Here is a 72,089-nt window from a genome sequence, read left to right as displayed (position 1 = left end):
AAACTAACAAAAACTTCTCTTCTCTTATAGTGTGAATTATGCACAATTTTTATCAGAAGTCTAGTTTTTTATTAGAAGATTGAGAATGGTTTCTAAGTTTAAAATAATGATGGATTATTTAAATTTTACTCTTGTACATGTACATGTACATAAAGAGAATAAAAAGAAAAGTAATTAATTGTTCATTGATCTACTAGTATATGAAATAATGATAAATTATACCGTAATTGATCATCATGACAAATTATTTACAATTAGTAATAGATTGAGTTAAATATACTCTATAAATGGTCTATACTAGTAAACCATAGTAATGTTTACATGTAATTATCACATGATGAATTCAGTAGGAAGTGTATTGAAGCTTGTTTTGCTTTTGGTCATTTGAGAGACTGGAATATAAAAAGATGTAATAAAAGTGTACAAGTTTTATTCAATGGCTCACTATCATAATGTGCCTTGTTTGGAGTGAAAACACACACACAAAAATCACAGGATACTCCTATCAAGGTTAGGTATATGTAGCTCATGTTCAATTTGGATGCATGCATCATGGAAACATGATAAATATTGCCTATTCACTCACATGCATGGGAAATCTGTCATGCCTATAAATGATAATGGCCTTCAGTCATGAGTGACAATCATGTTTCACATAGCCAACTTATGTGTTTAATGTAGGCATATGATACTTTGTAATTTTTGTAAATGTATATTGGACATGCTGTTACTGTAATTGTGTTCAGACTCCGTGAGCTTGTTATCCAGACTTTGGTTGTCTCCTATAGTTACTTCTACAATTAAGTAATTGGATAAACTGCGCTGCACTCAATGTGGGTTAAACTGCATCAAATGGTAATTTAAAACAAAAATACATGTAGATGCATTTTGATGTTGGGGTCTTGGGGAACATGACGTCACAGAGTTATTAAGTTTAATTGAAAATGACTGCTAAATCCGTTTTGGTTTTAGCTGGTAACTTTTTTAAAACATGAAAGAATAAATAGGGCTTTGTATAATGAGTCAAATTTGTCTCAGGTATTGTATATATTTTAAAGTGAACTTTATCAAACTAAAATATGTGTGTGTGTTAGTTCATAGAGACAGATATTGATAGAACTACATTTATAAGGTGTCACTTTTGAACTTCACGAATAATTTCACTTATTTTCATTATTTCAAGTTTCCTGAATTATTCTTGACCATTATTTACATTTGCTTTAACCAGTTTTTACTGCTTAATGAATTGACTTTTAATATCAAGATGATCATACCCTTTTAAAACATTTTATAACATGATGTCCCGCAAAAAAACATCTGGGTCTTTTTTTATTTTTTACAAATACAAATTGCGCCTTTGAATGTCTTTGACAAAACCCCTAGTGCAAAGTGACCTTTTCTGGTGTGTTTGCATGTATTCATCTATATTTAGCAATTAATCACATGAATGTTCATCATTAAGAATATATCATTCATGGAAAGTGTTTTTTCCACAATCCATATTTGATTCTTTATCAAAACTCTGCTAGAATGCATAGCTGCCCAACCCCTTAAAACCCATTTCTCAGCTGATCTTGGCTAATTATCTTTGGTCTTGCTGGAGTTTCCTGTGTTCGAAAAGAAAAATGTGATCATATCGCACAAACCAATTACCTTGTGTATTGTAATAGAGGAGTACTTGTAAATCTAATCCAGTTCTAGTTCTATCAATGACTGTATTCATTGTCATAACATGTATATTGTATATAATAAATGTAGCATATTATGATGTGAAGTTGAATTAATGTTTAGCCATGAAGATGGATACTCTTTTTTTCCTGTCAGGAGTGGTAATGGAACAAAGAAAGCCTAGTCATTGGGTTATATGTGTATATACAGAGATGTATTTTGCTAAGCTTGACTATGATGTGGAAAGTATATATAAATATATTCATGTATATGGCACTATCTTCATGTTCTTTTGTTATGATATGTGTGTGTTCTTTGAATGGTGCAAGCTGTTGCTTGAAAGTTTATGTTAGATGTTTAAAAAGAAAAGAAGTGATACTCTATGATTTAAGAGGTAAAGTTAGGTAACTTCGAAACTCATCAAATTTTTATTCTATTTCCAAACAATAGAGGATTCTTGGCAAAAATCCATCAAAGAATGTATTTTTTAATATTTTGAAGTCCTATGTGAGCAGCTCTTCCATATGTCATGTGATATGCCATTAGACACATCATTTCATGTACATTTTCATGACTCGTTAGATAAATGAAACTCAACAATTTTTTTTATTATAGTACATAATTATGACCAATAAGAGAGCTCACATGTCACTCACATAAAAAAAAAAAAAAATCCTCTGTAATTCTTTGAAGGATTAGACTATTCAAACCATCCCCCAATAATGTTCAATATATTTTTCACCTCTTTGAACAGTCCTTAACTAATGTCAATAGCTTGATATCTTTAATTCTCAAGTTTGATGGCAGAACTCATTACTTCCATTGACAAAATAGAAGTCTGAGTTTTGAGAAAACTCTTTTTTAATACCTCTAATTTGATCACTTTTTTATTTGGAGTTCGAGAGGTTGAGTATATTTACCACAAGACCTCTTTCTTTATATCTTGTTAGATAATGGATATGGGATTCCCCCCCCCCCTCCGCCTTCAGCATTTAAACGTTTATTCAATCTGGAGGTGGATGAAAAACCAACGAGACCATCGGCGCGCCTGTGGTTTTGGCGCCCCAAATTGGAATGGGCACGATTTCAGTGCTCTGTTCTCCCCCCCCCCCCCCTCGCTCTCTCTCTCTCTCTCCCCCCCCCCCCTCTCTCTCTCTCTTTCCCTTCGACATTTGCTGCCCTTTCTGATGGTCACAACTGGTTGGGTTGGCAGTGCAATGTTCAGGTTTCAAGGTGATATCATTTGCTCCTGGATGAAAAGAAAAAATGAAAATGATTTTTTTAGCAGTCCAACTAATTTATGCTAGGTCAGCATAGTATATGATAGCCCGTCCACTAACCGGATTCCCGTTACACAAAGGTTAGCGATTGATAGTACGCTTATTTTTATGATTAATTATGCAATGTATTCAATACAAATCAATCGAAAAAAGTCAAAGACGTTCGCTAAGCTTTGTGTTACAGGCCCCTGATCTATAACTGCTTTTCAGATATGAAAAAAACACCTTAACTGGTGTAGTCACCATTATATTTATATCAAACAAATATGTTGCAACATTACGTAACAGAAAACCCTTGACATCACACAGTAAATTTTGTATTGCTTTTTATCTAGGTCACCTGAATCTACACGTGAAATTGAACCGATTGCAAGAAACCCGAACAAATAACATGCATGGGGATGTATCCAGGGGTGTGCCACTGTCAGTGCTTGCAATGTGAGGGGCGCGCGCGTTTCAATACATATCGACAATTTCTAGTCTCTTAGCTGAATGCTTGAGCAATAAAATTTTCTTGTTTTTCAATGATAAAGTTGTAGTGGATAGTCATGTGAAAAACCGATAACCAAAAAAAAAATGAACATGGGTGAATTAAAGGTGAAAATGTCGTACGTTGTGTAAGTACGGGCCTCAGAAATGACGTACGACACGCGACATTTGCACCTCTTATTTACACATGGACCGCCCATCCATGGACTTTTGTTGGTTGTCATTTTTTACATGACCCAGTAGTACTTTAATACCTCAAAACAAATTGAAGTTCCTCATTTGTTTTGACAGCAGGTTAAAAGTGTTGTGAAAATGGCATATTTTTAAAGCATGGAATCGCCCTCTATAGGAGTTCTATACAAGATAATTATGTATGCAAATATAAGTGACGAAATGGGCGATAGTGATTTTTATTCGACGGAGAAATGAAAATCATATCAGGTGTTTGCATTTTTATAAATCCAATCTGGGTCTGTTTTGCGCTAAAGCGTACCTTCCTTTACCTCGCGGGGGAGCACCCCTAACTCCTCCGCATTGTGATGCAAACAACCCCAAAATTGTTTTCTTCTTGGGCGAATAAAACAAGCTGTAGATCACTGATATCCTCTCCAATTTTAAATGAACTACATTTCATCCAATTAGTCCATCTCTAATCAATTAGGCCAAGAGTTTTTGTTTCCTGATCATGATCAGGCTTTTGTAATTGTATAATAATGACCGCACCGAGGTGGATGTCATTCTACCAGACCCGTAATAATCTTCGGCGTAGCGGGGTATAGCTGGAGACCCCCCCCCCCCCTACCTTTCGAAAATAAATCCCGTGAAAGATATTTTTTCAAAATCGTTTTATTCATCGAATTTCTATGAAATCTGATCAAATTTACATTTTTATTTGCCTTATCTGTAGCAGAATATCAATAGGTTAATATCTTAATTTCGATCGGGGCTCACGGTTCACTTTGGCGGCTCCTGCATTGGTGACAGAGAGAGGGGGGGGGGCAAGATGACGTAAAGCTGCATATTTTTGAAATAATTTGATAAGAAGGGGTAATAACAAATAAACGACCCAGTCCGTTTTACAGTCGACCTTTTTCTTCTTCTTTCTTCCACCCCCCCCCCCCCCCTTCGTTTTCACTACTTGATGGCACCCGATCATGCTGACAAAGACATATTCCGGCGGGGACAAAAAAAAAAGTATCGGTGACGCTTTTGTGCATCATGCATTTTCTTACCATTTTCTCGGGTTGGTGTTGCTATTTGCCAATTACTGTAGGATTAACTTGGTATTTTTTCCAATGTGTTTATGATTTCACAAACTCAATATTTTGGTGTGCAAATAATTTTCTGCGGGATCAATAGTTAGCATATGGCAATAAGCAGAAACGTTTTCCTCCGAAAGAAAAAAAAAAATCAAAAATAGTCAAAGCAAATGAACTATCTGTTTGTTAAAATTGAATTTAGTGAATCTGGGGCATATTTTGGCGCAATTCTACTGAGTCACTCCTCCACGCTCAGAGTACCCCCGGGCCCCGGGATCCTACCCCTCCCCCCAAAAAACATTCACGACCAAGAAAAAAAAGAAAAGGGAAGAAAAGTATAGAAAGAAAGAAGGGTGGCATATGCTAGGGCGGATCCGGCCTTCGCCAATGGGGGGAGGCAGAATATTTTTTAGCCACATTTTCCCCGATCGGCCGCTCGAAGTTGATTTTGTTTGTTTCTTTGGAGGGGTATTCCTAGTAGTCACTTCTAAGCTTTATTTTTTATAAATCCTCATAGAATTATAGTGCGAGCGCGAGGCGCGAGCTATTTTTTTTTTATTTCATGTATTTTGTCCTAAAATTTAAACATTCTGGGCGATGTTTGTGACCCTAAACGAGCTGTGTATCCAACTAAGTATATGACTGCTTTTTTATCATGAAAATCACTCAAACGAGCGCGAAGCGCGAGCCTCTTAAAATATTTGATCTTTGATCTTTAAAAGGGTCGATTTAAGCTCTGTATTTCAAGCACTTTGTAGGAAAATTGTGAGGAGGAGATGGATCACAGTTTAAAAAGAGCTGATATGTTTCATTATTATTACTTTCAATTTTGAACATGATGTCATCATATGGAAATGATGGCTATCTTCCTATTTCTCTTCCTAATCGCGAGATGAAACTTGTCGATATTCCATTCTAAAAAAAAGAACAATTTGATTATTAAATTAATATCTTAATTATCTAATAAGCTTAATGAGAACGCGAAATCTGTTAATATTATGGCCTGAAAACTGGACATTTAAAGCACTTTTGTAATTGTGAACAATTAGAGGCATGAGTTAATATATTTTCAACAATCAATGTGAGCGCAAATCGCGCGCCGAAATTTTTGATAAACTGTCATGAAATGAGGATTTTAAGTATAGTCTGTAATAGAATTAATATTGAGATAAACGTAACTCACCAATCAAAATGCGAGCGTGTAGAGATATATGATACGTTTTGACAATTAATCTGACCTGAATAGGGATATTTTGAGAACTTTATGGAATACAGGAAACTAGGTACCTCACAGCGCGAGCAGAAAATTTTAATTTTCAGAATATAAAACAGAATTTTTTACAGAGCACTTTTTTAAAATCAATTAGTAAATCAAACAAAATAATGAAAGTTCGATTTCCGAGCTGAAATATATTTTGCATATTGACTTAAAAATTTGATATTTTTAACTCTTTATTGAGCAAGACATGTCAATTACCTAAAAGACAATGCGAGCGCGAAGCGCGAGCTAAAATTTTGTATAGTGACATGAAAGATTTTTAAAATGATTTTCCAAGTCTTCCCCTCATCTTATTTTATTCACTCGTCTTCCTCCTCTTATGTTTCTCCTTCTTTTTTTCAGCTCTCTTTTCCTTTCTTTTTCTTTTCCCCCCTTTCTTTCCCCCTTTTCCCCCTCGGCACCCCCCTGGATCCGCCTATGCATATGATGTTACTTCCTGAATATCTTGTCAAAATCTAATTAAAAATCTATTTTTGTAATAAAAATGTCAACAATTTTGCTCGCTTGCTTCGCTTTCTCGCAACTTTTTATGAATTTGGCCCAATATGCCATATCTTGCCCCCTCAATATTTTGGGCTCATTGCGTCACTGGCTATACGGATGGCAATCTTCCCGGGTGGTCGTAAAAAAAAATAAATGTTCTGAAAAAACCCTAAACGAAAGTAAATTTTATGATATCGTGCCATCCCTTACATTTAACCATGGAAAAAAAACTTTATTCATATATCTGTTAGGGTTTAAAGCGTTATCTTCAATATCTATATTTCATAGTTCGGACCGCTTTCTTGAATTTTGTTTTAGTTATTATTTCTGGGAAAGATAAGCTGTATTCTAGTTACAACCTATCAACTTATCAACAATTTAGCAACGCTAAAAATGATCGGCGCTGTCACTAAAAATTGAGTCCCTGCATTTTCATAATTTCCATAATCATGGGCTTTAGTTGAGGAATCAATATCAAACAAGGTTGAAAAAATATCAATCTCTCTCTCTCTCTCTTCATTTTATATTACCTAGTGCAGATTCGTTTGTCTTGTTTGTATGTATTGTTCTTTTTGTTTTGTCCTGTCTTCTCGTTTTTTTCTCCTTATATTAGTTCTTGTTTATTTGTGATAAAACAATTACATTATTGTATAATATATCCAGGGTATATCTAAAAGACATTTACAATTCATGTTTTAAAACAAGATATATTTTTATTGTTTTATCAAGTACTGCTTCGAGATATTACCAATTATTTATAATGGAGAACCATTGTTCTGCTTTCCAGTGGGTTCTCAATTCAATGATGTACTTGTTTTATTATCTAGCCTTATACTTTACAACTAATTTGTTATCAAAATATTGATATTTACCGCATTTTATATGTAATAGGATTAGTCTTAAGCAACATTCTACCCACACACTTCGTAACTCAAACAATATAATTAACTTAAAAACACCCAAAACAGACTTTGCACGAAATAGCAGCCTATATCTTGCCATATACTTGACTTTAATTCATTGGCAGAACGCATTCGCACTATACCAAATCTAAATTTATTTGAAACTGAAATTGAAAAAGTCCTGAAATCTTGATTATCCTTTTTTTTCACCAAAGTTTTTTTAATTTTTGTTACAATTGTTTTTTTTTTCTGTTTTGATTTTGTTTTTGTTTTGCTTCATCCTTCCTCTTTGGTTTTGTATATAGGTTTTTGTTTTACTTATTTTACTTTGTTATTCTTTGTATTTTTTGTGTATTGCACGGCCTCTCAGAAAACCAGCCTGATTGAGGGCTTTTTACCGTGTTTAAATAAAATAAATCAAATCAAATTAATAAACAACTATCATTCAAGCGATATTTTTATTGTACACGAAAGCTTTGAAAAACAGTAGCGAAATTTGTACGTTATAGGGCACGTGAAAAAAATTAGAGAGGGAAAGGGTAGATAAAAGCTGAGAGGCAAGAGAAAATAATAAAAAACATGACATAATTGAAAAAGATATCAATGACACGATTTCTTCCTCTCAAAACCAGTAGATCAATAATTCGAGCACGAAGCGCGAGCTGATTAAAAAAAAAATCACCTGAAAATGAGCCACATAGAGAACTTTCTATTTTCGGTGTTATTTCCCTTTTAAACACTCTCTTAAATTTCAATTCTTATTTCTTTTGTATGTTCTCCCCTATATTCTACATCATATATCGGAATAAAGAATACTAACAAAATGAAGTGACATTTAAAAAAAGGTGGGGATAAATAAAAATATCTATATATAATGTCGTGTACAATAAAAAAGGGAATATATTATCATATTTCAACATTGATTTTTTTCTCCATCCACCGGTTTATAACAATATCTGAAACGAATGATTTCATTCGATAACATAAGAAAATAATAACGGGACATAATACCGCGATCCAATTCCGTAGACCCGGCTGTTTTTCACACACCCGGTATATTTTCAGTTCCTAATCCGGGGGGGGGGGGGGGGGGGGGAGGGGCCACTTCCATTGACGAGTGGATACCATGCGCGACCACGGGGTCTCGTAAAGCACCCTAAACACGTATTTTCCATGTTCTGAAAATGCACCCCTTAACAAGTATTGGCGTCTGAAACCCTACCCTTAACAAGTATTGGAAACAAAACTATACTCTTGGCAAGTATTCCCTGAAATGAACCCCTAAACAAGTACAGCGATATTTTATAGTTGTGTCACGGGTCCGTCGGTTTTACCTAATTTACACACCATTTGGTTTAGTAAGGCCCCACCTTCCTCACCTCGCGCAAATCGGGACTCTAAATACGTAGTGTTGGGGCAAAAAGGACATCCTTTACATTTTAATTTTGTTTTATCATCCCCGCAAATTTGACCCTAAACACGTAGCTTTCCTAGCGAAATAGATACCCTTTTTTCATTATATTTGTGTTTTTGACACCCTTATCACGTTACGTACGTAACGTGCCCTATCTTGAAAAAGACATCCTTTTTACGTGTTTTTTTGGTCGCGCATGGTATCCACTCGTCAATGCAAGTCGCCCCCCCCCCCCCGGGTTCCTAATACCTCGTATTTTACCCTTTGTCGTCGGTTCAGGGTTTTGTGAGGCACACCGTTAAAATATAATATGAGTGCCCCCCCCCCCGATCATAACACTTTTCAGATTCATATATTAATTTGTATGATGTTCGACCGGAATATTGGGGCCCGGGGGGTAATAACACAGGCCATCCCCATCTGAAATACTGAAATATTGAGCATAGCAACCCCGTCATCGGCACCGCCATGGAGGAAGGCAAAATTAAGCAAGTAGGCCTATCGTCCTCTTAATTTATTCTCTGATGATAAGGAGATTCTAAGTGCCACCGTGACCCAGATGTTCAGATAATAATCTTGTTATGTCTACATCCAGAAAAATGACTAAATGACGAGATCTCGGATCTCGTCATGTCTACATCCTGTGGGAGAGATGATGAGATGACAATATCTTGGATCTCAGTCTGTCATCTCACCATATCTAAACCCTGTGGGAGAGATGATCAGATGACAACAAGATCTGATCCATGATCATCTCTTCCACTGGATGTAGACATGACGAGATCCAATATCCTGTGATCTCATCATCTTTGTCAAGGATTGTACCCCTTGTACCCATGACGAGATGATTATCTGAACATGGGTGGCATTTTTACGCTTCCATAAGATTCTCGAAAAGTCTTGATCCATCCCATCTAGGTACTAGGTGGATGCCGAGGTGGATGATCCCCATCATCCATGCTCTGGGTAGAGGCTTTTCTCCATTATTTCTTTTCAATTTTTTTACAAACCAAATTATTTATTCAAGTTTCATGACGAATACTTTATGGTAAAAAAGAAATTTCATTTATAATTTATGCCATATTTTTAATTTGAAAATCCAAACCAGTTTAAATTGTATAGATGAAAATAAGTTCATAAAATGTGCTAAGATATTAAGATTGTCACTGAACACAAGTCTACACCGATTGATCTAAACATCCGGATTCGAGCTACGAATTTTCACATTTCAGTGAAGAATTCATATGAATTGAGGATGAGTGAGAACATGAAAGGTGAATCAGATAGGGATAAAGATGATGGACCCATCAAAGGAGAATCACAAGGAGGAGATGCATTGGTAACTATTATTTTTCATTTGATTTGTTTGCAAATTGAAGTTTTCGTGTAGTCCCATGCATTATATTTATTGTAAGTTAAAATTAGTACATTGTAACCATTGGCATTAATAACTTTTTACAATAAATCTAATCCATGGGACTACACGAAAAAAATAAAGCGTATAAAAACTATAAACTATATTAATTTTCGTAGTCTTAATTGGGACTAGTTTCACTAACACATGTTGCCTGTGAGGCACTTTTTCTTTAATTTACTTTTTCATTGACTGTTTTGGTTTTGGACTTGGAGTTGGACAATGTTGGAGGAGTTTTTAACATCATAACCTTAATATTAAATCATAACATTTTCTGATTTTTTGTACGAACGCGCCAGCATTCATAAGCAGATACCCTGTCCCTGTTTGATCATACACCAGATCAAAATCATTTTTTGATGTAAATTCTGTCAATCTTTCCAATAAAAAAAAATTATTTCATTTCCTTCACATTTTTAACTCATACATGTTTTCTAGTAATGGGTTGGGTGGAGAAGCTACATGCTCGGGTATTTACAAAAACTAAAGATAAGCTTAAATACATGATATATTTAGTTATTTTGGCAAATGAATTGTCATGGTGTCATGAAAACATTTGTATTTTAAGATATTTTAAGATATTTTTTTTATATCGCACACTTTCATCACATTTAGTAGACAGGAATAACCGTCGTTTCTGGGGATTTATTCAACAATTTCTGACATTTTACTGTAATCCCCATTTACCGACGGTAGGGTGTACGTGTGGGCTCGCATGTGTTCTCATTCCCTCCCTTTTGTCAATTCACAGTCCAAAGTTTGATGTAATTTTACACATCGAATTTACAATCTAAGGATGTATAACCAACAAACTTTTAAAACTTGATATTTCATTATCAAAATACTTTAAACGATATAGATAAAAAGGCATGAAAATTATACTTTACCGATGTTTAATTGGGTTGAACACGATAAAAATGGTCAAAATGGCAGCCAAATTATGAAATATTTACAAACGAACGGAGAGGGCGTCAACAATCACGAATGTGATATCGATATTGCTTTCGATATTATACGATCTGCTCCTAATACGATACGATACACTACACGAAGATAAACGATACTAGTTATAATCGCGATATATCGAGACATTAAAAACTTAATAACGATAATGACGTCATTCAAGATGGCAACTTGCAAGAAAAACCGTCAGGTCAGGTGAAAATGTCTTAGATGACAGATTTCTCAATCATCCAGAAGATTTTTTTCAATAACTCCGGCCCAAGGTATGCAATTACTTAAGTTATTTATATTTCCCTGATAATAGAAACCATGAAACTTTTAAATTTGCTTAAAAAACAGTTTTAAATCGCGATCTATAAAACGCTACTTCACTATACGTTGGCTGTAGGTACGGGCCCCCATCCTCTTCAGTCTATGTATTGGTCAGTGAGCCAACGCAGTTCAGCGGAACAACCAAAATACAGAGACTGAAGCTTTTGGTCTACACATTTAGATGCAAATGTTCATAAAACTTGCCTTTAAGTAGTGATTGTTATGATGTCATTATGACTGGAAATTCACAATAATTTGCTTTCTTCAGGTGGTGAAATCTAGTACCCAAGTACGCTTCCCTCGTGTGATGCAGAGATTGTTTCCGTATTCTCGTCTTAAGTTGAATACCAATCTCCATCAGCCGCCTCCAAACTGGCTTCGGAATGGTCCTGCCATACAGTTACCTAATACATGGATCAGAGGTGAACCTGCTGATATATCCAGGTAATTAAATAATATTGAACAAATTTGCAGATACATTGCAGAAACATGAAATTCACAATTGAAAATTCTTGCTCATAATTTACCCTTATCTCGAAAAGTAAAGATTTGTATTCTTAATGAATCACCAGTTTCACATGTAGATATAACACATAATTATAGATAGTCCTAGTATACATGTACTAAAACCCAACTGTCTAACAGGATGCCATGTGAACCAACCAAGCTATATAAAATATCAAATTGTTAAAATTTGTTGTCATGCCTGTGTAGCAGAGCGAGACTATGGTTGCTGTTTTTTATGGCTGTGGTGGCAGCGCCGTCAACAATCAACATTCAAATCTTAACCATGGTTAAGTTTTAATCTAAATGTCCTCATAACTTAAAAAGTATATGGACTTAGTTCATTAAACCTGGACATAAGAGTAATGAGGTATCACTAATCATCATGCACGAGTTTGAAGCTACATGACCAAGGTCAAAGGTTATTTAGGGTCAATGAACTTATGCCATGTTTGGGAATATCAATATAAAAATCTTAACCAAGGTTAAGTTTTTGAAATATCGTCATAACTCTGAATGTTTATGGATCTAGATCATGAAACTTGGACATAAGGGTAATGGTGTATCACTAAAAATCCTGCCTAAACTTTGGGTCACATGACCAAGGTCAAAGGTAATTTAGGGTCAACAAATTTTGGCCATGTTGGGGTATTTGTTAATAGTCCGGCAGCCCAGGAGGTTTATTCAACCGAAAGCCGGACAAGCAAATGACCCCATAGCTGGATGGCATGGACCCTGAAGTTTACAAAAATGCATTGCTGCCGGGTTCTATCCGTGGTCTTCCCTCCGAAATGATGTAATATATGACGTCACTACAAAATGACCCTATTTCACCATTTTTTTGACATTCTACACATAGCATGAAGTTAAGGGCAAATATCTCAGCCAAACCATGCTTGTTTTGTATGAAACTTTCAAAATATATTGTTCAAATAGTGCACAAAAGATATGCAAAATTTTTACGAAAAGATATTATCGTTTACATATGCAAATTACGTAATGAAATTTGCATATCATTAGTTTGGGAGATTTATTGCTTCAAAAATTGTCGAAAATCGATTTAGAAATTTATTTTCTTTTTTAGTGTACTTTATTTGATATATTTCCTCTCAAGCATAATATCAATCTCTTTATGTATATCTCTACTTTTAGAAAATATATGCCAGTAATTGGAAATGACATTATAGACTGTGATTTCAGCCCCCTTTTCAATATGATGCGCACATAGAAATCGTGCGTTTTGGGCCTATTTTTTACCATATAGCTGAGGTGTGCGAACGATATGCCTACTTTATTGATGTTTCCTGCATTTTGCATGATATTAAATCGTCCAAACAATATATTTTCATCTTCATTATGTCTCTGCTGATAAATAAATGATTTCAGCACAGTTTAATTGCCCACTGGGCAGTCTATATAGGCTTCGTTTTCAGCCTAGTTTTCAACAATGAACCTATACCATGTATGACTGCATTATTGTAGTCGAGTCGGAAATGGGAATTCCTTTGCACCATCATAATATATTTTCCACTGAACGTTTTTGTATTTGCCTCAAGTGTCTAATTAATGAATCTTGGTGTTCCCTTTGCAAAATCGTGTCCAACGGGGTTCAAAATTGATATCTTTGGCGGCCCTCTTGGATTTTTCTTTAATGAAAAGTAATTATTTTCATATTTTTTGCACAGAGTGTGACAATGGGACAATCTTAGATTAATACGCATTTCACTATGATTTGGATAGTAGAAATCAGTTGAAATTGTTTTCTGAATAGTCCGGTTAATATATTTTGAAAAAAAAAATTCATCAACAAAAATTGAACCAAAATAATCATGTGCATTGACATCTATCTGTTTTATCTTGCATCGCCTTTGTTGATGTGCCTAACATGCAGAAATGCATGTAAAAGCAATCGATAGAAAGGTATGTATTACTTGTATCATGTGTATGAGGGTAAAAGGCGTTTTCTACACAAAGCAACTTTTATAATAATGAAATCTCTTGAAAAAGATAGAGGATCGAGGCATTGCTCTGCATTTTCATTTTGCATGCAATTACTCTCGGGCACCTTAAAGCATAGTCCCACAAGAGCCAGTAGAAGGTTACATACCACACCCTTATCCGTAGCTTGACTATTATGATATCGTGCTTTTCGGAGCCCCCAATGTGGCAAAATTTTGTTTTGGGTATGTATTTTTTTTCCTTTAAATCACTTAGAGACAAAAGAGTAGGCTTTTCTCTATCAGCTACATATAAAGAAGTTAGGGCATAACAAAGACTACCCCTCAGGGGACTGCCAAAGTCACCCAATCCTTTTTTCGTATTTTGCCAATTTCTCGGAAAATTCGTCATTTTGGAGAACCATTGAGGCAAAAAGTGTTTCTGCCTTGCAGTAAAGTCCTTGTTTTTGTTTTGTAAGCACATAAAGATGACAAAGTATGATCTTCTTTATCAGTTACATATAAAGATGTGGTAGCACACTGAAGCCTTCCCCCTTCAGGGGCTGCCGAACTCTTCCAACTTTTAAGTCTATTTTCCCTCTTTATTGAAAAAATTGCAGTGTTTGAGCCCCCATTCAGGCAAAAGGGCATTTCTGCTATATAGTAAAGCTAGTTTTGATTTTGGAAATCACTTGGAAACAAAAGAATAGGCTTTTTTCTATCAGCTACATGTAAAAAGAGTGCTGGCATATCGACTTCTACCTTCTTTAAAGGCTCCAAGATTGGCAGATTTTCCCATATATTGGAAAAAATATGAAAAAGGGCTGGGTGATTTCGACGCTCCCTTAAGGGGGTATGCTTCAATATGCTAGCACTTTTTTATATGTAGCAGATAGAGGAAACTCTACTCTTTTATCTCAAGTGGCTTTATTCCATATCAGAAACGTTTTTTGCCTCAATCGGGGCTCCAAATTAGCATATTTTCCCATAAATGGGTAAAATACGTAAAAAGGGTGGGTAACTTTGGCAGTCCCCAGAGGGGATAGGCTTTGCTGTACCAGCACTTCTTTATATGTAGCAGATAGAGAAAACTCTACTTTTTTATCCATAAGTGGTTAAACAACAATAAAAGTGACTTTACTGCAAAGCAGAAACGTCTTTTCCCTTCAATGGGGCTCCAAAAATTTCGAATTTTCCAAGAAATGGGCAAAATACGAAAAAAGGATGGGGGACTCCGGCGGTCCCATAAAGGGGGGGGGGGTAGGCTTTGCTGCGCCCTCATTTCTTTATAATGTAGCTGATAGAGAAAAATATACTGTTACAGAGGTTGCTTTTTGGTGTCATTTTATCGCAATATCGAGTAATATATGGTATTTGCCCTTTAAGCAAATTAAGACATACATACTGTCATGGAGCGTTTCAGTATTATCGGTATATTATATCCTCTTTCGTGTCGAATGCTGATATTATGCAATAGTTGTTGATGTTAATGACTGAATAGATAGATATCAATGCACATGCAAATTTTTGACCAAAATCATGGCAATTTCGGAATGAATTTTATTTCAAAATATATTAGCTGTCCAGAAAACGAATTCAATCGATTTCTACTATCCGAATCATAGTGAAATGCGTATTAATTTAAGATTGTCCCATTGTCACACTCTGTGCAAAAAATATGAAAATAATTACTTTTCATTAAAGAAAAATCCAAGAGGGCCGCCAAAGATATCAATTTTGAACCCTGTTGGACACGATTTTGCAAAGGGAACACCAAGATTCATTAATTAGACACTTGAGGCAAATACAAAAACGTTCAGTGGAAAATATATTATGATGGTGCAAAGGAACTCCCATTTCCGACTCGACTACAATAATGCAGTCATACACGGTATAGGTTCATTGTTGAAAACTAGGCTGAAAACGAAGCCTATATAGACTGCCCAGTGGGCAATCAATCTGTGCTGAAATCATTTATTTATCAGCAGAGACATAATGAAGATGAAAATATGTTGTTTGGAAGATTTAATATCATGCAAAATGCAGGAAACATCAATAAAGTAGGCATATCGTTCGCACACCTCAGCTATATGGTAAAAATAGGCCCAAAACGCACGATTTCTATGTGCGCATCATATTGAAAAGGGGGCTGAAATCACAGTCTATAATGTCATTTCCAATTACTGGCATATATTTTCTAAAAGTAGAGATATACATAAAGAGATTGATATTATGCTTGAGAGGAAATATATCAAATAAAATACACTAAAAAAGAAAATAAATTTCTAAATCAATTTTCGGCAATTTTTGAAGCAAGAAATCTCCCAAACTAATGATATGCAAATTTCATTACGTAATTTGCATATGTAAACGATAATATCTGTTCGTAAAATTTTGCATATCTTTTGTGCACTATTTGAACAATATATTTTGAAAGTTTCATACAAAACAAGCATGGTTTGGCTGAGATATTTGCCCTTGACTTCATGCTATGTGTAGAATGTCTAAAAAATTGTGAAATACATGTAGGGCCATTTTGTAGTGACGTCATATATTACGTCATTTCGGAGGGAAGACCACGGATAGAACCCGGCAGCAATGCATTTTTGTAAACTTCAGGGTCCATGTCATCCAGCTATGGGGTCATTTGCTTGTCCGGCCTTCGGTTGAATAAACCCCCTGGGCTGCTGGACTGTAAATTGCCATCATTACTTTGAAACATTATGGATATAGTTCATGAAACTTTAAGACATAAGAGCAATCACAGGCAGTCTGCAAGCCCCTGAGTTAATGAGCAAAGGAGCAAGATTTATCCAAGTCCTTTCGTGGCTGAATTCATATCCCTGCAAAATCTCGTGAATTGTGAGACTTTTTTCTCAAAGAATTTAACCATTTTCTCTTTGAGTAAAATTGATTATTCTTGTACCATGGGAAAGAGAAAACATTAATTTTTTGTATTGCTTATTTCTTTTGAATAAAATATTATGATGAATAAGTGAATTTCAGGCCTGAAAAGATGCCTCAAACTGAGTTTTCTTCCTCTGTTTTCTCTTGCAAATTGTGCAAAATTTTGTGTTTTAGGCACAAACATTTATATCACCAGAAAGCTCAAACTCTCTTCTTTCATACAATGTGACTCTTGATATGTGACACCTTTTAGATCAGTCAGTCGGCAAGCCCTGAAAAAGTAGCTTCTTTTATCCAAGTGATATTCATGACTAGACGGTTTTTGCATTGTTAATGAGCTTGGTGCGGACCAAAACACCTTTTTTATTCGGCCATTGCTGCTCTAAATATTGACCAAATTTCATGTTTTTGGTATCTTTGTAAAGAAGAAGAATCATTCTTTCAGGTCATGTGTTTGGATTTTTAAAAGGATTTTGTAATATAGGGGAAACTTTTGATCTAAAACATGAAACAAAATAATTTTTTTCATGCAACAAAAGTTGTTTTTTTCACACTTAATTTCTGTTTGAGCACAAATGATTTTTAAATTATGATAAAGCTGAAGATCTAAGCTATTATATGATATAATTTTGATAAGACGATGTATCTTAGATGGGTCAGCAGCCAGCTTTTCATAGGCCAAGTACATTTAGCAGCTCAAAAACAAGAATACTGCGCTCTGATTGGTCATAGAGACCACACACCCAAGCAAATTCCAATATTCCCCACACTGGGCCTCTGCAAGGTCACACTCACCATGTGGTTATCTCTTCAAATTACCAGCGCCTGTTGTTTTTAAAACATTATTCAGCCAATCAGAACTCTGGATTTTATGTTACTCAGAAATTTCAGAAATCTCGTCTTGCATCTTGATGGAAAAAGCTGGCTGCTGACCCATCTAAAAGATGCCACATATCAAGATTGACATTGTAAGAAAGTATAGAGTTTGAGTTTTCTGATGATATAAATAATGTTTGTGCCGAAAACACAAAATGTTGCACAATTTGCAAGTGAAAACAGAGGAAGAAAATTCTGTTTGATGCATCTTTTCAGGTAAAAAATTCACTTATTTATCAAAATATTTTATTCAAAAGAAATAACCAATATAAAAGAGCAACATTTACTCTTTCCCATGGTACAAAAATAATCAATATTACTCAAGGAGAAAGTGGTTAAATTCTTTGAGAAAGAAAGTCACAATTTACGAGATTTTGCAGGACATGAAATCAGCCACGAGAGGACTTGGATAAATCTTGCTCACTTGCTCATTAACACAGGCCACAGGGGCTTGCAGACTGACTGAGAGGCTTGTTATAATCACTCGGGTCGCGTTCGCGTTCGAAATCACTCGGGTCGCGTTCGAAATCACTCGGGTTTTGGATTTTTGGCGATTTTTTTATTTATTTCGATGCGATTTTTTTTTCTAACGGTGTCTTCAATGGGACAAACACGCTGGGAAAATAAAATGAAATTCAAATTCTAGTTTCGTTTTAAGCCGGCAAGTGCCTTAAATAAAAGGCACTCGCCTACTGCTTAACATAACAAACAAGCAAATCAGCCATGTGGCTCAACTATCCTAGAATACATCCAGACTTCTACTGTTTTTATACGAGGACTCCGAGTCGGAACTTGCCATATCTGCCACATCGATATTACATCGTCATTCCCATGTACGGACATGTATGCCTGCATGCAATGGCCCCAAGGCGGGACCCGGCCACGGTCGGACACGGCGTGCATCGGTAGCATGGAGCAAGGTAACGTGAGTCCAGCCGAGTTAGATCCCACGTTACAGTGCCAGTCAGTCTGCAGCTCGTCCGAAAAAATGAGTATTTTATTCAGCGGTATGCATAGCCAGCCATCCGGGTTTAATGCATATATACGTAATTAGACCAAAAGCTTCGGTCTCCAGTCTGTAATGTTCGTTGTTCCGCTGAACTCCATTAGCTCCACTCACCAATACAGAGACCGAAGTTCTATCTCGATCTGTACAGGGACTCAATGGCCATATGTTTATGCATTAAGTTCCAATAAAACGGGGAAGTGAAGTTGCGCGACAGCCGAAGCAATTAGTTACTGTTTTTCCCCTTTTAAGTTTATTTTCTCTTTTTTTGGTGCATTTTAGGACAAAACGGAATAATAATATTTATTTGATACAGTTCTTTCCATATATTTTTATGAAATATAGACAAAAATCGATGAGCGCCGTCTGGGGGATTTTGCATTGTTAACCCCGTAATGATGGTTGCACCATAGCGAGCCGTCTGTGTACGAGGAGAAATAAAACTGTTAAAAAACTCGAAACAGACGGCTGCCAGCTGTCTAATACGTAATGAGCTTTGAGGACGATCTTTCCGATAGGCGTTTTAAAATTCTGCTCTTAACTATTGTCCATTTCTCATAAAATTTGTCTTATTTTATAGATAAAATGGCCATATCATGTTTTAAGTAACTGGAGACCTAAAAAATTCCCTACCTAAATTCTCGAAACATTGCATTAGGTGATGTGCTTAATTGATCTTCTTTGTGCTCGCGTGCCAAACGTATACGTTGAGCTGAACGGAGATCAGTCTCTCTCTCTGTCTCTCCTACCTTTCCGAAATTAAAACGGTCCTTCGATCGGACATAGTTATTTAGACGCAGGACAAATAATGCTCTGACAACCAAACTAACTTTTCGTCAGCATCAGTAAAAATGTGAATGGGCTTTTAAAAACTAATACTAAAACTGATCTAAAATTGATCTTAGATCGATTTTAAAATTGATTTTGGAAATCGATTTTAAATTAATTTTAAAATCGTAATTGTACCTGTTCTAATTAACCGATTTTAAAATCGGCTCCCGATTTTACCCGATTTTACCACAATCGGCGCGATCACCTGCCAATCTTCGATCATGCCCCTTGAAGGAAAAATCGGATATAAAATATCGGCGTAGATCTAGTTACAGTGCGTGATCGTTCAGATCATATTTCAAGATTTTTTTGAGGTGCTAGCTATTTAGAGGTCGCATTAATCAGGGAGAAAGACGCAGTATTATCTCTGACGATGTTTACGAGGAAAGATATCTTCTCTTCAACCTCGTGGTGATAGCGGACGCCGCCGTGAACTTTTAAAGGTCGTATTACCGACGGACATCACTGCACTACTCTCTTACCTCCTTTATGATGATAGACACTTCTCTTCAACCTCGTGGTGATAGCGGACCCCGCTTCTTTTATATTTGTTCTTGGTTATCAAAAGTTAATTTCTGAAGATAGTAATAAATTGATTTGAAAACGTTACCTCCCCACAGCATTTTAATAACATGTTCCGAATCATCGCGCGTGCTTGCGACTTCTATTACATTTTAATTGCACTTGCGCCTTTAAGATGATGCATTTTATTTAAGGCATTTGCTGGCTTAAAACGAAACTAGAATTTCAATTTCATTTTATTTGCCCAGCGTGTTTGTCCCATTGAAGACACCGTTAGAAAAAAAATCGCATCGAAATAAAAAAAAAAATCGCCAAATATCCAAAACCCGAGTGATTTCGAACGAGACCCGAGTGATTTCGAACGCGACCCGAGTGATTTCGAACGCGAACGCGACCCGAGTGATTATAATAAGCCGACTGAGATGGGCCAACAGCCAGTTTTTCCATCAAGATGCAAGACAAGATTTCTGAAATTTCTGAGTAGCATAAAATCGAGAGTTCTGATTGGCTGAATAAGGTTTTCAAAACAACAGGCACGGGTAATTTGAAGAGATTACCACATGGTGAGTGTGACCTTGCCGAGGCCCAGTGTGAGGAATATTGGAATTTGCGTGGGTGTGTGGCCTCTATGACCAATCAGAGCGCAGTATTTTTGTTTTTGAGCTGCTAAATGCACTTGGCCTATGCAAAGCTGGCTGCTGACCCATCTAAAACATCTCTTGTAAAAATTATATCATATTAAAGCTTAGATCTTCAGCTTTATCATAATCTAAAAATCATTTGGGCTCAAACAGAAATTAAGTGTAAAAACAACAACTTTTGTTGCATGAAAATAATTATTTTGTTTCATGTTTTAGATCAAAAGTTTCCCCTATATTGCAACATATTTTTAAAATTCAAACACATGACCTGAAAGAATAATTTTTGTTCTTTATAAAGATACCAAAAACATGAAATTTGGTCAATATTTAGAGCAGCAATGGCAGAATAAAAAGGTCTGCACCAAGCTCATTAACAATGCAAAAACACTCTAGTCATGATGAATATCACTTGGATAAAAGAAGCTACTTTTTCAGGGCTTGCCGACTGAATAATCAAGTATCACTGAACATCCTGTGTGAGTTTTAGGTCACATGACCAAGGTCAAAGGTCAGTTAGTGTCTACGAACTTAGGCCATGTTGGGGTATTTGTTGAATTGCCAATTTGTCATCTAACTTTGAATGTTTATGGATCTAGTGTATGAAACTCGTATTGAAATTATTTCATAAATGTTATTTTCTTTGACCCAAGACCACCATGGTCATGACCTTGAATGCCTTTAATTTATTGATTGACCTCAATGCTCCTCAGTCTTAAATATAGGCCTTGAATATTTGTTGTGGCGTTTTACTCTGATTCATGTGTGCTTCAATACAGAAATGTGCCCTATTGATATGGCTATATATTAAGATATAAGTCCTGAACTTCAATTTTTTCATTTTTCCTTGTTTTTGGTGAAAATTTGAATTTCAATTTTGAGGATATTTAGTGCCCTCTCTTGTTTAAAAAAATAATTTTTAAGGTTCTTTTATTAAAGTTACTTACACCTTTACAGGCAACATATCAGACAACTCTAGATCATATCCTGAAATTTCAGCCTATTCCACACTTGAACAATGGTGCACATACCAAAAAAAAAGAAGTGGGAAATGCAATTATTTTTATTTTGGTCTGGATCCCAACCAAGATAGATTTTCTTAAAAATTCACAAAATACACCCACTACACATTTTCGACCTCGTACATGTATCATCCACACAACCTAAGATAGTTAATAAACTAATAGTGACCAATTTTATTTACCAAAACATATGAAGGAAAGCTTCAACCATAGACCCAACAAACATGAGGAATAATATTTGTTGTTTATCCATATTTTGTTTCTCATCAGCTTTGGAATGGCAGATGCAGATATAATGGATGATGTAGATGTCATTTCAGCTTCAGAGGTAAGAACATGGATGAACAGTACTTCAAGAAAATTTTTAAAAATGCATTCATTTTCAAATTAGATTTAATCCATGCATGTATAAAATTGTGTTTGTCTTCATTTGCACCGAAGTGTGTTCTGATAGGGATAATGTAACCTTGAGAATAAATTAAGTGCTTCTATGTATATTTTTATACTTTTTCATCACATACATGTAATTTCAAGTCATCAGTTCACATTTTCTTTATTTTTGCTCATATGCTCCAGTATTGTAGAGAACCCATTAAAAAAAAATTGAATGGTAAATTCTCTACATCGTCGCTGAATCCACGAAGTGGCACACGCGACCGTTGATGCGCAAAATCACTTTTCTAGATAAAGAAAGTTTTTTACATTTTCAACTGCCCGTTACTATATGATTGTGAAGTTTAACAGAATGAAGAATTCACATACCAAGAGCTAGGTATCTACTGCTGCCTTCCATGTTAAAAATTTATTCAAATAATCATCAAATCTTGACATAGTAGTGATTCAAACATAAGCATGACAAGTGTCTTTTTTTTTCACTCTATACTGAGACTGAAAGATACTTAAAATTGACTTTTCATGTGATCTTGGGACATTGTGCCACTTCATGGATTCTGCGAAGTCGCCAAATCCATAAAGTGGCACACGTGACCGTTGATGCACGAAATCACTTTTCGAGATAAAGATTTTTACATTTTCAACTGCCTGTTGCTATATGATTGTGAAGTTTAACAGAATGAAGAATGCACAAACCAAGAGCCAGGTATCTACTGCTGCCTTCCAATGTTAAAAAATTATTGAATGAACATCAAATGTTGACATATAGAAGTGATTCAAACACAAGTGTCGTTTGGTGCGTAGAAACGGCGCACACCTGTGTGCCAGTTCGTAGATTATTTTACAAAGGATTTTCAGGCTAATGTCACATTTTCACTTTAATCATCTCATTAATTAGAGAGAATTGGGATCTAAATTTTGGTGAAATGATAGACCATAGCTAGAGAATTCTAAAACTGAAAGAAACTTAAAATTGACTTTTCACGTGTTTTCAGGACGTTGTGCCACTTTGTGGATTCAGCAACGACATGTAGGTATGATTTCTTTCATGAAATGTTAAGCATAAATCTAAATAATGTGCATTTGGAAATAATCTTCTTTTGGGGGGTTGACTTGTTTTTATAAAGTGAAATATCTCAATAGAGCCATGTGATATCTTCAGACAAACTTCCAAATTATATATGAATTAATGAAATATAAAATTTAATTCTTGGAGATCATTGTGTTTACAACCCAAATACAATCTCCTTGTTAAGAACCCCCCCCCCCCCCGTCATTAATGAAATAGGACACAAATAAGTAATGACAGAGCTTCACAGGCATGAGTGATTTTTAATTTTTAATCATACAAATGTGCATGCGCTCTGGGCTTGAATATCAAATTAGAAAACTTACATGTATATCACAGAATCGCTGCCATAGGCAAATGTAGAAGTTAGTCTGCAGGCACAGACCCCGATTTTAACTTTTATCATCAAGTGTGTTTCCACTCAAAGACTAGCACATACAAAACTTGCAGTTTGAATTCAGTGAGAGGGCCTTCAGTACACAAGGCATGAGTAGGCTGCAATTCAGACCCTTAACTCGAGTGAAGGTTTTGCACAGCAGACTAGATAGAAGTGATGTTGTTGACAACAAGCAAGTGCTGACTCTCGAGAAGTGTTTGTTTTTCAGTAGAAAATGAATGTGACCTGGTTTCTGGTTCTCTCAATCTAATTTCAAAGCAGCGAGAAATGCATCTTTTGTGTTTGAATTGTATTCCCTCCGCCTTACATGCACTTCGTGAAATGAAATACAAGATAGGAACCCAAAGGGAAATGGAAAATAGATAAAGCAGGAAAGTTGAGAGTGAGGAGATGTTATTTTCGCAGTCACTGATCCAAAAATAACTCTAATGAAGAAAGAGATGTTTTTAATGCAACATGTACCATTATGTATTTTTCCATGATGAAAATTTTGACATAACCATGTAAAAATGCATTTTATCAAGATTGTTTCGCTTGATTTCTTTATGTAGCCTGGGCAATTTTTAACATAATTAGATATTTAGATTTTTTGTAAGATAGAATGTTAGCAGTTATTGTAAGTAGTCTTTTTTGTGTAAAGAAAAAAAACCCTAAGTCTATGTTTGTCGCTTACTGCTTTTCTTTGGGGTATACAATGCATTGTCTGAATTTTAGTTGTTTGTTACGTATGTTTTTATTAAAGGAGAAGTATATTGATTATTGACTAACAGGGGATTCGACTAACAACAGTTCACGTTCGTTCCACTCTCCATCACTGGCGCAATTCCCCTAATTTTCCTTCTTCCATGTCGCTTTGTTGTTAACTAGAGCTAGAATCTTCATCATCAATATCTTCTTCTTCAACAACATTTGTTTCGAAATACAAATCTAGATGTAACTTTTGGGTTTTCTTCCATTTCATGATTGAACTACTCAGTGACAATGTGGAGAAATCGCACGGGCACTGGCATTCGCAGTAGGTTTTGCATGCAAGTGGAGCTTGATGTGGGAGAGCCAATCACGTCTCTTGTACCGTCATACACGTCATCAAATTCGAGTCAATTCAGAGACCGATGCGAGGCATATTTCGGAGAGGCATTTTAGCGCTTTTTAATTGGTGATTTCCACCTTATGTATTATTTTCGTCATTTTCAAATGACCTAATGATAATCCCCACATCATTACCTTTCCATTGATATATAATAAGGCCATATGTTTGAATCAATATATATTTCTCCTTTAAAGTTCACTTTAACATGATGAACCTTTCTCATAGAAAATCACCAACAATTTAGTTCCCCTGTGGGTCTCTCCTTTCTCTGTCTCTGTCTCTTTTTTCTATTTCTCCCCCACTCTCTCTCTCTTATATTTTCTCTGTTACTGTTTCTGACTCTATAACTATCTCTCTAAATTATCTTTATATCTTGCATAAACTCATCTTGCTGTATATTTTTTTATTTCATTCCTATTTGTCTTTTGCTACAGTGTTCATTTGTAATATTTTCATTTGGCTTTCTTTTGACTTTTGTTCCTCTCCTGGGTAGTAGTTCATAGAGCTGTTTATAAAGTAAAGCACAACTTTGTGCATGACTGGAACATGTTTTAAGTGCTAAGTTTATAGCTACTTATACCCCGTTTAGATCTGTCTCTCTCTGGTGTCACACTAGACAATCGTCTGGAATGAACTTGCATGAAATTCCTTATCAAACACAAGGTACTTATGCGAGGGCCGTTTAGATTAGAACAAACGTCTGCGGTAATCGCGAGATGCGATGTGATCATACCTATTCCAGTGAGGGGAAAACGCCCGCTCAATCAATTCTGAGACATTTCAATTTTTTTTTTCATCTTTTCCAACAACTCCTGTGTATTTTTCTAGTTCTATTTTATCTCCTCTTTTATGAAGTTTTATGTATCTCCTTGTTTTAATATTTTTCATCTATTAATTCTTATGTATATTTTGTTCTCTCCTTCCGTTTTCTTCTTTACGAATTCTTATGTATTTCTATAATATGTTTAAATTCTTCTTTCACTCTCTTTTCTATCAAATATTATTTCTAATTTTCAATTCTCTTTTCTTCAATCAATTATGTATTTCATTGTTTTGAGTTTTCTATCATATTTCTTTCTATCAATTCTTATGTATTTCTCTGTTTTAATTTTTCTTTCATCTTTTCTTCTATCGATTCTTATGTATTTCTTTGTTTTATTTTTCTTTCATCATATTTTCTTCTATCAATTCTTATGTATTATTTGTTTTAATTCTTTCATCATCTATCAATTCTCATTTATCATATTTTCTTCTCTCCTTTCATTTTCTCTTTCATTTCTTATAATAATAATGATAATAATAGTCAGTTCTTGTAAAGCGCATAACACATTGAATAACGTCTCTATATGCGCTTCCAAAGGACTTGGATATTATTACCCCGGCTGTAGCTCAAGCAGCTTTCCAGCGCTCGGCATTTCAAGGAATAAATTCCTGCCAGGCACCCATTCACCTCACCTTGGTTGAGTGCAGCACAATGTGGATAAATTATGTATTTCTATGTGTTTTAATTCTTCTTTCATTTTCTTTTCTTTCAAATCTTATGTACTTCTTTGTTTTTTTATTTTGTTATTTCTTTCTTGTCAGTTCTGTGTATTTTAATGTTTAAAATCTTCTTTTATCTTTTGTTATATCAATTCTTATGTATTTCTTTGTTCTGATTTTTCTTCTTTCTTTGTTCTATTAATTATTTTGTATTCTGTTTTAATTCTTCTTTCTTTTTTTTTTTACGAAATCTTATATATTTCTTTGTTTTCTCCTTCCGTTCTAATTTTTTTTTATTTTCTCATGTATTTCTTTGTTTCATTTTTTCTTTCCTCTTCTTAATCAATTTTCTTAAATGTATTTCTTTGTTTATAATTACGTCTTGATTCATCTTTCTTTTTTTTTCCTTGGTCAATGTCAGTCAATGGAAAAAGCGCGCGCTGCACAACGATCGAGACTATACGCTCAGATAAAGGACTTCCATTTTCTATGCCGCGTTTACGCCGTGTCCGTTTAGATCTACAGTCCAACAGTAGATCACGCCGGGTAATCTTGCGTTCGTGCTAGACTGTCTAGGGTGTATTTTCCCTCGTTATTCTCGCAGATTTGTGCTTTAGGCCGAGACCGTTTACATCTAACGGCTTGTCTAGAACAACCTGCGGTAGCTTGCGGAGGCACTCTAGACTTATGGTAGATCTAAATGGGGTATTAGGGGTATCATTTACCACAAGAAAGGGTCACCAGTTGTGCGTGAAGTCATGCATAATTTACAGACAGCTTTATGAAATGGTCCCCAGTTGTGCTTCTCATTATTTTCTCATTTGATTAATTTTCCATATAGAGCTCCATTCTTCATTTTCTCCATTTTCGCCAAACAGTTTTATGTAATATAAGTTTAATATGTACTTGTAATTTGTTTTGAGTATTAATTTTCAATTATTTAAAACAAATAAAAAAGTTAATTGATACATTAAAAATTGGATAATTACATCATGAAATAAACTATGCGTGTTACATTTTTATTAAATGCGATATAATTACAGTTCCTTGCTATAGAAAAGTACATGATAATAAGGGGAAAATTATCAAAACAAAATTGTCATATTGTTCTCTTCATATCATGCACCCAAAGGGAAACAGTTTTTGTTTGTTTCAGTAACTTTTTTTTAATAATTAGTTTGATATTTGTAACTCTGGTTTCAGTTTGCCTCGGGAATAATTGTGTGTTTTTTTTTTTATAAATAAAATTGCACACTTTAACAACAATATATAGATGTTACTGTTGTGTCATTCGATTTCTTTTCCAGAACATCAAAAAATTGCTGAAGATACCTTTCAGTAATGAGCAGGTCAGCTTGGCAGTCCATCGGATTGGGAAAACTCTTCTTCTTGATAAACTTGATCTCTATAAGCACCTTAGGGATGCCTCACAGGTAAGCAAAGCTCCTGTTCATAGATTTTTTTCATACTAAATCATTTATCTTTACCTTGCCTGAAAACATATCACTTTCACAACCCTCTGGCATTCTCTGCAAGCAGTTAATACAGATAAGCAGTACCTCTTTTCCACTCAATATTTAATCCCTATCATCTTTAGGGATACTTCACTATTGGTATAACTTAAATCCCAATACACAACATAAATTTTATCCTTTCCTTTGTACTGTATGTGATAATAATTTTATTCCCTTATTACTCTCACGTGCTGTAAAGAAAGTATTATTTCATTGAAATTATTTTTTTACAAGAACTTGGTCCATTTTTCATTTCAATACCTGTTCTTGGTGAAGTTTGAATTTTTTAGTTATATTCACAGTGTAGTCCCATAAAAAAGTATAGCAAGAGGTGGTTTCAAACCGTCTCGAACATAAGAATCCCCATTAAATTACGAGAACTTTTTTAGGCTAAAAAATACCCATTAATTATTCCTGCATTCACACCGCCCCGAAACACATCCTTCGGGATAAGTTCCTGAAGTTACGAGCATGCGCAGTATGGTCTGATAAGCAGGCAAGGCGCGAGTCTCAAAATTACTAGCTCAGTAGCCACCCACGGAAATAGTGAGGGATGGACTTTATCGACTCTCTTATTGGCCTATCACTGAGTTACAGTGCATATAACTTTTTTCGTTATAAATAAGCAAAACTTTAATATATCATAAATTTCCTATTTTACATCCGATTTTGATGAAATTTTCAGTGTTGTGCTTGTGGATTTTTCTCTATATTGATTCAAATTAACATTTTTCTGGGGTGGACTTGACCTTTAACATTTATAAAGCATGAACTTTGTTTCTGAATGGTTGTTATTATTATTGATTAATTATATAATATTGACTGGCCTTGAGGGGAACATCAAATATGTCACCCGCAACAGAATCATATTGGCCAGAGTCTTAAGATGAGGGCAATATGGTTCTTTTTAAGGGCAACATATTTGATGTTTCCCGAAAAAAGAGCCAGTCAATATTATTATTATTACCTAGAGCTGTACAATGTGTAATTCAAACTATTATTTTAAACAATTTATATGCCTGTTTGCTTATCACTACTTTCGATTTCAGGTTATTTACAAACATAGCGAATGAACCCTTAATAAGCAATTGTGACGTAAATTGTTACCTTCCAGTCGCGTATCCTATGCGCCAGTGGGGGACCGTGACCTGGAGGGGCACTGTATTGTTTGTGAACAATGCTGTGCCCCTCCAATGCTTTGTCTCCTCCGGGTCACGGTCCGCCACTGCTATGCGCGCATCATGCATGGCGCGCACATACACTCAACGCGTAGAAATCTTGCGCTTGGGTTACGTTTGTGTATGCACTGGCCGCGCCGCGCATTATCTACAATGCGTTGGTTCATAAACTGGTTCCAGCCAGATTTCCCAAATACTGAAATGAGCGACCAATGGAAAATTGAATTTTTACTGGTTGACAATCATTGACAAATCTGCCTCTATATTGAAATATGCAGACTTTTCCCCAAAAAAACTACATGGAACTAAAATTACCAAATGTAAACAAGAAATGCACGTTGATTTTCCATGATTTAAGTGATTTGTTATCAACTGCGCATCCAATCTGCAAAATAGAAAGTTCCAATCACGAACTGCTTCGGGCCCTTCTTGCGGTAACGATCATATGACCAAAGTAGTCAAGTATGAAGAGAATGTTATTCAGATGACAAAAACAGTCACCTGTTCAGTGAATTCATTGTTATAACGAGGTTATACCGAGGTTTTTTACCTGACTGCTAAGAAAGCACGAATGCCTGTGAGCAAGCAACCAGGGGACCAACGGCTTAAGGTCCTCTCCGAGGGACCTGGTAATGAGGATAAATGCCTTACCAAAGGGCACTGGCGCACCACTTGGGAATCGAACCCGGGTCACCGGAATCCGAAACCCCCGCTCTACCGACTGAGCTATCGCGCCTCCTAAGCGATGAATGTCCATCTCTTCATAAGTCCATGATTCTACTAAGTTGATGCTTTTTAAATCTTCAATATTCATTTATTATTTTGGGGCTAAAGTATTTTACTCCCTAAGTCTAGGACAGTCCCATAGCACAATTAAGCAATTACTTTGGAGTATGACTGGCTAGCATATGAGGTTTTTATGTTTCCAAGTGCAGCCCACTTTATGATGTTTACAACACTAGTTACATGTATGAGCATATTGTGTGAAAGCTGGAATGGGGGAATCCCAAAGTAAAGTACAGTTTTGCCAAGGGAAATATAACTGTTAGTATTTACTCAAACTCATTTTCATGGAGCGATTGCCATGATCTCTACCAGCATTTTTTGCAATGTCTGGCAAGGAAAACAAAATTAGCTAGGGAGGGGTAGAGAAGGGGGAGGGGAGGGAAGGTTAGAGGGTGTGTGTGAATATACAGTGCGTCCCACAAAAAACGAAACCAAGATTTATCAATGATTTATCATAACCTAATCACAAATACAATAGACAAATGACCTGCCATTGTAAAGCTTAGTATCTCCTCTTTCATCTGAAATTACTTAGATTATTTCTCATCCACGCATGAGTGAGCAAAAACAATTTGAAGAGGGGATACCAAAAAGTAATTTGGCAAGCTGTATCTGGATTTCAAAAAGAAAACCACATTTTTAAAAAGTTCAATATCTGCTCTTTAATTTGATACCTCAATTACAGAAAATGGTCAAGAAATAACAAAGTTCTGGTTATTTGAAATAAGGCTTGAATTTCAATAATTTCATAAAATGAACAGGTTCTACAGGCTAGCGATCAAACTCACTTGACACTCCGTTTTGTTGACGATCAGCCATGCATTAAGTCTTTTGTTAAAGGTCAAGTCCACCTCAGAAAAATGTTGATTTGAATCAATAGAGAAAAATCAGACGAGCACAATGCTGAAAATTTCATCAAAATCGGATGTAAAATAAGAAAGTTATGACATTTCAAAGTTTCGCTTATTTTTAACAAAATAGTTATATGAACGAGCCAGTTACATCCAAATGAGAGAGTCGATGACATCACTCACTCACTATTTCTTTTGTTTTTTATTGTTTGAATTATACAATATTTCAATTTTTACGGATTTGACGATTAGGACCTCCTTGCCTGAAGCACAAAATGTTAAAATAATGGAATTCCACGTGTTCAGGGAGGAATGAAACTTCATTTCACATGACAATGACGAGAAAATCAAAATATTTCATATTTCATATAATAAAAAACAAAAGAAATAGTGAGTGAGTGACATCATCGACTCTCTCATTTGGATGTAACTGGCTCGTTCACATAACTATTTTGTTAGAAATAAGCTAAACTTTAAAATGTCATAACTTTCTTATTTTACATCCGATTTTGATGAAATTTTCAGTGTTATGCTGGTTGAATTTTTCTCTTTTTATTCAAATCACGTTTTTGTTGGGGTGGACTTGTCCTTTAACCATGCGATAGCTTCTGTGGGAAACCGGTGAAAACACGTTTATATAATGAAATTATGGAAATACAAGCATTTTTTCGAGGGAACATAACTTTTTTATTTCTTGACCATTTTTTTGTGATTAAGGTATCAAAAAAAGAGCAGATATTGAACTTTTTAGGCATGTGATTTTCTTTTTGAAATTCAGATACCCCCGCCAAATGAGTTTTTGGTATCCTTTCTTCAAATTGCTTTTGCTCACTCATGCGTGAATGAGGAATAATCTAAGTAATTTCAGGTGAAAGAGGAGATTCTAAGCTTTACAATGGTAGGTCACTTGTCTATTGTATTTGTGATTAAGTTATGATAAATCATCGCTTAATCTCGGTTTCGTTTTTTTCTGGGACGCACTGTATATATGTAAAGAATGAGGGAGTAGTGGGTCAAAGGCAGAAGTTTGAGCCAATGTTACTTATTTCCACTTCTGTTTGAAATTCTAAAAGAACAAAAAGTATTTAATATGTAATGAAAACCACACTTAACATTCAGAAGAGTGAAGAACTTCAAGTTGTATCAAATGTTGTTTTGCTCTCACAAGGAAAGCTTTCGGACTTTCAAAATTTCTTCTGTTGGGCGATTCCATACGTGTCGTAAGGGACATTTTGACAACAATAGTCTCTTGGCTGAATGCTTGAGCAATAAAATTTTCTCTTTTTTGTCAATGATAAAGTTAAAGCAGATAATGATGTGAAAACTGATAACCAACAAAAAACGAGTACGGGTGAATTAAAGGTGAAAATGTTGCAGGGAATAATTTTCCTGGTATCGCATCACAATTTGCTCCACATTTTTGAAAAACTGCTATGCATAAAGTCTTTTGTTTTGCTTATTTTTACATAGGACTGTACATGTCATAGAGCTTTTCTCTTATGACCAAAAATGCTATTCAAATTTGTAAAGCAAAATCATTCCCTGTGTTGTGTGTTATACAGGACTCAGAAATGTCCCATACGACACATTTTTACCCCTTATTCATCAATGGAAAACATATTTTGGTCGGTTTTCATTTTTTTACATGACTACCCAGTACAGTAGTACTTTAATATTACCACAAATTAAATTGAAGTTCTTTGTCTGGACAGCAGGTTGAAAAGTGTGAAAATGACTGACTTTTCTAGCATGGAATCTCCCTGTTGAATTCGATTAAAGAAATATATCTTCCGTGCCGAAAATTATCAGGGTACCTGCCTCATACATGGAAGATGATATGATTTAATTTACCAAGATGAGCTCCAAACTCATTGGTAGTCTCACTCCTAGGCACTTGAGTTTTGCCTTTTTTTGTTTACTAAGAGAGTGTATTGTGTACCAATTTGATTACTACAGGTATGTGAAATATGTTCTAAAAATGTAAAGTAAAAAAATGAGCCCTGCTTTGTAAGTGTGTTGTGTGAAAGAAGAGATAGAATTTAGGCGAGAGGGAGAGAGAGAAAGAGAGAGGGGGAGAGAGAGAGAGACATGGCAGCCTTCTTTCAAAATGTAGACTGTATCGATTGAAAAGCGTATCATCAGATCTAACAATTTCTTTAAAAGCCTGAGAGGGAGGTAATGTAACATTTGAAATCCAGGGTCATTTTTGTTACGAAACATTTTTTTTTCTTTTGGAATGAAATGCGTAATGTAATCCATCGGAGCATTACCATAGAGATTCTTATTTGCGTTGTAGAATCAAATGGAATAACTTTATTACCAACATGAAAAACAAGGGTTTAAAGTGGTTGGGGTCAATCCAATTTGAAAGAGAGAATTACTACAAACGTGAAATTCTTAAAATATTAAGTAAAGAACTTGCCCTGCTTCTTGTGAAAGAAATAGATAGAGATAAGGGGAGAGGGAGGGAAAGAAAGAGAGGGTGGGAGAGATGGGGAGAAAGAGACCTAGCAGTCTACTTTCAAGATGTAGATTCAACTGAAAAGCATTTATAACATAGCTCTAATCTAAAAATTTCTTTGAAAGCCTGAGAGGGAGAAAATGTAACATTAGAAATCCAGGGTCATTTTTGTTACGAAACCTTTTTTTTTTCTTTTGGAATTACTACTCTCTAAGCCATCGTTTTATTTTAATTTTATTTCATATTTTGTTGATTTAAAATTGCAGGCCCAGTTCCTCAAAATTTCAGAACATGTGAAATATGTGACTTCAAATATGTTAACACAATAGCAAACTTTTAGAGTTGGCACTGCTTTTTTAATAGCGTAGTAGGTTTCACGGTACACTCTGTATCATTTGTGGGCAATTGCTGGTCCTGAAAAGGACCACCCAAACTTTCAAAATGTTTGGTACTGCTTTGTCAGGGAAAATAATATCATGAAGTATAATTAATTATAATGATTTTACAGATATTTTTACTCTAAGTCAAATGTATGTTATATTCTTGCTTGTTGCCACTTGGTTTACTAGCATGAGGTATAATATTCAGATTGTTTAACACCATCATGGATAACCAACTTGGTATACACTAACTTTATAATGTTTAGTCCAACTTTAACCCAGTTTAACTTTCATTTTAGTATATTGCTCAGATGCTCCTATTTCTGTTTATATTATAATTTTTTTTCCAGTCTTTATTGCAATTAGTATTCATTGAATTCATGAGTCTCAATGAATTTCCCCCGCCAATTAATACTATTTTTATACCCCACCAAGCAAATTTTAAAAGAGGTAGTATACATTGTAGGTATCAGTGCATGGTCGAGCGGTCAGTCCGTTGCAAATATTGGAGATCAAACCACTTCATCAGGTTTTGAACAAGTGCTCATGATATCTTGCACAAACATTTGTGTTAAGGTAAAGACATGCAATACCCATTTTCCAAATGTGTTGGAATTTGTGTTGTCATGGTAATGGCATGTTATGTCCAAAACCCCTAGGAAATCTCATAATGGATCAAACTACTTCTGCAAACATTGGTCTTCTGGTAAAGATATATGCAAGACCAATTTTCCAAATATGTTGGAAGCTGCATTGCTATGGTAATGGCATTGGGGATATCAATCACTTTCAGTGATATTTTTTATGATTGACCCTTTCACATCAAGTACATTCTTAAAAGTGAATGATCCTTTCCATTTTATTTCCTATTCTCTAATCAGTCTGAGAAGAAATGGTTACAGGATGTCTTTATCAGACTGGTTCAGAATGAAGGAGAGAATAAGTTTCACAGTCAACTCAAAACATCAGAGTATAGACAGACAGTCGATCTCCTTTCAAAGTTCCTTTATCACAGGTAAAACTATAACCTTTTCATATTTTCATTCAGTGTTATATTTGTTACACAAGATTATATCATAATCATTGTAATTATGATATTTTAGTCATTAATGTGGTATTCCATTCATTATTTTATACACTACATGTTTTGATTCAGTATTTATTATTCATTACTGTCAAATGTTGGAGGTGTGTGTGTGTGTTTTTTGGGGGGAGGTAGTAAATTTGTCTCTATCTTTAATATTATTTAAGTCAAACTGAAGTACCCCTTTGATTTTCATTTGGTCTTACTTTTTACATTGCTGTGGCACATTTCATAAAGAACTTACTGCCAAGGTACATTTGCCATTATGGGATCTACCAAACAGGGCTCAGCAGCCAATCACGATCAAGGTTTCCATGGTAATTCCATTTTTATGGCAAAGATTTTTAGCACTCTTTATAAAATGGACTTCAAATGTCACATGACGAAGACTGCATTTGGAATTGCCTTGTCTTCACTGATAAAGATTAAATGGAAATGCAATATCTTAATGGATTAAACTAGTTCTTGGTGTATATCTACACTCATTTATTATATTCTACCATCATACTTTTGGGAAAAGAAAATTTGCATCAATTTTTTTTTACTTTTCTATAAAACATAGTAATTAATAAGAAATTAAACTGTTAAGGTTGAAAGGGAAGTTAAGTAATCTTTCACAAAAATTATCACGCATGAAATTTTATGAAGTAGGAACACTTTCAACAATTTCAAAGACTAGTAGTAATACATTTTCAACAACTTACTTTTAACAACATATCATTTTGAATGTGATTTTGTAAGAAATGTGGGCGTTTGAAACAATAAGCATCATCAAGGATTTTGTGTTATCTTTGAACTAGCAAAATCCCGTGGCTGGCAGTGTAAGTGTTAGGTGCTTGAATGTGGAGGGATGACAAGAATCAAAGTAATAAGAGGGATAAGAAAAGAGGTAAAAATGGGGGGAATGAATCATTTCCAATGAGTCAGCACTTGAATAACAGCTCTTCAAACCATTGCAGAGATTTGGAGAAATATGAAAGAAAAAAGAGCTGAGCTTGAAGAACAGAATAAGGATTTCTGGTGTTTTATAAGAACTGATACAATTGAAAATCACTCTTCTTTTCCGTCCTACACTCAGGAGAAACCCTTGAGACTTAATCAATCTCATTAATTTCGAGATGCATTTTGATGAGGTGATTTTCTCAGCAGGGATTTTAAGATATAGGCCTTGCTGGTGTCATTAATTACATGATTATATTTGACTCTTTCCATACAGCTACCCCTGTTATTACACATCTTTGAAATTATCACAATAAAAAACTGCAGCCATGGCTCTGAGAAGATTGGAAGAAAACATGGCTTGGACAAATACATTTTGTATTCATTAGATTTGTGAAATTGATGAGATATTTATTAAAGGGATGGTCCGGGCTGAAAATATTTATATCTTAATACATAGAGTACAATTCACTGAGCAAAATGCCGAAAATTTCATCAAAATCGGATCACAAATAATGAAGTTATTGAAGTTTAAAGTTTAGCAATATTTAGTGAAAACAGTCGTCATGAATATTTATTAGGTGGGCTGATGATGTCACATCCCCACTTTCCGTTTTCTTAAGTTATTACAAAAAAATCAGATTTTTTCTTCATTATTTCATACTTGTGTGAATAATATGTCTCTGTTATAATGAAATAAGTTTCAGCAATAAATATGTACTAAATCAGTTGTCAATCCAATTTTTCTAGTTCTTGGAAGAAAAAATTTGAATAAACCTAATTTCATATAATAAAATACAAAAGAACAAGTGGGGATGTGACATCATCAGCCCACCTAATGAATATTCATGACGACTGTTTTCACAAAATATTGCTAAACTTTAAAATTCAGTAACTTTATTTGTTATCTGATTTCGATGAAATTTTCAGCATTTTGCTCAGTGAATTCTACTCTATAAATACTTTCAGCCCAGACCATCCCTTTAAAGGTCAAGTCCACCCCAGAAAATTGTTGATTTGAATCAATAGAGAAAAATCCAGCAAGCATGATATTGAAAATTTCATCAAAATTGGATATAAAATAAGAAAGTTATGACATTTTAAAGTTTCACTTATTTTACACAAAATAGTTATATGTAGAACTCAGTGACATGCAAATGAGAGAGTTGAGGATGTCCCTCACTCACTTCATTTTTTTATTTTGTATTTTATTGTTTAAATTATACAATATTTCCATTTTTACCAATTTGACTTTAAGAACCAACTTGACTGAACCATAAAATGTTAAAACAATGGTAATTTCACATATTCAGGGAAAACTAAAACGTCTTTTACATAACCATGAGGAGAAAATTTGAATATTTCATATTACATATAATAAAATACAAAGAAATAGTGAGTAGGTGATGTCATCAGTCCCCTCATTTGCATACAGACCAGGATGTGCATATAACTGTTTTGTGAAATTAAGCAGAATTTAAAAATGTCATAACTTTCCTATTTTACATCCGATTTTGATGAAATTTTCAGTATTATGCTTGTTGGATTTTTCTCTTTTTATTTAAATCGACTTTTTGTTGGGGTTGACTTGTCCTTTGAATGTGTACATGTAGTTTGATTGAGTTGAGGATTTGACTTGAACTTGAGTGTAACAGGTTTAGTACAATTTTTGTGAATTCTGATGAAAATAAGGTAGGAAAGAATGTGCTTGTTTTCTTTACTTTCACACTTGGTACGTTCAGAAATATGTTCTTATAATTAAAAATCGAGAATATAAAATATAGGCAGGTTTCATACTAGATTGATATTAATCTTTTAGGACTTTTTCTTCATGTTTATTGTAGTTTTTTTGGTAAAGATTATAATTTGCAGTGAAATATGCTTCATTTTACTTTCTTTTCCTTTGACTGAAATTAATATCGTAGTGGACATGTTCCAATAAAAATCATAGCCAACTTTGCCAAACTGAATTTGTGTAAGTACAATGTGAAACAAAGCTATGGTGTGTACATTGGAATAGCCTATTATTTGAAAGTTCTTGTTTCTATGAGCTTTTTATATATTTATAGGTTGATTTGATCTTTCTTAATAATGGACTATTCTAATTGAGTGTCTGACATTAATTTTATTGTCAAATTGTTAAATTTCATTCATTAATTTTAATTAATCAATTTATCTACATGTGCTTAATATGTATACATGTAATGTCATTTTATAGTCAAATCACACATTGTACAGTATGGAAATGATGATGTATAAAATTCCTTCAAAATGCCCTCATTGTTGATCAAATAACAAGAGATAGTTGAAAAGTTTTTTGAAAAACACATGTATATCAGTAAATGCTAGATTTGCCAAGCCCCCCTTATGTTCCTTCTTTGTGGAGTCCAAATTTCTTTTTATAAAATTTAACGATGAATTGGTTAGCTGTTTTGGTTGGCAGAAAAGATATCAGCAAAGCTGTAAATGTACAGACAGTACAGTTTCTGTGTAAAAGCCTGCTTCACAATGGACATTTTGTGTAGCATTCATTAAAAACCTGCATAGCATATTGCAGTGCTATACCAGAAAAGACATTCCTTTTGTTTGGTCGTATCCAAATCTCTCACATGATATTTTACCTTTGTTTCATTGCAATTATTTCATATTAAAAAACCCATCAAAATCGCATGATGAATATGCATTTACAACTCAAGTAATCTACTACTCCTTTTTTTGTTAATTTTTTAAAGTCAAGGTATAGATCCAATCAACAAAGCCGGGATTCAATATTATCGTTAACAATATTATTTCTATCTTTCTTCTTTTTGTTGTTGTTGATAATGCTCCATATAGCTTGGGCCCAGGATATGACATACATGTAGATGAGACGGAAGAAGGTCAGATCCCTGAATTGGCTAAAGCAATTCGGCAACTACCTGCACCACCGGAGGTATACATTTCTTTTAATCTTATTTCTTAGCTGAGTTGATGGTGTTGTCTCAAATGTGGGTGTGGTGGGGGACACAATTGAGTTTTCCGTCGTTTTTACACACACACTCAACCCACACACCCCCACACACACATATATAACACGTCTTAGCCTTGTTCATTTAAAACAACTTAGACATATAATTAAATATTGCGAGCGCAATGCGCGAGCAGAAATTTTTAATATCCGTTCTGGCCTGTTTGCAGATACCCATGAAGACAATGCATATCTCAACAATCAAGTGATGCGTGCGCGAAGGCGAGCTAAGATTTTTGGAAATTTCATGTATTTTGTCCTTAAAATTGAACATTTGATCAACTATTTGTGATCCTGAAGAAGATGCATATGTAACAAATAATTACTGCAAGCGCAAAGCCCGAGCAGGAATATTTAGTATCAGTTCTTGCCTGATTGAAAAGGGGCCTGCAAAGGACTTTTGCTACCTATGAAAGTGATACATATTTCAACAATCAAATAATGCGAGCGAGAAGCGCGAGCTGAACATTTTCGACATCCCGACCTAAAAACTGGACATACATTCGAAGCACTTTTTGTAATCATGAACAGGAGAGGTATGTAACTAAACAATTGATGGAGTGTTAAGCGCAAGCGGAAACAAAATTGAGGTTTACACCTATAAACGGGACACTCTATTCATGTTTTATAAATGTTCTGATTTGAAACTGGAGCATTTAAGGAAGTTTTAAATAAAGAATAAACTGGTATCCCAATAAATATGGGTGCGCATGTTTAGATTTAGACCTTGAATCTGGGAATTCTAAATAAGCTTACATTTTTAAAATATTTGATATTCCGATTTGAAAAGGTGAATTTATGCACTATTTCAAGCACTGTGTAGGAAAATTCTGAATTGGATTTGGATTGCACTTAATAAATGACTCGAGTGTGAAGCGCGAGCTGATAATATTTAATCATAATTTTGACCTAGGACCGGGACATTCTAAGGATATTTTGTCATCATGTCTGAGAAATGTTTTGTTGATTTATATACTTAAAAACTTGATATTTTAAGCTCCATATCAGCCTAGTGACCAAGACATGTATAGAACAGACAATGTGAGCACGAAGCTTGAGCGAAAAATTTATATTGTGACATGAAAAAATGTCTCCCCCTCACCTTATTTTATTCACTCGTCTTCCTCCTCTTATTTTTCCTTTTCCTTTTCTCCTCTGTTTTCCTTTCTTTCTTTCTTCCTTCCCTTTTTTTCTTCTTTTCTTTGCCCCTTCTTCAAGTAGTGGGGAGGGACATTTGATATTGTGTCCCCCCTTTCAAAAGAGTGTGGGGGATACGTCCCCCTGGGATTCCCGCCCATGCATGGTGCTGATGTCAATTTGACAAGCAAGAAAAAAAAGTTTCATTCCAATATAAAGGTTATTTTCGTCCCTAGAAATTGACAAAAAAGAAAGGGTTTTTATTTTTAAAAATGTAGGTAATTTTGGTTTCGTTATCCATTTTGTCACACCGTCCAGAATTCCTGGAGGTGCTGCCTGTGGAAAATAATACACACAGCACCCCCAAGGAGAATCTTGGGGGTGCTACAGCATCCCCGCTTCCCAGGTCCACGATGGTAATGATGATGATGATGATGATGATGATGATGATGATGATGAGGATGATGATGATGATGATGATGATAGTGGTGATGATGGTGGTGGTGGTGGTGGTGGTGGTGGTGGTGGTGGTGTGATGAAAATTTGTAGCTTTTTTAATGGTTCTATTTAGTTACTGAAAAGAATGTGAAAGGTATGTAACACACTATTATTAATTTATCATACTTAATGGAAGCCTGCTATTACTTTTAATTCATCTTGAAGGGGATATCTCATTCTTGTATTCATTCAAGGGTCACTAACTGATAGTTGAAAAACTGGCCGTCTGATTACAAGTACCGGTAGTCATATATTTTCAAATTTCTATCAATCAAATACAAATTGTCTTCATTTTGTGGTTTCCTCTTATTTGTCCTTTTATGAAAATGATCCATATATGTTAATAGTAGATAGCATTACAGATTATTAGATGCAGATATGAATCTTCAAATATAGGCAAAATAAAAAAGAAGCTACAAATTATATCTTCCATTATTATTTAAAGGATTAAGTAACTTTGTGGAGGTTTACAAAAATCCGAGCTTTGGGGCTCAGACATGCTGTCAGTGCATGCAATAATATTTCTAGGGGAGACCCTGAAAATGTTATTTCATAAGCCTCATTTTACACTTTGCTTTACGTAAAAAAGTGACTGTATCCCCTCCATAGCCTAAAGTGATAGTCTTCATTATTGCAGCAATGAAGTGACCAATTAGCTGTGGTGATTTCTGGCTGACCTAAAGGTTTGCCAGTCTGATCAAAGCATTAGCTGCAAGATAGAATTATATTGTTAGAGGTTAAACAATCCCTTTGAAAAAAAGGAAATATTGAAATTACACATAACAGTTAGAACTTAGTTTCTCCTGCACTCTTCATCTGGGTCGGTCATTCGCAACCTCTTCGACCTCCAAAAGATTGATAGCCAGGTTACAGACTTCCAATTCTTAAGGAAAGTCTGGCACTAGGTGTGTTAAATGACTAATTATTCTTGTATTTACTTTTCTTGTACTGTAGGATGATGTAAGCCAGTTTGCTCGTCAGGTCATTTGGCAATTTGAAGACATACGGATGTTGATAGGTACAGATCTACCTATCTTTGGTGGTACAACATATCCCGCTGTCAGTCTTAGATTAAGGTAATGCATTCACCAGTTTTCTGTATAGATCAATCCATTTTTTTGTGGTACAAATTGTCTCACTGTCAGTGTTAGATTGAGGTAAAGCAATCACTTGAAATGAGCTGGTGCTATATTCAAGTGCCAATTTGAAAACTGGTGTAAGTGTTGGGATGATTTTTACATCAGCCACCAAACTTGACATGAGACCTTGCTGGGATAGAGGCCGTGAGGTGTATTGATGGAAGGTAAAACTATTTATTTAGTTGTTCATTAGATAGTTCAATTTCATGATTAAGTTGGTCAAAGCTCGCAAAGGATTTAAAAATGAGTAGCTAAGAGTCTTCAATGTGAATTTTTTTTTCTCTCTCTCTATTTGTCTATCAGAGATACCCAGAGTCCCATCAACATTCTAACTGGGTTAGATTACTGGCTTGATAATCTCATGTGTAATGTACCTGAGCTTGTCATGTGCTACCATCTTGATGGATTCGTACAGAAATATGAACGTCTCAAGACCGAGGATATCCCAGAACTTAAGAATGCACAGTTCTCACCAATGGTAACATATCTATTAGATTTCTTCTTTTTTTAGATCTATAATATAGGTTGTCTCAGACGGGTAAAATATTAAAAATTTGTTGTTTCATATTCCCTATTTCATACCACTTAGGATTTGATAAGCAAGAAAATTTGAATGAAATTTATATTTGAATAATCATACATGCATATGTGATAACATTTATGTGAAAATTGAGAATAATTGTCTCATATCAGTGAAATTGTGCTCAGTGGGCACAAATGAAGCTGGGTGCTTAAACTTAACAACACAAAGATTTCATTATTCTAGTCAGGATTATTCCTGGTATTTGTCTGTGTTTTGGAGATTGTATTATCTTTCTTTTCCTTAAACAGAAACAGAAACAAACAAGACATCTTTTAACAATTCCCAGGATAATCCAAAACAAAACAATACTTTATAATGTTTTAATTAATAGCGATATACCTGAATATGTATCTCTACCTTCACTTTTGTTCAAAATAATATGTAATACATGATACTCTGGTATGTACTGTATTTCATGTTCTTGTCGATTCCAGCAACATACTGCCCAATTATATTTCTAACCTGCATAAATGGAAAAGGGTTATGTTCTTGGCATATCTTATATCTTTATTATATTCTGCATATTCATTTTTTTCTTTACTTAATTGAAATTGTGATAAATCGATATCAAATTAAACCTCAACTGAAATGTATTTATAAAGTAGATTGCTCCCTATATAAATTCCTTGAAAGGTTTCAAAAGTCCCACAAAAAAAGGTCTGCTTAGTGCTTACAAACAGCATTTATGTGGGATAAAACAAGGGGAGTGTTTAAAGTAGAAATATATTGAAAATCGTAAAAATGGAGAATCATATATCAAATTAAAGGAGAAAATAAGAAGAACACGATGGTGTACATCATTTATCATGGAGACCGATGAAACTCAGTTAATTGATAGTTTAAAGTTCTCTCTCTGAATGCTTCAAACACGCAGAATTATGTCGGCGAAATTGGGGATTTTTTATGACGTCACTGTCTGTACGAGAGGCGTGATTGGCTCTCCCGCGTGAAGCTCCACTTGCATGCAAAACCTGTTGCGAGGGTACGTTTTCTCCACATTGTCACTGAATACTTTGATCCCGAAATGAAAGAAAACCCCGAATTTTATCTAGATTTGGATTTTCAAATTGATGATTTTGAAGATGAAGAGAATGATGATGAAGTGAACAACAAAGTGACATAGTTGGAGGTAAATTGGGGGAATTACGCCGATGATATGATGAGTCGGACAATTCAACTTGCAACACGATCACATGCCGATTCGCTACCAACTCATGTAGCTGCTAAAAGTGCTAGCTACACCGCGCGGGCCAAATTGAATTCATGAAAATGAATTACCACACTGTCCAGACAGAGTCTCTTACCTCTGTGACTATGAAGAAGGAAAATAATGATATAACTGTACTTACAAACAAGTGAATATAATCCGAACCTGACACTCAACGAATAGCAGCAGACGATATGCACCGACGATAAACTTCATGTGGCTGGGATAGATTGTCACTCGTTCTGTTAGATGTAATTTTTATCTCATTAATTTGACAAAATTACGAAACTCGGGGAATTATTTATCTATATAAAAATATAGTAACATCTTGTATTATTTTTTAAATTACGATAAAACCTTTTTTGAAGGAAAACGTTGAGGTAAATTAAAATTAGATGTAAAAGATCATCCCCAACATGCGCAGCTCGTATATGTGATCGTAAACAAACCATCACAAGCTTGCTCGCCTTGGCAGAGAGAGTAGATCTATGCACGTGTTGCACAGCTCTCAATCAGCAAGGAATACCAGTACATGTGTTTGAGATGGTTTGTTTGCAATGACAAACAATCATGCTTACAAGCTACGCATGTTGGGGATGATCTTTTACATCTAATTTTAATTTACCTCAACGTTTTCCTTCAAAAAAGGTTTTATCGTAATTAAAAAAATATTACAAGATGTTACTATAATTTTATATAGATAAATAATTCCCAGAGTTTTGTAATTTTGTCAAATTAATGAGATAAAAATTACATCTAACAGAACGAGTGACTATCCCAGCCACATGAAGTTTATCGTCGGTGCATATCGTCTGCTGCTATTCGTTGAGTGTCAGGTTCGGATTATATTCACTTGTTTGTAAGTACAGTTATATCATTATTTTCCTTCTTCATAGTCACAGAGGTAAGAGACTCTGTCTGGACAGTGTAGTAATTCATTTTCATGAATTCAATTTGGCCCGCGCGGTGTAGCTAGCACTTTTAGCAGCTACATGAGTTGGTAGCGAATCGGCATGTGATCGTGTTGCAAGTTGAATTGTCCGACTCATCATCATCGGCGTAATTCCCCCAATTTACCTCCAACTATGTCACTTTGTTGTTCATTTCATCATCATACTCTTCATCTTCAAAATCATCAATTTGAAAATCCAAATCTAGATAAAATTCGGGGTTTTCTTTCATTTTGTGATCGAAGTATTCAGTGACAGTGTGGAGAAAACGTACCCTCGCAACAGGTTTTGCATGCAAGTGGAGCTTCACGTGGGAGAGCCAATCACGCCTCTCGTACAGACAGTGACGTCATCAAATTCGAGTCAATTCAGAGACCGATGCGAGGCATATTTCGGAAAGGCATTTTAGCGTTTTTTAATCGGCGATTTTCACCTTATAAATGTATTATTTTCGTAATTTTTTTTAATGACCCACTGATAATCCCCACATCATTACCTTTCCATTGATATATAATAAGACCACATTCATAATCAATATATTTCTCCTTTAATGAAAGATTATGTTACCGGTAGCTATTCTATCTGACAAGTCTTGTATTATTGGACAGTTACTATAGGAAGTGTGCTTCTCAGCCAATCAGAATCAAGGAAAGTTGTCAGATGTGACATTTTATCAGATAAGAATGTTGATGAAACACTCCCCTGACCCATGTTTCAAGGATGAAAACCGGGGACTTGTTATCGCTTTTAGATTGCTTTTTTTCATGCCAGAGATAGTATTGGGGGTCATCTCATTTCATTCTTTGCATATAACTAAATAACCATTTAACTGGTCAACTTGGTCCAAGTATGCATATATGAGTGACAATGATCTGAATAGATTTGGGGGTCATAGAGTCAAAGTCACAATGGTCATTATGTTTCTGAAAATGTCTCTTTCTTGCAATAACTGGCTTGTGTATTCATAAGTGAGTAAGGATGATTCAGTTTGATTTGGCATAGTCAGACATGACCATGCAGTCAAGTAAATGAAAAAAGAAAAAATATCCAGCTTTGTTTTTATGCAACAGTGCATGACAATGGGGCATCTATTTATTATAGAAAACCGTTGAGCAAACAATCGTTCATTTTATATTAATGATATGCAACATTTATATAGTGCTTAGTGCTTAATACTATTACCCCAGGTTTAGCACGCCTACCCCTTATGAATCGTTAGGAATACATCAACCTCATTGAATAATAATGGCTTTCCATTCTATGACAGGAAATCATAAATTTTTAACATGCTTTGAAGCTAAAGTAATCATGTAGGTAAATTGAATTGATGTTTCTCTGAGACGTACATGTATCCCATTGAGAGGTTTCCTTGGAGATGAATGACTCTTTTCTAGAAGTAATAACCTTGCAGTCCCTTTAGCAATGTCATAGGTGACGTCAGTACTAGCCTTTCATAAGCTTGAGCTTCCAGTTATTATCCTCTGTTTTGTAAGTGCCAAAGATTTGGGGGCTGTTGCATAAAAGCTTGCCTTTGAACACAACCCAGTATAATCAAATGCAAGTTCCGAATGCATGTTTGTGATTGGTTGAAAAAAAATCAAAGATTTACGACATCTTTTATATACTGCTTAACCACATAATAATTTTTTTTAGAGTAATTTCTTGTGAAAAGTATATTATTTCATTGACTTGTATATTCACGTAATTTACATAAAACAACTCATACTGGTTTTTGTCTCGCCTGCGTAGCGGAGCGAGACATAGGTATCACTATTTCCGGCGTCGTCGTCGTCGTCAACAATTGTGTTGTACACCCAATAACTTTCTATATCTTCGAGGTGGGATCACCAAATTCATACCAGAGGTCCATCTCTTGAAGGCACAGGTCAAGTTCGAATATGAGTCGAATGTGAATAAGGTCAAAGGTCAATGAACTTTCCATGACTGGCACTGTGCTGTGTTTGTACACACAATAACTTTCTATATCTTCGAGTTGGGATCACCAAATTCATACCAGAGGTCCATCTCCTGAAGGCACAGGTCAAGTTCGAATATGAGTCGAATGTGAATAAGGTCAAAGGTCAATGAACTTTCCATGACTGGCACTGTGCTGTGTTGTACACACAATAACTTTCTATAGCTTCGAGGTGAGATCGCCAAATTCATAACAGAGGTCCATCTCTTGAAGGTGCAGGTCAAGTTTAAATGTGAGCCAAATTTAAATAAGGTCAAAGGTCAATGAACTTTCCATGACTGGCACTGCTGTGCTGTACACACAATAACTTTCTATATCTTCGAGGTAGGATTGCCAAATTCATACAAGAGGTCCATCTTTTGAAGGTGCAGGTCAAGTTCGAATGTGAGTTGAATTTGATGAAGGTCAAAGGTCAATGAACTTTCCATGACTGGCACTGTGCTGTGTTGTACACACAATAACTTTCTATAGCTTCGAGGTGGGATCACCAAATTCATATGAGGGGTCCATCTCTTGAAGGCACAGGTCAAGTTTGAATATGAGTCGAATGTGAATAAGGTCAAAGGTCAATGAACTTTCCATGACTGGCACTGTGCTGTGTTGTACACACAATAACTTTCTATATCTTCGAGGTGGGATCACCAAATTCATACCAGAGGTCCATCTCCTGAAGGCACAGGTCATGTTCGAATATGAGTCGAATGTGAATAAGGTCAAAGGTCAATGAACTTTCCATGACTGGCACTGTGCTGTGTTGTACACACAGTAACTTTCTATAGCTTCGAGGTGAGATCGCCAAATTCATAACAGAGGTCCATCTCTTGAAGGTGCAGGTCAAGTTCAAATGTGAGCCGAATTTGAATAAGGTCAAAGGTCAATGAACTTTCCATGACTGGCACTGTGCTGTGCTGTACACACAATAACTTTCTATATCTTCAAGGTAGGATTGCCAAATTCATACAAGAGGTCCATCTTTTGAAGGTGCAGGTCAGGTTGGTTCGAATGTGAGTTGTATTCGATTAAGGTCAAAGGTCAATGAACTTTCACACTACTTTGTTCCTCTAATGACATGAACTTTATAATTTTATACTTTTTAACACTAACATTTTACTTCAGAACTCAGTACTCTCTATACCTGAACCAGATTTTGTATTTTACTTGTTTATTCTTTAAAAACTGTTGTTGTTATCTATTTAATGAGCTATAGTTCTTGGCACCATTTATAATATTCACACAAATTTGCCAATTGTGCAATTGAAAAGCTGTCAAAGTTTCTTAAATGTTACCCTTCAGATTTGACATGCAGTCTCTTCATGACTGCAATATGCAGGCGAGACAACGCTTGGCGTTTGCCTTGTTTTTTATGTTTAGAAATATTTTTACAATTATGGTGTTTATGATATTGAAGTATTTATCTTATCTTTTGTTTGAAAATGAATATATTTAGAAAAAGTGTTCTTTGAAAGATTAATTTGATTTTCCATTGCAAAAACTTTTGACGGACCTCCTCCCCTTCAGAAGTGGGTATACCTCCTCAATTTTACCCTGTACAATGTGCTATGCCAGTAAATTGATTTTTACAAAAATAAAACTCAAATTATGTAATAGTCTGGAATAAAAAGTGATGGGGAAAGATATGATTTTGAAATTCTGCGCACTTACACCTAATTTTTCCCATAATGCATTTCATCTTGACTTTGAATTTCAGGTTGTGACAGATATTGCTCAAAACATCCTATCATTCATCAATAGTAACTGCACCAAAGAAGGACATACCTATTGGCTCTTCAAGGGTATGTATGTGAGACTTATGGGTTGTTGCAAGAAAATATTTGTAATCAATTGCAAATATTCTGTTGCAATGTTACAATTGATGGATCGATTTTAACTATAGCAAATAAGATCATTCTCCTTGTTTTAAGAACCAGATTAGCATTTAATCACCAATTTACAATTAATTGCAAGACATATGATTGTTTTGGGGACTGAAAATAGACTGGCGATTGATCGCAAGTTTCATGCAATGCCCTATTATTCTAAGATCTAAGCAGCCTGATGGATATTTATGCACATTTTTTTTTATTCTAACAAAGCAATTGAACACCACAATATAGTGTATCATCACTTCAAAATAACATATATTTTTGATAAAACCCTTTTGAGCAAAACAATTCATCATCTGTCTAGTCATGTATAAGTTTACACATACTGATGATAAAATTGTTACTTTTAAGAAGTCACTATGGTCATCTAGGGAAATTTATGGTACTATGATCAATGCTTTTCTTATTATTTAAATAGCTCAGTTAGCTACATTTTATATTTATCCTCTTTAATTTCAAAATCAATAAAGTTCCTTGAAAAAGAAAAAATTATATATTTCAGAAAAACTCTCTCTTCCCATTTTGTATTTTCATGAATGTAGAAGTTGGAACCATGTCATGTTTATAGGGAGCACATTTTATAAATAAGGGGAAGCAATACTCTCATTAAGTTTTATTTGGGCATCAAGAAATTACCTTTGTGACTTTTGACTAGTAAAAGTCTGTATTGTCATCTTAGAAAAAAAAATCAAATGTAAAAAAAAAATCACATCAATGCTGGAATCAAGCATTTGTTGCTTGAAATCATTAAAAAAACAATTTTGAAAAGAAACTTCAGGCTTTTTAAAGTTGAAAACAAGCAGCCACTAATTGTCATTCATTAGCATAGCAGTACACATTTGTAAGTATTCCATTTTTAAACCCTAAATATCTACATGTTTCTTCTTTGAAATTATATATATATATATATATATTTATATTCATATGCATCCTGTTAAGCTCTTATACCTCCAACTCTCACTCCATTATTTCTTTGAAATAAGATAACCTAAGTTTGCTAAAATTACTTAAATCTTCTATCTTCTCATTTTTTTTGGCGAAATATATTTCCTTTCTATATTTTCATATGTAATAACTCTTTTTATAAAACTGGTTCAAGGATGTAATCCGATAGTGAGCGTGTATGCAAGTCATGTGTTCATGCCCTGATTGTCTGGAACCTTTCAGCTGTGCATTTTTGGTACATCACTTTACGTCTTGCTTGTAAATCTGAGATGCCTTGAAATATGCATTCTCACAAAGAGAAAGCTATAGCAAGGGTCGTGATGCATATCATACTGGCTACGTTTTCTGATGTTATGATTAAAAGCAGATCTGACTTCTTGAAATGTGCGATTTGAGGTATTTTAACCAACTATCCTCAATAGATTCTCCCTGCTGACCCATTTTGTTGAAGAAATAATGCAAATTGTAAATTTGTGATGGTCATGGCAATGCAAGCATCTCTGGATTTCCATAGGCTGAGAGGCACATATATCTGACAGTATTACTATATAGACATAAAGACACCTTGTCAGTGCTGGTATCACCCATGATATGGTCCCCTTCTTTTCTGAATTTGACCCTTCTTCATTCTCTCTTTTGTTTATAACCCGTAATATATATTCAGTTATTTAATCCATCCTTCCAACTATCATTCCATCTTTATTACCTTTAATCTTCCCCTATTCCATTGATGCTTTAATTATTCAGTCATTTTATCAATTCTTGCAACTATCAAAACCTGCAATCTTCACCTTTTCCATTGTTTTTCCTTCTATCCAGTCATACATTTATTATCTTCTCATTTTAACCATATACCTCTCCAACTATTTTCATTAATTATTTTAACATTCAACTCATTTAATTGTTTTTTTTTAATAAAAAATCAATTCATCTACATCATTTCACCATTCCAATTACCCATCAGTCTCTCAATTGGTTTATTTCCAATTGGTCTAATGCCAATTTGACTAATTACCAACTTGTCTACTACCATTTGGTCTATCATCAATTCTTCTACTATCCACTAACATTTGGTCTATCATCAATTCTTCTACTATCCACATGGTCTAATTGCCATTTCGTCCACTCACCATTTCGTCTAATAACCAGTTGGTCCAATAGCCATTTTGTCCATGAACCATTTGGTATAATTGGATAATTGGGCGAAATGAATGAAAAGAAAATGGGTATTAGACCAACTGGTTATTCAATGAAATGGTCATAGATGAACTGGTGATAAGATGAAGTGATTATCGGACCAAATGGTTGTTAGACTAAATGAAGGTAGACCATGTGATGGGTGGACGAGTTTGCAATAGACGAATCGCCAGTTTTCCTCTGAATTCATCCTTTTTTCAACCTTTTATCAACCTATATATTTATCTATCAATCTTTCAATTTTCAGACATCCATTAGAAAAATTCAGCCCATCTACTTTTCTTTCATGTATTCATACTGTACTTAAAGACGTTCCAAAGTTATGTTTATGTGCATTATGATCTGCGCATATTTTACACTCTGCGCGCTGACGTCACAATGGATGAACAGGTGATTAATTAGCTGTGGGTATGAGCTTATTTTTCTCATCATCTGCACTCTAACTGCAGATACGATGATTATTTTATGAAACTAAACAAATGAAATTATTCCATGGACCATTTTTTTAAATATCTCTACAGTTTCAAAATACTTAACTCTGCAGTGCTGCCAAGAATCACGAATAAGACCCCGAGTTTGAATAAATGGTAGAGTGGTTTTGATAGTTTTCTTCACATAGATACAAAGCATTCGGCGCATTTTTTGTGTTTTAAAAAGCACATTTGCTCTAATAAAATTGTTGATAGTTTGAAAACGAGCACATGAACCCCTATTTTTTAATGTTTGTACCTCTTAGGTATACCTTTCTCTACAACTTTGCAAATTTTGGTGAAAATGACATGGGTTTTGAATAAAGTGCAGCATTTATTGTACTTTTGTAGTTTGTTATTAAAATTTCACATTTATGAGATTGGGTTTTTGTTATCTTTTACGCCATTTTTAAGAACTGACAGTGCTGTTAGACTTAAAATTGCAAACAAATAGCACTATAAATAGATTCTCCATTCTAACGATACAATTATTAACTCTCTGGCGAAATTTGATGAGCTTTTCATGTATTTTGACTGAGTAATAGAGGTCTAAACTCATTGTAGTAATCTTGCGAGGTCTAAAAATGCCAAATTCTTTTGAATGCGCAATTCTTAAGGACATCAATTGGGGGAACTTTGAAGCTCTATAGCAAAAAATCAAGCACATGGACCTATGTTAATTTTTGCATATTTCGAATATTAAGGTTCTACAGTATCTATGTGCAAAGTTTGGTGAAAATGACATGGATTTCACTTTAACTGTGGAACGTCCTTAAATAAATATTTCAACATGCATCTTTTCAAACATTCACCCTGTGTATTTTTAAATCCATCTATCATTCTATTCATCAATGCAAGTATTGATCTCTTTCACCAATCCACTCATTCTTCAATAATCCATTTATCATCATTTTTTAAGTTTGAAGGGGGTATATAGGAATCAGCATACAAATACTTCCTCAGTTTTTAACCAACTCTCTTGAAACTTGGAACACATTTTGGTGTTGGGGTGAAGTGCAAGACACATTTGTTGCATGTGTTGGAAATTGTGTTGCCATGGTAACGGTATATTGTGGCCAATTAAGGTAAAAATCTTGCAGTTCAAATTAATTCCTCAGTTTTTAACCTATTCTCATGAAATTTGGCACACACATTGGTTTTTATGTAAGGATGTACAAGAAATTTTTTGTGTGTGTCAGAAATCATGTTGCCATGGTAACGACATATTATATGGCAAAAATTGGGTTAAAAACTTGCAGTATAATTACTTCATCAATTTTCAACCAATTCTCATGAAATTTGGCTCACACATTGGTTGTGAGGTAAAGATGTTTGAGACACATTTTCTGTGTGTCAGAAATCATGTTGCCATGGTAACAGCATATGCCCCAAATTAGGTAAAAATCTTTCAGTTTAAACTACTTCATCAGTTGTAAACCAATTCTCATGATATTTTGCTCACACATAGGTCTTGGGGTAAAGATGGGCAAGACTTTTTTTTCATGTGTTAGAAACTGTTGCCATGGTAACAGTGCAGGGTGGGGGTATTAATCACCTTCGGTGTTTTATGCTTAATGGGGAAGTTTCAATATTGTAATGATATTTGAGGCTTGCACCCCGATAAATAATATCACATGTTTAGTGTGATATGTTCACATCAAGCTGTCAAATATCTTCAAGCCAAAATTTCTTTTCAATTTATATGTTCGTAGACCCTTATTCATCCTTATTTCTATGTTTCCAACAAGTAATTTTCTCATCATCTCTCTTTTCATGTAGGTAAAAATGATGATGTGGTCAAGCTCTATGACCTGAGTAGCCTGATAATTGAGCACCCAGACTGCCCTTGGGACAACCCCTTTTTGGTCCCTGTTGCCATGTTGCTATACCGTGTTGCTCGTAACATGGCCCAGGCTTCCAAGATATCGGCCAAGTGAGTGAGATGACGTGCAATGATTCATGTTTTTTTGTTTAAAAGTGTGAAATGCCCAATTGAATTCTATATTTTTTTTTAATCTCATAAGTCACAAGCTGTCACATGGTATGATGATGATGGTGATGAGAAGAATTTTGATGGCGATTACACAGTGTGCAAATGTCCTTCTTGAGTGAACCTTAAACTTCATTTCAAGCCATTTCTTCTACATTCAATCAAGTACTTGAATGGATTATTATTGATCAATGTTGACAAATCATGTATCATTTATAGCTCAGGATGTGCTTTCTCATATAAAACTTTGTTTAGTGCAAGTTGTTATGATTCAGAATGTGAGATAACTGTATAATTGTTAAAGGTCAAGTCCACCCCAGAATAACCTTAATTTGAATCCATAGAGAAAAGTTAAACAAGCATAATGCTTAAAATTTCATCAAAATCAGATGTAAAATAAGAAAGTTATGACATTTTTATTAAAGTTTTGCTTAACATCTTTCACAAAACAGTTATATTGCACAACTCAGTGATGTGCAAATGAGATAGTTGATTATGTCCTTCACTCGCTATTTCTTTTGATTTTTTATTGTTTGAATTATACAATATTTCAATTTTTTACAGATTTTACTTCAGGACCAACTTGACGCCACTTAACCATTAACTTAAAATAATGATAGTTCCACATGTTCAGGGAGGAATGAGAAAATTAAAATTTTACGTATTTCATATGATAAAATACAGAAGAAATAGTGAGTGGGTGAAGTCCTCAGTCTGCTCATTTGCATACCGACCGGGAGGTGCATATAACTGTATTGTGAAATTATGCGAAACTTAAAAATGTCATAACTTTTTTATTTTACATCCGATTTTGATGAAATTTTCAGTGTTATGCTTGTTGGATTTTTCTCCACTTATTCAAATCAACTTTTTGTTGGGGTGGACTTGTTCTTTAAGTATTTTTTCTCCACTTTTGTTTAATAGGAACAAGCACATCATTGTTTACCTTCTAAATAAATGCCTATCATTATTGGCTCAATGCAGAGATCAGCATTTAGAGGTAAGGCTATTTGCTTTGCTTTCACATTGTTAAATTCTGTGTTTAAATCTAATCTTTTCACTTGAAGACCCAGCTGGGTAAACTACATGTAGGACTGCTAAGAGTTCTCTTTCAATGAACGCTTAATCACTGGTCTTTTTAAACTACAAACAGGAGAAATTTGAAAATATCTCTATATCTTATAAAGGCACCTTTTTTCGTAGACAAAATTGAAGTTAAAGACTTGCTTTTGTTGAGAGTTGAAACTGTGTATTAATATCACCGAGTCAGATTTAATAGGAAATGGATTTCAGAGCAATCGTGAAAAGCAATCTTCATAACATCATACATGAATGTTTAATCAATTGAATTGTTATTATATGTTCTTTTAGATTGTAGCTCAAGCCAACTTTATCCTATGTCAGATGTTCATGGAGGAATCCAGGCAGAAACAACATGGTAACATGGGAGATGATGATAGTTCAGATTCAGCTTGGAATGGTAATTTATGAAATTCAATATCCTGCTCAAGCTTTTATTATCTTTGTTATTTTGTCTTTATTTATTCTCCCCTACTTGGAAAAAGGGAAGCCTGTAATGAAAGAGTAATTTCCTGTAAAAGATCAAACTACATATTTTATTGACATAAACACCTGAATGTATTAGCATGAGGGTTAACCAGTCATCTCTCAAGGTCAGCTTCGGTGAATTTCTATGAAATTTGGCCTGGAAGAAGGAATCTATTTGTGAAATTGAAATGCACTAAAAACTCAAATTTGGTTAATAAATTTATATCGTTTGTCTTAGCCAAAGTAGTACAGTATTGATGTCCTCGTTTTGTACAAGAAAAAGCAGATGGTCATGGACTTTGTAGGGTAACCATTCAGTTTATGTTACTACTAGGTTCATTTCTTTCAATAATATTATCTTACATCCCCCAGTAGTTATGAATATTTGGTCATGTGAAAATATTGTCTCATTGGTTGATTCTTGATAATGAGAAGTTATAATATCATAATTTATTTTGAAAACAAGGCATAGGAATACAAAAATTAAAATTGTTATTTAAAATATTATACAATTTCATTCTTTGTTTCTTATTTTCATTTCTTAACATGAAGGGAGCTCTACGACCAGCAGTGATGTGGAGGATGAAACCAATGATGATGTCGATGAGGAACAAACAAAGAGAGGAGAGATTGTTCTTCCACCAATCAAAATCAAGAATCTTACCGTCCCTAGTAGCAAGACATGGAAATGCAAAGACACTGATAGTAGGAGGTCAAAGGTCAAATCATTGGATGCTTCAAAGACGGAGAAAGCAAACCAGATTTTGAAATATGTTGCTGATGTGAGTAGACTCAATAATTCTAAACAGTGGACTCATGAATAAAACAGCGTTTTTAACAATGGCAACAGGCGTCAATTTGGCGCACTACAAACGCTTAAATAAGCATAAATTATACAGTAAATCTGCATATACCATGGGTTTTAAAAACCACCGTTGTGAATTTGGGCCAAAGTGTTTCAATAGGTATTGTTTTTTATTTTCTTCAAAGCCAATTGTATTTTTGAAAAGAATGAAAACCATGAGAATTAGGAAAAGTTGAAGATTTCCTAAAGGATTAACTACTCCTTGAATATATTCATGACTGTAGATGAAGGAATAACCCTACTGGAAGATTGACTGTATCGAGACAGACTGAGCTCAAGAAAGAATTGTCCTTTACAGGAATGTGCTCTTTAATAGGAAATATCATGTAAAAAGAAAAAGCAAGAAGTTGTAGCAAGATTTTGTTAGCTTGAAACAATCGTCACAATTGATGTTTCCAATATAAATGTAGTAAAAAATTTAATAAAAATAAGCAAATTTGCTTGATACCCTTTCCTCTAAAGTAACCTACTTCTTTAGAAAGATGTTTCAAGTTATTTATTTGATACACCAATTTTATAGGGCCTTGATGCAATAAAGAACAGTATCCCTGAGTCTACAACCACTACATCTTCACCATCACATAGTGCTATACCGCTTCCCTTGCCCCCTTCAACCCCTGAAAGGACCTCCTTACCTACTGGTAAAGCAATTCCACTGCGAGATAAACCACGAACGGAGAAGCAAAGATCACCAGATAGTACTGGCGGAAGGGATGGTCATGAAGGAAATTTACCTCATGGTAAAGTTCGGACAAAGAAGCTAGGGTTGGTCGACGTGTGCATGCCTACAGGAGGAGAAGTTGCACATGATATCAAGGAGGCTGGTAGATCAGTCCAAAGAACTGAGGAAAGAACCGAAGCTCTGAAATCCTTGGAGACATCCGGTCAAGAGGTAGATAACAGTGCAATAGGACCTGATCAATTGTCTCTTCAATCTACAAACAAACAAGATGCATCGATTGAAAATCCTGGTGAAATGTCAGGGAATCCTTGTGACCAATTACAGCTGAAGGGTGGAGCTGGACAGTGCAGTGACCTTGTGCAGACTGACCACTCACCAAGGAGAACCAAGGCAGTGGCCAAGGAGAAACCATTCCCTCAAGGTTCTTGGCAAGAGACATCTGGGTTGCTATTGCTGGAGAAGGCTTACCAGGCATACGTCACCCTGACTGGGTTAACATGGGAGGAACATAAACATGGCAGGACACTTCTCATGGCACAACTGGCCATCAAATGCTTAAGTAAGTCAAAGAAATTAATTAATTTGACAGTATCATTTGTCAATATGATGATGATCTCTTTTATTGACAGTTGTTTATTTTAGTTTTGTCTTGTTTATTCTGTCTTTCTCTCAGTCTCTCTTTTTGAGTTTCTGTCTGTCTGCATTCCTCTCTATATCTATCTCCCTTTCTATCTTATCTTTCAGCTTGTCTCTCTGCTAGAAAACCTATCTAGCTCTTTCTATTTTTCCTTATATCACTATGATCATTTCTGATCCTTTTCTTGATATTTTGAAGTAGCCCTAGAATGATTTACATCTTCAGTATGTTATTTTTTGCTGATTTATCACAGAATTTTTTGCAAATTATTATTTTTTTTTTAGAATTCTGTAATGAAATGGAAGCAATACCTACATTGCTTTATAGTGTTCTCCTATTTTATCTGTTTTTATTTCCTTACTTCTTTGCACTGATAGGCTCTACACTTCTTTCTATTCTGTTTCCCATGTCAAACATTTAAGTCTTTACATGCTTTATTTCATATTTCTCACATACACGTATATGTTGTTTGATGTTAAAGTGGAACGAATTCAATTCAAGCGTATGTATTTTATTTTATCATGAATATAGATGCTTGCAGGTCAATCCTTGATGGAGAGAGCAATATTTACAATGTTCTAATGATGTGTGGTGATTCTCATCTCTTGTTGACCCATGACCCTAGCAACCATCATCTTCACCATGAAGATTACCAGAACATCTCAGAGACTGACACCTTCATCCTAGAAACGGCCATCATCCAGCAGACATCACAAGGTACTTTCTACTTCCATAAATCATACTTATTGTTTTTGTTTAATTTCTTGAAGAAATGGTTTTTAGTCCATGTGAATCTTTTCATCCCTGTATTAAGAAAGTAAAGGCTGCCACACATCTTACGATTTTTCTGTGACCCGATTTGGGAATAAAACTTAATAGAATTTGGTGCTAATATTGAGACATGGAATATCTTAATGTGTAATGCTCAAAATCATTGTACAAAAACCTATTTTCAAATCTGTGACAATGCTATCATCCTTGTTAGAATAGAATAAAAGCAAGTTTAGTATCTAGTCATAACGATGTCATAGCAATCGTACGATCGGCTACGGTTTGAAACTTATTTGTCCTTTACTCCAAAATAAAGGCTTGCAATCATCCAAAATTGTCACATTTGTATTCTTTCAGTTACTTTGAACCTCAAATAAAAAGATACTTTTCATTCACATTTTCAAAAAATAAGCAAAATGTGATTTGTTCTAAAATCGGATCGTGGACCAGTCGTAAGGTGTGTAGTGGCCTTAAGATAATTCAGTCGTCAATTTGATCATATTTTGTAAAATAAGTTACTTATTTCTTTATTTCTCATGCTAAGATTACGAGTGGGCAACGGAATTCCTGACAGAGACGGAGGATTGTTTGGAATGCAGCATCAAATGTTATAAAGCTTGTCTAAATGATAAGGTGAAGAAGGGGAAAGCATTCAGGAGGAATCTTGGTCAGAAGCTGGGGAATGCTTCTAATGAACTAGGTGTCTTCTTCATGAATACTGCAGCTAATCTAGCTTCAGTAAAAGGTGATTAATATGATAATAATGATAATTTATGATAATAATATTATTAATGATGATGATAATTATATATGCATACCACACACAAATATTCCAAAGGTGCCCTATGTGCACAAATATTATCATACAAGAACAATTATGGTTTAGAATATAGAAAATTCATTCAGAGGAATGTGCCTCATTTACAAGTATGATCCAGTAAACACTTCAATAAAACTGTTTTTGCAGACCACTAGAAACCTTTAATTTGTGAAATATATAACATATATTTGTGTTGTGATACCAAGTCATATATCATATATAAAACTTAATTCAGAAAATGACTATATTCTAAGTAAATGTTAAGTTCGATCAATTATCTGTTCATTTGGAACTTCCCACATGTACATGTATGTGATATGATATTGTTAAAAGGCCCTGTGTAATGTGTTTGGTTTATTTTGCAGAAAAAACATTGGAAAAAGTAAGGAACATTTATGTAGGGGATTTGTTATATTGCCTCTTCTCCTCGTACATTTAGGTTTGATTGGTGAGAAAATTTGATTCATGAAACAAGGTATTATTGATGTGATATTGTATAAAGTCTTATTCTGATTTGTGTCTATACAATTTCGGATTTAATGTGAAGTACATACCTCACATAAAAAGAAGTATAAATTTCTGTTAATCCTGTAAAATTTAATTACAGTGTGAATGAGCATAATATGTTCTGTATACTCCCATTCAGACTCAATGCCCAGTACGTTTGAACAGGAGCTATGGAAGGAGAGTTATCGTTGTTTTGACACTGGTGTGAAGTCCTTTGAGGAAGTCTCAGATTCAATAAATGTGGCTCTTCTCAATTGTAACATGGGGCGTCTGATGAGGCTATGTGCACAGAGCTATGCGTCTGGGGGCAGCATGGGACCAAATTCAGAATTTAGCCCAAAGGAGAAGCACTACTATGTAAAGGTATGTCAAACTTTCTCTCCCCCCCCCCCCCCGATAATATTCAAATTGCTCTCATCGTTTGCTGTAATTCTAGTGCCAGGTTAGTTATAATTGCTTTTCACAGGCCATGTTGTTATTGTAACTTGGTGGGCCCCTCCCAAGTATTGTGTTTAAACCCAACCAATAATTAAATAACCACTTTGGCCCGTATTCTGAAGTCAGGTTTAACTTAGACCATGGTCTAACTCTGATAAATCATGGGAAGCCAAAAGTGTCAAAATTTTTATTGATTTGTATGTTTCTCATGTTTGCTGTGCTCTTTCCTGATTCATCGATGGTGAAGACAATCATCTTTTTATACTTCCTAGATAATTATGAGTGATTTGAGAGCCAAATGAGCTGAAATATGATATCTCTACTGTTAGTGATTTATGTAACAATTGGCTATCCATACTTAAACCACAACTTTAAACCTGAGTTTAAGTTAAACCTGACTTCAGAATACGGGCCTTTGAGTTGTTCTTTCAGTACATTAGATCTTATCAAACATTTCTAGCTTGTGCAATTTTCCATGTACGTCACAGCTCACCTTTTGTACATGTATGAAGACTGCATATGTAATATTATTGGAATAAGATGGAAGGATATACAAAAGTAATGGGGTCAAAGCCGGCTGTTTTCAGTCAGTTAGGTGCTCGGTCAAAAAAATGTTCATATACTCCGTACACATACTAAGATAATTACGTATGCAAATTTATTCACTATATAGCTTATACAAGATGTATATTTTCTTTTACTTTTTTTCTGTGGTGAATACATTCCTCTTCAGTTAAGTGTAATTTTACATTTGCCAATTGCTCAAAGCTATTTGTGTTTTATAACCATTAATGAATCCAGTCCAAGTTTCATTGCATGGTATACAATACACCACCCAGTGATGTGGATTTCTGTCCTGATTACCCATCATTCCCAGGCAGCAGAGTGTTACGCAAGGGGTCTTCACATCCTTGGCCACAAGAGCGGACATGTTGCATTGTGGGATTCCATCTCATGGGAGCTCTGCTCGACGTATTTCAACATGGCATGTTTGATGCAGGATCAACCTCCAGTAGCTACCTCCACTCTAGCTGAGGTAATGATCATCATGGTCAAAACTTCATCTCCCCCCTCTTTTTTTTCAGTAAACCTACACAAAAATGTTAAAATTTCCAACTAATTGTGATTATTTTCTTACCATCTTATTGTGGGTTTTTTGCATGTTCAGCTTGGTCTACAAGCAGTTGGTCTACTTTCCAAACAGTCTAATACCACATGGGCTAAACCCATTTGGTCTAATTTCTGTTTGGTCTACACTACACCTGAGCTCCGTAACACAAAGATTAGCGATCAATCGCTAAATGAACTGACCAATCAAGATCAACATTACACGCGCAATTGGCACAAAATACTGACCAGGAACCAATCAGAAGTGTTTTCTCATATTTGCTATTCATCGCTAATCTTTGTGTTACGGGGCCCTGGTCTCATTCCCACTTAATCTAATTCTCTTATTCTATAAACTCATAGAATCATGCTTATTATTAGCATTCTTAGAATCACCATCTTTAAAGAACCATTCGCCCCCCCCCCCCGCCTCCCGATTCACCTCTTTCATAACCCTTCTCAGCCCATGCTTATTATTAGCATTTTTAGAATCACCAATTTTAAAGAACCGTTCGCCCCCCCCCCCCCCCCCCCCCGGCCTTCCGATTCACCTCTTTCATAACTCTTCTCAGCCCATGCTTATTATTAGCATTTTTAGAATCACCAACTTTAAAGAACCGTTCCCCCCCCCCCCTGCCTTCCCTTCCGATTCACCTCTTTCATAACTCTCCTCAGCCCATGCTTATTATTAGCATTCTTAGAATCACCATCTTTAAAGAACCATTCGCCCCCCCCCCCCCGCCTCCCGATTCACCTCTTTCATAACCCTTCTCAGCCCATGCTTATTATTAGCATTTTTAGAATCACCAATTTTAAAGAACCGTTCGCCCCCCCCCCCCGGCCTTCCGATTCACCTCTTTCATAACTCTTTTCAGCCCATGCTTATTATTAGCATTTTTAGAATCACCAACTTTAAAGAACCGTTCCCCACCCCCCCTGCCTTCCCTTCCGATTCACCTCTTTCATAACTCTCCTCAGCCCATGCTTATTATTAGCATTTTTAGAATCACCAACTTTAAAGAACCGTTCGCCCCCTGTCTTCCCTTCCGATTCACCTCTTTCATAACTCTCCTCAGCCCATGCTTATTATTAGCATTCTTAGAATCACCCACTTTAAAGAACCGTTCCCCCCCCCTGCCTTCCCTTCCGATTCACCTCTTTCATAACTCTCCTCAGCCCATGCTTATTATTAGCATTCTTAGAATCACCCACTTTAAAGAACCGTTCCCCCCCTGCCTTCCCTTCCGATTCACCTCTTTCATAACTCTCCTCAGCCCATGCTTATTATTAGCATTCTTAGAATCACCCATTACGTCATTGCAGATTCACCGCACTTTAAAGACAGATAATCTGATGAAGGTGGGGATTTCAGTTGTATGACTTCCATAAATGCAGTAATTTGCAATAACTTTATATAGATGAAACCTTTCATTTATAATCCTGTTTTTCTATTTAGATTGAGAAGGATGTGTTGGAGTTCATGAGCAAAGCATTAACTCTTTGCGATGTAGAGGATGCATCGTCTAGTAGACATCCACTGTATCAGTATAGGGCAGCTACTATCCATCACAGGCTTGCATCCATGTATCACAATTCAATCAGAAGTCAGGTCAGTTGACGAGTTTATTTGCTCTATTTACAAAATCATATAAAAATGCACAGAAAATATGCATTGTAATGGCAATAGATGCACATCCATAACAATTCAAATAGGAGGAGAGCCCAATTCAGCAATGTTTTACTAACAAAAGGTCCCCACCTACAAAAATGTTTTTATGTGATACAGAGGAGACATCATCCAGCAGACAAAAGTCTATCAGCATAGGGCAGATTCTCTATGCCCTCACTGGCAAGTCTTGTATCTGATTGCCTTCTCAATAGACTTGATCTATGGTGTTACTACACCCCCACTGGCAAGCCTTGTTAGTATTTTCCTCACTTTGTTTAGCTCATTTGTGAACATTTTAATTCAGTGCAGCATAATAAATATGTATCTTGGTTTAGTTTCAATAAAATTAAATAATCTACATTTTCATTAAAATTCATATATAGTTGTCTTTATTCTTGTTGTAGTGTCATTCAATGCTATCTATATTGTAAGAGTTTGTTTCAACTTTTAATACTAGCAAATATTCTAAACGTGTGTTGGATTTTAAATGTGCTTTCTACTTTTTTCTCAAAAATTATTAATCTCTTTCCCTTATTCATTTTCCCCTTATCCTCCCTTGATCTCTCTCCCACTCTGCCTAATTGTCTCTCTCTCTCTCTCTGCCTGTCTCTCTATTACCCTGTCTGTCTGTCTCTCTCTCTCTCTCTCTCTTTAGTCCTCTCACATGAAGAAGAAGCACACTAAGACTCTAGCTGAGCTTCACTACACAAAGGCTGTCAAACTCTTCAAGGAGATGGATCGTCCTGTTGAACTAATCCGGGTTGAGCTAGAGAGAGTAGCATTGCTAGAACATCAGTTTGAAAGTAAGAGTCCCTGCCTTTGCCCATGTCATGAAGTATTTATGAGTTGCAAACAGTTTGTTGATATGATGGTAGAAATTTTTTGTATATTTGTAAATCATTAATTTTTATGAGACACCATAGAAGCTGTTTCGGATGCAGCCCTTGGCCAGGCTGTAGATTTTTTGGTGTTTTTTTTACAGCTTTGACTGATTAGGTGAGTTACTGAGAAGTGTTTTTGCAAGGTCTTGATTAATGCCTTGATTACATTTGCCATGTTCATTGTATGGTAGATTAGTCTGCATTTTTTTTAATGACATCGTTGGTGGCTACGGGCTGCGTTTATTATGCTTACAATACTGTATTTACAGCCATCATATGATTTCTTGTGTTAGACACCATTGAGGTCTAAAGGCAAAGCCATACAGAAGCACTACAGAGATCGTACGATGCTTGCTAAACAAAATTTAAACCCAATGTTGGTTCAGAATATGTACGAATATTGTACGATTGCTGTATGCCACCTTAATGAGATTGAAAATTAGCAGGATATCATCACCCTACAATGATTCTCCCTTTCTTTCATAAAATTTGACATAAAATTTCAAATTTATCTGTGGCAAATATTCTCTTTACAATTGAATAGCACCATTTAAATAACTTATAACAGTTGCTTGTACCTTGCCACTTATATGAGGTTTTATGCATCAGGACCCTACTCTTTTTCATTTTAATAGCTCAAACAAGCAAAGGACCCAAAGTGAAGACCCTAGAGACTGCACTAGGCATCATCCTTAATTGTAGTGACATCATCCCTCAGTTGGAAAAACTGAGCTACAAAATAGTAGCAAAGACTGCAGATAAATCAGAATCTGTGATGCAGGATGTTGTAGCTTCCAAGAAGGGAGATGTAGGGCTTCATCAGAATGTCATGACGAGTGACAAGAAACAGGAAATAGGGAACCTCAAAAAGGTTGATGGGGAACATGAGCAAGGATGTGAAGCTGTAGAAGAGTCAAAGACTGATGCCAAAATATCTCCTTTGAGACAAGGTGTTGGGTCATCTGAAGGAGTGGCATGTGATGCAAGTCAAGCACTTGAAAGAACTACTGAGGATCTACCCTTGGGGAAAGAGACTAATGAAACTTCATCAAGGGAAGATCAGATCCAAGGAGCTGGTGGAGATCCTGCATGTGAGGGAGGTGGAGCTGAAGCAGAAGTAGGTGGAGCCGATGATGGAGTGAAGGTAGGAGAGGACATGACTGACGGTACCAAATCAGAAGTTGACGAAGTCAAGAGATTGCTGACTATCTTTGAGAGTCGTCTTCAGTTTGTCCTGCTTTATCTTGTCAAGTATTCTAGCAGTGGCAAGCATGGGTGAGAGTTACTTTCTTATTTTATCATGAGAGGTTTATGGCAATTTGGTATAAATCTTGCTAAGTTCATTGGCAGAGGTCAGTTTTGATAATTACAGGAAGAGGCTGAGGTCAGTTTTTCCAAATGAATGAGTTTATCATAGAATATTATATGAAGTTGAAATTATTACATTGTATGTTTCATTTTTATGTGCAGAAGATAGTCAAGATACCATTATGTTTAGTGCAGACAATACTGTAGAGAAGATATTTTACATATTAAATGAACAATTTTCATAGTTTCATAAGCTTCAACACAGAGATTTTATTATGTTTCTTTTTTTAAAGATTTATTTCCATGAGCGCGTTTGACTGTGGGGGCACTTTTTAAATCTACACCATAATTATTATTAATGCAAACAACCAAGTATATCCATGAGTGTTTGATGATTTATTTCATGAATGTGAATAGTTTATTCTCTCTTGACTTGTTATTAAAAGGTAAATATGAATAGAAAAGTGTTATTCTGTTTGTTAAAAAGGGATTATATAGATCTCTTTTTCTTTCTTTGACTCATTTATTTTTCTGTACAATACATGTAAGTTTATCATTCAATTCAGTTCAATTAAAAACTAATTCTATTTTTCGTTCCTGCTTTCATTTTTTGAATGCAGCTCCAATGATGAAGATCGGTACAAGAAGATGTACAGCTCATCTCTAGGTAGACTGCACAGCTCAGCAAGCTCTGATAAAGTTAGCCTTAGCTCAAGACTTCAGGATATATGCAACATTGCTTCTACTCATAGATAACAGTAGATGAAGATATCTAGGCAAAGTGGATGAAAACATAAAATATTTTCGAGAAGGGATGAGAGTTAAGAGGGAGAGAGAGAGACAGAAACAGAAACAGAGTTTGAGAGTGATAGAGAGAATGAGAAATGGACAGAATAAGGAGATGCATGCTTAGGCTCTATCAGGTGCCTGTTTTGAGAAAGACGTAGGCCTAGAAAGAAGTTGCTGCACCTTGAAAATTTTACTAAAATTTCACTGAAAATTTGTAGTCTAATATGCACTGGGATTTCATATTGGTTCATCAGCAAAACTAGTATGCTGCACTATTTGAAAAGACCCAGAGACCTCTGAGAAAGTGAATGCAAGCCACTTTATGTGCTAGTATAATTTACTTTTATTAGAGATATTACATTGATTGTTGTGTAATGTATATTAGTATGCAGAATGCATACAGTAACAAGTTGCACGAAACCTCTCTTTACCATTATAATTAAAGGCATTACAATTATTGTGCAATATTCTATTTGTCAGTATTAGTATATAAAAATTGTGACACACATAAAAAGAAGATTGCTGTTATTCATCTCTTAGAAAATAAGCACTTGAAAAAATATATGGAAGAATTTTGTGTCCAGTATCAATTTCAAACATATTCAGACTGAAACTATCAGGGTCACAGACTTGGTATTTATTTTGTTTAAATGTATGTTTTTAAGTATTTGTCCAGTTAAAAAGGTGCCAAATGTATTGCTTTTAAGTTGTTCTTTTGCCTCCAAAATACTTCCTTAAATTTAGGTTTTTTTAATCATTGAGAATGGCATATTTCAACTTTCAGCTGATGTGATTAAAAATGATAATCAGTAATATTGGCTTGCCATATTTAATGTTTTTGTAAAGACGTGGAAAACTTTATGTACTGCTTAATGAAACACATCTCTTTCTTATCTTAATCACTTTACAATGAAAGCCATTATTTTCAAGTTAAGCAAAGATCCTGTCTGAAAGTACTTAGTTATGAAAATATATATATACATCTTGCATGATTAAAATAGGTATAAGCTATGGAAATCCAACAATGTCATTGTTTAGATTGCATTATGCCTGAGTATAGTGCTTTTGAGAGATAACCTTGACCTATACATTATAATCTTTTTGACCAATCAGCATGTTCTTTTGACATTGTTAACTTTTCATAGTTTTTACCAATTTCACCCATGCAAGATGTAAATACTGTATATACAATAACCAAAATACTTTCAGACGTACAGGAAGTATAAAAAGAACAACTTTATGCAATACATTTTGTTGTTAACCAATGGCATTCTGTAATATCGTCTAAGTTGCTTATTATGACATAAATGGCTCTCAATAGTTTTGATTGATGTTATCATCAATTCCCTTGTTAGGCCAGTATTATATATGAAGAGAAAGACCAACACATAGTGCATCTATTTTAGTGAATGGATAAAGTTAAGCTATTTAAGAATATACTCTGTAATTATATTCTAATTCAGAGTTTAAGAGAGCTATTTACAATGATTACCAATTTATTAAAGAATGAGATTCTTCATAATCCTGCAGACAAGGTAGGCTTGCATACAATCCTCTTATTCTATTTCTATTTTTCCCCAGAAGTTTTTATCATGACTCTAGAAACACGATGACTAACCCATGGTTGTAGGATTGAAGAAAAAAAAAAACAATTAGAATGTGAGTAAAAGTAATAAATTCAGGAGTGTTCAACAGCAAGAATCGGCAGAAACAGAAGAGAGGAGAAAAATTAGTAAAACAGAATGGTGAAAATTTGAAAAAAAAATCAGAGAAGCAATAGGGAAGTTATAGCTGTTTTAAAATTGAGATCCCCAAGATTATGTAAATTTCAAATTGGCAAATGGGTAAGTAAATTATGACAAGTGGAAGGGACTACCTTCCTACGGTCCATGTACTTCATTATCAGGGATTTTTTTTCCTGTAACCTATTTCCCTGGGGCAGTAGTCACAATAAGAAGGGACAATAGCTCAGTCCGTGGGGGGGGGGGGGGGGGGGGTTTCGGATATTCCGATGACCCGTGTTCATTGCCACTTGGTACGCTAATGCCCTTTGGTAAGGCATTAATCCTCATTACCAGGTCCTTCAGAGAGGACCTTAAACCGTCTATCCTCTGGTTGCTTGCTTCCAAGCATTCATGCTCTCTTAGCAATCAGGTAAAAAAAATCACTACCAAATATAGTAGCATATTGTTTTGTCATTGTGAAAGAAAAATATAATTTGAAGTAAAACTTAAAAAACAAAACGTTTTAGCTTTTTATGTTTTGGAGTAAATAGAAGAGTAGTCCTTGCCTTACATCACCAATTCACCATGACATCACCAATGCAGCCAATTTATTTCCAAGGTTAAACTAATTACCAATTTTTGCAACTTTTACAACTTTTCTATGGTTTGTCCGATATTGATCGAACTTTCCTGTCTACTTCTCTGATTTTTCTTTTTCCTCCAAAAATAACTTTTATTTGGGTTAGATTCCCCTTTATTAACCCTTTTTTAACAAAATTTTGCATTTGCCTTAGGTTTCGTACAGGGACTACTTCCATTTGGCAACAGGTTTATAGCAATTCATATTCTGATGGGGGAAAACCCCTTGTAGGAAGTAGATAATCAACTTGCCCCAGCAAACCCAATTAACCCACCTGAACCCATTAACTACTGGAATATTGTGGTCCATGTGTTTAGTCTGTGTGAGTTATACTGTTTAGCAGTTAATGGAAAAGACAATACACAGACAAAGAAGTAAAAAGGTATAAATATTTGAAATCATTAAATGGATATGTGAAATTGACAATATCCGCATGGGAGTATTCTTTTCAAGTTTGCACAATGACTTTGTAAATTGCAGCTTCCTCTATAGTATTTCTGATTGTTCTCTGGAAATATATGTGGTGCTATTAGGGTTTATTACTCGCATAATATTGTATTTCAAGCACAATAAAGATGGTCTAATTTTGTGAGAAAAGCTATTTTGTTGAAAGTAGACTTCAAAAAGTCTTAGCATAATCAATATATTGCTGAATTATATTAGCTCTATATTTTTTCTATTCATATTATCCTTCCTATTCTGTTTTATGTGCAAACTACCCACTAATGTCTGTACCTTGTGATGTGGAAATCTAGACACATCCATCAGCTCAGCCCAAATTGGCACCTAATATTTTTCAGCTCCTGATGACAAAGCAATGTGATGAAGGGGCAGGACCACTGCAGTCTGCCCCCCCCCCCTGACGAGCCACAACCCATGCAAAGGACGTATCCCTGCCCCCCCTGACGAGCTTGAAAGACCTTTTTTGCCCCCCCCTGTGGAAAATCCTAGGTACGCCACTGGGCAGGACATACTCATTTGTTTGATATCAAATTCGTCTCATTTGTTTGATATCAATTCATCATAATAGCAAAAATATTTTATAAGATACAGTAAATTTTATGATGCTTTGCAAGTGCCAACTTTTCTTTGAATTTCCTGGGTGTATATAAACTTTTGGCCTCAACCGTATCTGCGTGATAAGGATAAAACCATTAAGATACAGAAAAAGTTCACCTTGTGAATGGAATATCTATTGCAATAATTATGATTATTGTTTATTTTCCGGTAATTAGAGAATATAATAAGAATGCATATAATATTTGATGAAACAAACTATAGCATGCAGTTCACGGCTTACAAATAAATCTGCCCTTTGGCAGTACTACTTCTACTGGCCAATATATACATATGTTCAGAAACTTGAAAGTTTTCCTTGATATTAGGAAAATAGAAATAAAAGTCTGAGTCTCAGTGATTAAAAACAATGCTGAAATGCTAATATGCACAGGATGATGTTTATGTGATTTCTCATATTATGAATAAATCAACTAGAAAATTAATGATCATTAATTTATTTGTGTTTATTTATTTTCTTGTGGCATTCTTCAGCTATATTTCTTTGATTTGATAACAAAGAACTCTAAGATAATGATTGCATGAAATTAATATATGTTTTACCTGTGTTTCTGGAAATCCTTGGGCACAATCTTAATTTTTGAAGAATGCAAATGGATCTTTTCAAATAAATGTAAACAAAGTTTTATCTGGATGAAAAATTGAGAATGGACAGGTAAATGAACATATATAGGAATACTGAATAAAAAGGGAGAGGGAACAAGAGAAAGAGGAGGATGTGCATGAGAAGAGAAGAGAGTTTGGAGATCGAGGAGAATATATGGGATTTTGATTATAAAGGTCATCCCAATATTGAGAAAAGAATCATTTGTGTCAAAGAAAAATGTACTAAAAACAGAATGGTGAAAGTTTGATAAAAGAAATAATGAATTTTGTTGCAAAAAGATAGCATTTTAGTGATTATTTGAAATGGGATAGATGCATTTTCCCCTACCCTATATCACATTGAGTTGACCTCAAGTTAGAAATGTCGATCCATGGGCATATATACTGGCATGACGTATACCTTTTGAAAATTCTGATTATGTTCTTTCAACAAATCTGCTTCTCCTATATCCTCAATTATATCGTTTTTAATGTGATTTACCTTAATTTGGAGATGAACATAAAAACCAATAGATGCACAGGGGCCCAGGATCATGGAAAGGGGGAAGAATTCAACAAAAATGTAATGTTATATCTTTAAAAAAAAAAAAAAAAATTTGCAGGAAGATCGAGGCGCCATCAAAATGGCCTTCGGGGGAAATAATTAAGCCCCGAAGAAAGAAATGAAATCGATGAATTGGAAAGATAGTTCTGACTGACATTTGATTACGAAAGGGCATTGTTCAGGGGCCGCGGAAGCGGGGGGGGCCGGGCTAGCTGGCTTCAGCGCCCCCCACTTTTTTCCAAAACCATGTACAAAAACATAAAAATGACCATAGGATTGTGATTTTTTGCATGATCAGCCCCCCCCCCCCACTGGCACTTTGAAAACCGTTCGATCCGCGGCCCCTGTTTGTGTCGAAATACTTGCATCTACCCCCCCCCCGGGCAAAGCTTTGCCCCCCCCCCCCTACACGCACACACACCACGTACCACCACGTACCGAGGACGCGTCCAGCTCATCGCGCTGCCGATCAACTTTTTCACCTCTGACCTCTTCCAAGTTACCGGCGAATTTCCTCCTCACGTTTTCCCCTTGAACTGCTCAAAATGTTCAGATGTCGAGCTGCATTGCATGGTTTGAGACCATTATCAAGGAGTTTTTCTACGTCTTTAAGTAAAGCAAGGCTATCAAATGGTAAATATATCTGATCGTACAAGCAAGACCGCATATTCACATCATTGATTTGGAAAGAAACTCCAAAATGACATTATTCAGTCCCACCCGTAGGATATACCGTAAGTAAGCGATCATTATCTCAGTCTCGGATATTATTATTGCCTATTGGATCGTTGTTACTATAACTAATGTCGAATGTTTTTATAAAACAGTAGTCCTATGTGAGTGTATGGTAGGCATACGCCATGCTACTAAGATAAGTATGAAAAAAAAGAAAGATGATCATGTCATGGTGATAAGTAATTTCAAATTAAATATCACTCTAGCCTAGGCGACACCCTTACTGCGGCAGCCCGAACACGTACTGTGTTCGGGCTGCGTTGTGATTCACCCCAGCTCACCAGATCAAACCAGATGAGCATCGGGAATCAATCAAAAATACATAAAATTGCACAAAACTGTTACAAAGGAATCAATACATACTTACAACTTAAGGCGCAATATGGGCGGCCCTCAAAACTTCGAAATAATTCCCCAAAACGAAGCAAAAACGTCGGAAAATTTTGCCGGTGTGCATTAAAAGTCGTTTGTACAGGAAGCAATGGAGGATCGATATAGCCTTTTGACGAGGCAACGAGATAAATTGATTTTTATCTTCGTGCTAGCAGAAAACAAAAACAAAAGATAAATAATAGCATAATCCTTATAAAAACAAAAAATAAAATAATAATCGATTATAATACGCTCTTCCTATTAATTTCACCCTGTTTATTCACTGAGGATCCTATAGAAATATACTAGAAGTCTTTGACAAAAGGCTATCGTATGAGGCATGCGAGAAAGGGTAATATGAATATTCATAAGTCTAACTTAGTGGCGTAATTTCTTTTTCGATGGTTTGGCTGCGTGGCAGCCAGTGAATAAATCACTATTTTAACGGCCTTTTGTTTTTATTCGATTAGCTTCTTTTCATGTAATTTTTTTCTTCATTCTTTTCTCGTGTTCTAATATTATTTCTTAGTTCTCCCTCGTGATTTCTTTTCACTTTCTTTATTTTTTATCCCCTTTTCCGTTTTGTTTTTATTATTTTCATATTTTGTTCATCTACTTTTCGTTTCGTAGTTGATTTTCTTTTCCTTTCTTTACTGTTTCATTCTTTTCTTTTTTACTTTTGCTCTTTTTTCTTCGTTTCTTGTCTTTTCTTTTCACTTTCGTTTTCTTTTTTATTCTTTTTTCTTTACTTTTCTTCCTATTGTCTCTATATTTAAATTAGTTTCTTTATCATCTTTTTTTTTTTCGAGAGAGATTATGCACGTGGTGTCGCACATTTTTTTTAATATGCATAATTGAAAACAATTGATACACCTTGTGAGTAAAAAGATAATTTGATAGCCTATTTTATGTGGTTTGTATTGACGCTTGAAATGATGAAGCCTATTCTTTGCAAATAATTTATTTCCTTGTATTATATTAAGAAGTACTAGTAATTTGATATCATTTCATGTTTGTATTTGAGTATTATTCTATTGTTGTAAATTGTTGAAAATTGTTGTACAAAATAATTATTCAGCCTTTGGCTGCAAGGCATGTTTTTAACAAACCATTATTTAATTGATTTTAGCCATATATATGGCTGCTATTTTTTCAAGCATTCAGCTTACGGTAGCTGGTCTCTGCATTTGAATTCATTTGTTATTGTTTACATGAATTATGTCTATATCTTCTTATAACCATAGGCGGCGGAAGTGGGTGCGGGGGGAGTATCCCCCCTAAATTTTAGGTGGGGTTACGAACCCCCCTAAATTTTTTGTTGATAAGTTTTTTTTTTTTGCTTCAATTTTTTTTGCTTGTCATTTTTTTTTGCTTTTCAAAAAAATGTGGTGCCCCCTAAAATTGTTGGCTTCCACCGCCAACTACATTGTCACCGTTGTAATTTGATCATTATGTATGTTTGATTTTAAATTATTGTTATAAATTTGCAATTTTGAATAAATGCAGAAATACCTGCTTTAAAAAGAAAGAGAAATGCTCGCATATATGACGTCACAAATAAAAAAAAATAAAACTCTATTATTATTTAACGAGATATATAATCCTGTATCCCCCCCCCTGTTATCAAGTCAATATACACCAAACATATTTCCTCGCACTTCGGGTTATTATTGTTTTATTTAGTGACACATGCTTCTTTTTCATGACCACTTTAAGTGATTTCCCCATGTTATGGTCTTAATATAAAACAGTTCCTATCCGTGATTTTCATTATTGGATTGTTGAGATCTGTCTACTCTCCATGAAGTCCTAAAATCAGTCCTTAAATGTCCCCTTTTCTGATCTGAATATAAAAAATTTTCAGCTCGCGCTTTTCGCTCGCCACATTTGGTCAGTGAAATACGTATGGTCTTAATGAATTCCTACAAACAAGCCTGAGAATGCCCCATTTCAGGTCTGAATTATCTAAATTTTCAGCTCGCGCTTCGTGCTCATAATATTTGATTAGTGAGATGCATATGATAATCATGATTACAATGACTACAAAAAGTGTTTCAT

The 72,089-nt window shown here is 35.0% G+C and overlaps 2 protein-coding genes across 2 annotated transcripts in view; both read left to right on the top strand.

The window, feature by feature from the left end:
- LOC129260862 (thyrotroph embryonic factor-like) overlaps positions 1–1,944 on the top strand; it is a 7,832-nt gene extending 5,888 nt beyond the window's left edge. Inside the window, exon 3 of the mRNA XM_054898855.2 lies at positions 1–1,944. This exon is cut by the window's left edge and continues 2,644 nt beyond it. The gene's annotated coding sequence lies outside the window, so the exon portion shown is untranslated.
- A 20,035-nt stretch (positions 1,945–21,979) lies between these two features.
- Positions 21,980–68,199, top strand: LOC129260644 (erythroid differentiation-related factor 1-like). Its single transcript, XM_064114263.1, has 20 exons — positions 21,980–22,034; positions 27,445–27,570; positions 34,189–34,322; positions 38,166–38,262; positions 40,927–41,048; positions 41,415–41,589; positions 47,535–47,619; positions 52,101–52,254; positions 53,236–53,311; positions 53,683–53,791; positions 54,412–54,641; positions 55,245–55,965; positions 56,575–56,760; positions 57,359–57,559; positions 58,281–58,504; positions 59,457–59,615; positions 61,143–61,295; positions 62,011–62,158; positions 62,872–63,511; positions 64,165–68,199. Exons 1-20 carry the CDS (start codon positions 21,984–21,986, stop codon positions 64,298–64,300), a joined length of 3,927 nt encoding a protein of 1,308 aa, XP_063970333.1. The 5' UTR covers positions 21,980–21,983; the 3' UTR covers positions 64,301–68,199.
- Positions 68,200–72,089: the final 3,890 nt, after the last annotated feature.

Source organism: Lytechinus pictus, unplaced genomic scaffold (assembly GCF_037042905.1).
Source record: "Lytechinus pictus isolate F3 Inbred unplaced genomic scaffold, Lp3.0 scaffold_19, whole genome shotgun sequence".
Lineage (NCBI taxonomy): Eukaryota > Metazoa > Echinodermata > Echinoidea > Temnopleuroida > Toxopneustidae > Lytechinus > Lytechinus pictus.
The sequence above is the reverse complement of the archived record's forward strand: the minus strand, read 5'-3'. Positions and strand labels throughout refer to the sequence as shown.

Coding starts and splice junctions, on each gene's coding strand:
- LOC129260644 (XM_064114263.1), top strand. CDS start 21,984: ATGGCAGATGCAGATATAATGGATGATGTAGATGTCATTTCAGCTTCA. Junction 38,263..40,926: donor AACTACCTGCACCACCGGAG/GTATACATTTCT, acceptor CTTGTACTGTAG/GATGATGTAAGCCAGTTTGC. Junction 58,505..59,456: donor AGAAGCACTACTATGTAAAG/GTATGTCAAACT, acceptor CATCATTCCCAG/GCAGCAGAGTGTTACGCAAG.